Source organism: Dendrobium catenatum, unplaced genomic scaffold (genome assembly GCF_001605985.2).
Source record: "Dendrobium catenatum unplaced genomic scaffold, ASM160598v2 fragScaff_scaffold_716, whole genome shotgun sequence".
NCBI classification, from domain to species: domain Eukaryota; kingdom Viridiplantae; phylum Streptophyta; class Magnoliopsida; order Asparagales; family Orchidaceae; genus Dendrobium; species Dendrobium catenatum.
This window is the reverse complement of record NW_021319178.1, coordinates 22689999-22740715: the sequence shown is the minus strand read 5'-3', so window position 1 is coordinate 22740715 and position 50717 is coordinate 22689999. Positions and strand designations below refer to the sequence as shown.

The 50717-nt window shown below is 34.5% G+C and overlaps 1 protein-coding gene across 1 annotated transcript; it reads right to left on the bottom strand.

Annotated features, from left to right (window-relative positions):
- Positions 1–4243: 4243 nt before the first annotated feature.
- Positions 4244–43812, bottom strand: LOC110097232 (basic leucine zipper and W2 domain-containing protein 2). Its single transcript, XM_020823496.2, has 4 exons — positions 43289–43812; positions 17451–17712; positions 16754–16962; positions 4244–4541 (listed from the first exon to the last, which is right to left on the bottom strand). The coding sequence occupies exons 1-4, from the start codon at positions 43603–43605 to the stop codon at positions 4475–4477; spliced, it is 855 nt and encodes a 284-aa protein (XP_020679155.2). The 5' UTR covers positions 43606–43812; the 3' UTR covers positions 4244–4474.
- Positions 43813–50717: the final 6905 nt, after the last annotated feature.

Sequence of the window (50717 nt, the reverse complement as noted above, 5' to 3'; positions counted from 1 at the left end):
GTCCTCTTGGTAGCCTTGGGACATTCACTTAGGTTTAATAACCTAATTACAATACTCAACAATAATATGTTCCTTACTTTACTTGATTACTAGTATTCCTATTATTATGTTTTTTTTAATCATGTTATTATGTTAGTGTATGCCTATATGTTATATTTCAGCTGACCCTAAGGAAATTCATATAAATATAATTAAAAGAATCCTAAGATATCTTATAGGCAATTAAAACTTAAGTATTTGGTATCCTATGAATAGTTTGGCATTTGAATTATTTGGATACTCATATTCAATATTTATAAGATGTAAGGTAGATAGAAATAGTACTTTAGGAACCTATAAATTCATATGATAATCTTTAATTTCATGATCTAATATAAAACATAATTCAGTAAGGTCTGGTGTCATTAGCATATTCAAGCATTGACTGATCAACCTCTTTGCTTCATAATATCTTAGCAATGTCGGTTACCTTTATTTAAGCTTCAATACTTTGAGCTCTCTCTATATAAAAGTCGGCCTTTTGACGACTTTACATGAGAGTGAGCCATTATAACAAGGTCAAACACTGTCCTGCATTCTAGTTCTCAAATTACTAAAGTTCTAAAATAAAACTCCCTTTGCGTAAAACAATCAATTTATAAGGGAGCTCGGTTAAAGGTGGTGTGATATTATAATCACATCATCATTTCAAGGTTAATGTAATCTTTGAAACTACAGTAAAAATAGGGAAGTAATTTCACATTTAACCCTTAATTCACATTTGTTCATCACATTTAATTTCATTCACTTGTCATTTTTGGCACTAGTCTGTTAAGAGATAAATGAACCGGAAAACTAAATCTACACTCATAAATAACTTTATAGGTTTTTTACAGTTATCTATCAAGTTATAATGAGGATGCTCACCCTCAAGAGGTGTTCTATTGGAGCACTCGTTTAAGATCGTCAAAGGAACTTGCCTGAAGAGATCAATAGGCTCTACTCATCTGCGACTATTAGGGAGCTCACCATGCATGGGGTTAATTACAAATCCTTCATTAAACCACTACTAGTTGCTACCTTACTTACAAACTCTTCCTCATAATGTTTAAGCTCGCCTAGCTTAGCTACAAAAAATAACTTATTCAGAGAACTCCTCACACTATGCAGCTGCTATATCCAATCTAAAGTTCTTCATTCCCACCACATCTCACTCAACGTTTCCTAAAGGTAGCTCGCAATCTACTTTACAAGTCATCTATCACGCCCAACGACTCGCTAGGGGGTCCCTCATAGACTAGCCTAAAGCTTACTCATCGCTACCGAGCTCACTCGAGCTCACCAAAAGAGAGCTCACCTCATAGACCATTGACATCATTCGCCTTTACCCTATCAAGAGGCGATATGTGTTATGATTAGCATCTATCATTGCATGGGTATTCCGTGCAGTTTGTAATTTTTTTTCTTTTTTCTCTATATAACATTTGTTGTAACCCTCAAAACTCTATAAATAATGTGTGCTAAGGAACAGTTAGGGGACTTAAATTTCTAATGATAATGGATACTCTATTAATTTGACATCTTTAGATCTAATTCTCTGCTTTGTCTACTCTCTCCGCTCACCATTCTTACATGCAGATTCTAGCTCAATAGGTTAACCTGTTAGTACAGTTGGACAACATCAACAATTAAATTTGGATTCAACACAGGTAATAATGAGTTCATTCTACAGGTGAATTCCTAAATTGCTTAAGATGTCAAGACTATTTGACAACTGACAAAAACATTTCTTCTTCAAATGTCCTTTGAAGTGGAGGGCCTCTACAAACGAGGTCTTGAGTATTTAAAACTTAAATAATTTTTGCAGTTAATGCTTATAAAGCTAATGAGTTATGTACATCTTATTTGCCATGGCAATTGTGCAATTTATGTAATACAATATGTTATATATTTTATTTCAAGAAAAAAAATCTTATGGAAGCTACACCTTCACAACACTCTAAATGCATAGGTCCATTCATATCTAAATTACTTCACTCAATTATATATGCTAATACTTTATATATTATCGTTGTTTATGTGCATTAATTATTTCATTAATCTAACTTATGTACATTTATATGGGTTCTAAATTTACATCTCTTATGTTATGAATGTTTATAATAGCTCTTAAATTGTACCGTCTTATTTTATGAATTGCTCTTTTGGGGTATTACTATTATGTTCTTTTATAATATCATATTATGACTATTATGAATGCCCTCGTTTTATTGTATTAATCTTAATGTTGATTATTTTAGAGCTATTTAAATATATCCAGTCGTAGGGCTGCAAGTGAACCAAAATGTTCGATGAGCTACTCATTGTTCGGTTCGATTAAAGCGCGTTTGTGATCGTTTAACTAACTTAACAAACAAACTTGAACAACATTTTTAATACCTGATCCTTAAATAAAAAAGCTTAAACACTAATGTGTTCAGTTCATTTATGTTCACGAACAACATCATTTGAAGCTCGACATTAAGCTCGATCGTGCTCAATTTAAAACTCGTGAATAAATTCGATAAAAACTCAATTAATATTTAATTATGAAATTGATAATATACATAATAAATTTATTTTAATTTATTAAAGCATAATGATATAATTATTTTAATTAATAAATTTTAAATTAATTAAATATTATAATATATGTTGTAATTTTAATTTCCTTACAATTGCTAATTTAGTATATTACATTGTTTGATCATGCTCATTTGATAGCTCAAGAATACTTGTTAGATTTGTTCATGAAGATGCTTGTTTTATAGTTTAAAAAAATTCACTAAAATATTCACGAATAGAGCTCGTTAAGGCTTGTTTGTTTAAAGCTCGATAAGCACTAAACGAACCAAACATGAACACCATTAATTTAAACGAACTAAACATAAACACAAACAATAAAGCTCGAATCAAACATGAACCAAACTTGAACAAGCTAATAATAAATTAACACAAACATGAGTACTCATATATTTGACTTGGATCGGTTCGTTTGCAGCTAGCTCTACCTCATCGTATCTACAATAATTAAATCATATTTAAACTTTGATCATAAATTCAAACCATGTTTTCAACTCATACTCAATCTTTGTTTAATCAAATAAATGCTCAACCCTCATTAAACTCTATTCAAATTGTACCTAAAACTCGCTTGAATATGATTCCAATTACATTCAAACAAAATTTAACATGATCCAAAACCTACAATAATATAGTTTAAATTGTGTTTTAACCTATTTTATTTGAACCGATCATAGAATCAAAAAGTGTGGTTGCCTGTTAAAGCTAAAGCTTCATTTAAGACAAATTTAAATCATTATTTTTTTTTCTAATTTCAATACATTTTGTACTAAAAAATAACAAAACAATAAAAAAATCATCCCAAACAAAATATAAGACAAACTACAAATTTTTTTTTTTAAAACACGAAAAAACCATCCAAACGAAACCTTAAAAAAAACTTTAACACATGTTTTCTCAAAAAAAAAATAATAAATGTATTTCTTTAACTACAACTATCATGAGAATTATTAAGTCAAATTCCTCTTGAGAAACTACCATCAAGAACAAACTCGAAGCAACTTTTTAAAGGACTTATAAAAACAATTTTTAACTTACTTTCTTAAGAAAACAGATAGCCTAACAAATTTCTTTCAAACAAAATGCATCAACGCATCACTTGCCAAAAAATGGCAAATTTGACCTATTCAACTCTATTTATACTGAATTAGAAATGCAGACCGAACCTCTTTCCACAATTTTTAACTCGAGAACGGCATAAAATGTTTATCGGTTTAAAATCATAAAAGGTAGTAAAATAGGATTTATCATACAAATAAAAATATTTAGGAATGGACTTGCTGATTTTTGCTGATGAACATGAACATCATTCAAAAAAAAAAAATTATTAAAGGCAGTAAAATAGGAATTACCATACAGATAAAAATACTTGAGGATTGGACATGCTGATGAATGACCAGGCATCTCATGACGGTCCAAGCATATCTGCACCAGCATGAGATGGTGGTACCTTCCAATTAATCCGAAATCGAAACCATTCCATTAGAATACATAGGCAGGGAATTTGAATGATACAAAATGAAAACGGGCGTTTCCAACTCAAATCAATGAGTGATGATTAGCAATATGATGAAAAGTATTTTTAGATTTCAATTCCTTGGCCTTCAATTCCAAACAGATTTCGAGTTATAGTAGTATGTCATAAGGGAATGAACTGTCGCACTAATAATAATCCAAACAGCGAGTTTATTAAATGAATATCTAAGTTAAAATATGTAAACAAACATGTCACTAAAAATTAGAAATACTTAAATTGACATAGGCGATCATGTTCGACTGTAAATACAATTTCAAATAAAGATCCATGTAATACTGCAATACTCCTCTCTAATAATACAAGTCTTCTACAGCTTCCAGCGGCTAGCTCACTGGTTTATTCTTCTTCTTCAGCTTCTTCAAGCCATTTAACAAATGGCTCAAGAGATTTCACAAAAGTTTGCCTGTAATGTTGCATGAAAGAGTTAGTATACACACTTACAAGAGGGAAGGCTAACCTATAAAAAAAATAACCCAGGTAAACAAGACCCAACTGATTGCAAGGAGCTGGTACAGGAAAGATTTAATTGCGCTACAGATCATATTTCCCTGACCCCTATTTTAGCGGAGGCTTTTGGCTCTCCCCCAGGTCTTGTTAACGGAAATGATCAATTGGATGAAGCAAAAGTGAGGGGGTCTAATCGGGTAATTAGAAAGACAACATTGCCATAAAGACCTAAAATACAAATAGATAAAAGCAACTTGCCCTTTCATAATGATTCGAATAGTGTCACCCACAAAAAGACAAAACCATTCCACATTGGACTACCGCACAAACAAGTCACCAATGGATAAAAAACAACATTACATGGATTTGATCCTTAAGCAAAGTAACAGTTGGAAAAAAACAAAGAAAACAAACAAACAAAATTTCTTGGTCACCAAATGAATCAAATTTACTGGTCCACTATACATACATATTTTTCTTGGTCATGTTGATCACGTTATCGCAAGAACCTAAACCCGATTTAACAAGTCATTGATCTTGAACTGACTCACTCGGCCAATGCCTTCAAGTCACCGAAGATTGATAACTGTTCAGCTTATCCAAGGAGACATATCCAACCCTCAATACTCATCTATAAGGAGCATATCCAAAGTTGCTTACTTGTCCAAAAAATCCATTGGACCGGTCCGCGTGTACCTACCTAGGCGCGAATGAGACGGAAATTCTCCACCTCCTACTCTAGCCGCATGAGCCGCAATGCCCACAGAGCTTTTTAGGAACATTTTTTTTAGGGATTTGGGAGGGAAATTTTAATGTATGGACTGTTTAGGGATTTCCTCTTGATTTGTATGCATTAAATACTTGATTTTTCTAGGGTAAGGGCATCTTGAATTTTGCTGAAATTTGAGATCTCTTAAATTTAGGTTTTTCTTTGGGCTCTAGCGGCGTTTAGAGATTTGAGAGAGATCGATTCTCCTCTCGAATAGAAGATCAATTATATCTTTTGCTATTTTTCGTTGCCCTTTCATCAAATAATACAAATTATATACAATTTTTGTGATTTTGTGAGAATTTTTGTGGAGAATTCTCATTATTTTCCGAAGATTGATAGGAAATACTTGAGACCTACAAGTGTTTCCTATCAAATTGATATCATAATAATTCTTGCGACAGTTGGTGGGCTGTTTTTGCAAATTCCAGCGACTGCTCTTGGGCCGCTAAAGAAGGAAAGTGTTGTTTTTCGAAGGAAAAATCCAAAATATTTGTGCTTGCAAAAATTCGGAGAGCGATGGTGGCAAAAAATGTGGACGCTTTGGAGGAGAGATTGGAAGGAGAGATGAAACAAATCAAAACCACGGTGGAGGACAAAATTTCTTCCATGGAAGGGCAAGTTGCGAACTTATAGGAGATGATGATGAATTCCACAATCAATCGGAGGCTTCCGTGGAGAGAGGGCCAGAAGGACAGAATGCAAATTCTAAAATCCGTAAGGATAAGGAGGTAAAGATCGTAGAGGGAGAAAGGAGAAGATGTCATCGGGAGCATTTCCACAGGGAGGATAGAAGAGATAAGTTTGGGAAAAGGCATGTGTATGGAGGGCAGGAGCAACAGGGCGCTGATGGGGAACGTGGGGAAGGAAATTATGTCCGTCGAGGGCTGATTTTGAAGGGAGGAGAGGAGAATTCGAATGAGGTTATGGGTATTAAAGGGGAAGGGAAGATCGGAAGACTTAGAGGGGGTCAAACACTTGGGAAAGGAAAAACTATGGAGGAATGAGGGGAAACAGGGGAGATCAGAAGGTGAGGAAGTTGAAGATGCCTATCTTCGAGGAAGAGGATGCGTATGGGGAGAAGAGTTGAAAAGTTTGGAAGGAGTAGATGGGGAGAAGATAGAAGCACTAGACATGGTTCAACCACTCCTACAGCAGTATCGAGAGGTGTACTAGCTAGTTCAGGGGTTTCCTCATCCACAGGAATGCGAGCATGATATCATCTTGAAGGAAAGAGTCACCTATTAGTTTTCGTCTGTACCATCATCCCCAAATCCAGAAGGATGAGTTTGAGAGATTGATTATGAAAATGTTGGAGAAAGGGATCGTTCAACCCAGTGTCAAGTGATTTAATAGCAGTTTCCTTCGTTTCGGTTTGAGGACAAGGAGGCACTTTGGGAGGGGAGCATTGATGGACCGACCGATTTGATTAGGAAAGGAATCAAGAAGTTTTCTAAGCAAGAAAGAGCTATTTTTGAAGGTTCTTAATCAAAGGAGAATTATTTAGGAATGTTTAAATTACAATTGGGAGAGAATTATTTAAGAAAGAAATCTAGTTTGAATTTAAAATCTAAGAGATAATTATTTAGGGAAAATGAGGAGGAATTAAGGGGGGATTATTTAGGAAAATTTTAATTACAATTGGGAGGAAATTAAATTTGAAATTAAATTATTTAGGAAAAAGGGATTGATTTGGGAGGGAATTATGAGAGTCTATCTAAGGCTAACAATAAGGTGATTTCATATTATGTTTTGGGAGTTGCAGAATTTAGTTTATTCTTATGTTATTTGGGGTCTAGCCGACAACTAGGGATTTGGGCTTCCTCTCCAATTGAAGATCCAACTGTATCTTTCTATTTTTCTTTCATATATCTTGTAATAAAAATAGTTATGATGTATTTTTCTTCCTAATTTCTTATTATCGTTCACTGATTTCTAGAAAATTGCATCCACTTCCTATCATAAGAGCATTTAGATTTTGCTCTAGCTTAAAATTTTGTAATTACTAATACATTTAAAAAAAATAAGCATATCATCACTTATAAGAATAAATATAATAAAACACAGATTGATTATTTTCTTTAAGAAAATAGAAAGAAAATAGATCGTTTAGATTACAAATATTATAAATGTATTCCTAGTGAAAATTCATGTATTAAAAATCACATATTAGTTTGGAGCTATAAGATAAAAAGGAAGAATATAAAAAATAAAGTAAAATATTATTCTAGGATTAGATGAGACATTTAAATAACACTAACAAAATATTTTGAGAGTAAGATTCAAAAATTTTATGATTTTGTTAGACATGCAAAGAGATGAAAATTAAGGATTTAGTTCAAGTGAGAAATGTATTAAAGATGAAGATCAAAAAATATTTTCACTAGAAGAATATATTCAACAAAGGTGGATGAAAAAATTTGATAAGCTTTTAAATAAAGATGGTGAAAATACCTTTGAATAAACCTTAGCACCCTAAAGGAAATTAGAGTTTTTATTTATATAGGCATTTTCGTAAAACAGAAGTTAAAGAGGCATTAAAAAAATGAAGTGTGGAAAAGCTGTTGAACTTGATGAATTCCAATAGAGGTGTGAAAATGCTTAGGAGATGATAGAATTTCTTGGCTTATGAAGCTTTTCAATATTATTTTGAAGACTAAAAAGATGTCAAATAAGTGGACTGTGTTAATTCCTACTTTTAAGAGTAAAGGTGATGCATAAGAGTGTTTGAATTATAGAGGAATTAAGTTAATATGTCATATTTGACTATGGGAGAAAATTACTAAGCATAAGTTATGACCTATGATGCACCGACACTTCTCCTCAAAGAGGCGTGCAGTGTCCGACACCGTATCCGACACAACACTCGTCCGACGCTCCTCCGACACATGTTGGACACGCCAAAAACGTGTCCAACAACAACAACAACATCAATCCTTTATCCCACTACATGAGTCGGCTACATGAATCATTTTTCTCCATTATGTCCAATTAAAAGTCAAATTCTCGTTTAAATCTATTAAAGAAAGGTCATTCCTAATATTTTCTAACCAAGTCTTTTTAGGTCTACCCCTACCTTTCTTAACATAAGTCAAATCTAATACCTCTACTCTCCTAACCGGGTCATCAGAAGGCCGCCGTTTTATGTGACCAAACCATCTAAGGCGAATCTCTCTAATCTTATCTTCTACTGGAGCTACTCCAACCTTTTAACGTATATGATCATTTCATATCCTATCTCTAAGGATAAAGCCACTCATCCACCTGAGCATCCTCATCTCTGCCACACTTAACTTAATATTATGCTTCTCTTTTAATGGCCAACATTCGGCACCACAAAGCATTGCAGGCCTCACTACCATCTTATAGAATTTTCTCTTAGGTTTGAGGGGTATATTTCTATCACATAACAAGTCCGATGCATTCCTCCACTTCAACCATCCAACTTGAATTATGCTAATAATATCCCCATCAATTTTACCATCACTCTGAACAATAGATCCAAGATATAGAAAACATGTACTCTTACTAATGACTTGATCGCCCAAAGTCACAATCCCCTCACTAGGTCTATTACTACTAAAATTACACTCCATATATTCCGTTTTAAATCTACTCAAGCGAAAACCTTTAGACTCTAAGGTTGACATCCATAATTCAAGTTTACCTTCAACTCCCTCTTTAGTCTTATCAACAAGAAGAATATCATCAGCAAAAAGCATGCACCAAGGTACATCCTCTTGCAAATGTCTAGTGAGAACATCCATGACTAAAGCAAAAAATATATGGGCATAAGGCTGATCCTTGATGTAACCCAACCGAAATAGGGAAATACTTGGTCAATCCACCTTGTGTTTGAACAAAGTAATAGCTCCTATATACATATCTTTAATGATTTGAATATAAGCATTATTGACTCCTTTCTTTTCAAGAACTCTCTATAGCACTTCTCTTGGAACTTTATTATATGCTTTTTCTAAATCAATAAATATCATATGTAGATCATCCTTATTTTCTCTATATTTCTCCATCAAACCTCTTAATAAATGTATGACTTCCATAGTCAACCTACCCGGCATGAATCCAAATTGATTTTGAGAAACATTAGTATCACACCTCAACCTATGCTGCATAACTCGCTCCCATAGTTTTAAAGTATGACACATTAACTTAATACCTCTATAATTCGCACAATCTTGTGCATCACCTTTATTCTTAAAAATAGGAATTAACACACTAATTCTTCACTCATCTGGCATCTTTTTAGTCTTCAAAATAGTATTAAAAAGTTTAGTAAGCCATTAAATTCCTTCATCTACTAAGCATTTCCACACCTCTATTGGAATATCATCAGGTCAAACAGCTTTTCCACCTTTCATTTTCTTTATAACCTCTCTAACATCAATTTTACTAATACGCCGATAAAAACAGAAATCTTTATTTTCATTTAGGGTGCTAAGGTCACTATAGTCAATCTTATTTTCACAATCTTCATTAAAAAGTTTAGCAAAATATTTCATCCACCTTTATTGAATATCATCTTCTAAGAAAAGTATTTTTTGATCTTCATCCTTAATACACTTCACTTAAACTAAAACCTTACTATTCCTATCTCTTTGTTTGGCTAACATATATATATATATATTTCCCTCTTTAGTATCTAATCTATTATATTAATCACTAAAAGCTAATGTATTTGCATCGCATATTATTTTCTTAGCATCCTTACGATCCACTTTATATATTTCCTAATTATCAGAATTTTAAAATTAAACCAATTTTTATAACAAAACTTCTTATTTTTAATCTCTTATTACGCATTTGGATTCCACCACCAACTATTTTTACTATTAGGAGTTTTTCCCTTTGAACTCCAAGGATATCTTTTGCAATATTCTTAATATCACTAGCCACTTTTCCCACATAACATTAGCATCCTTATGCACAGACAATTTTAAGATCTAAAATCTTATTCTCAAAAATATTTTTATTAATATTCTTTAAATGCCCCCATCTAATCCTAGAAAATCATTTAACTTTATTTTTTATTTTATGCCCCTTTATCTTAAAATCTAAAACTAATAATCGATGTTTGATACATAAATTTTCACTCGGAATAACTTTACAATCTTTGCAATCTAAATGATTTAATTTTTTAATAAAAAAATAATTAATCCGGGTTGTACTATATCCATTTTTATAAGTGATGAGATGTTCATTCCTTTTCTCAAAATAAGGTATTAGCAATTGAAAAATCATATGTCAAACAAAAATCCAATATGATCTTGCCACCTTCATTCGTCGTTCCAAACCCATGGCCACTGTGAATGCTTTTAAAATCATCTACCTCTCTACCAACATGTTCATTTAAATCTCCTCCAATAAAAACTCTTTCTTCAAGAGGTATCTTTTATATTAATTTTTCTAACTTATTCAAAAAATGTAATTTAGAACTCATATTCAAACTTACTTAAGGAGCATAAGCACTTATAATATTAACAATCTTATCATCAACAACAATCTTTAAAGCTATAATTCTATCTCTAATCCTATTAATTTTTATAACATTATCTTTTAAACTCTTATCTATAATAACACCTACACCATTTATAGTACGACTCCTACCCGAATACCAAACTTTAAATCCTAAACTATTAATTTCCTTAGCCTTCTCTCCAACCCATTTAGTTTCCTGAATGCACAAAATATTTAACTTCCTATGAATCATAATATATATTAATTCCATTAATTTTTCTGTAAGGGAACCTATATTCCAAGTTCATATCCTAATTTTAGTTTTGATGAACTAGCTTCTTCGCCCACATCCGTCCTTGATGTGAAAGCCCTTGCATATTTAATACTGCACCCGGGCGCCGGTGCAGCGGCCCTAGCACGTTTGTCACTGTATTCAGGCCATACAGCGCGTCGCTTCCAGGAGACGCCCTAGCATTAACACAATTTCTTAAAGGATTCATGTCATTATTATTCGACAAGTTTTACACTGGTTGTTGACTACCTAACGCAACCCTCCACTTTTTTCATCCAGGACTTGAGACCTGGCAACGGTAGTGTTAACGTCGAAAGGAGTGTCCGATTAAAAAAATATTAGATACAAATTGGACATGCGTGTCAGACACGTATCTTAAATATTTTATGAATTTTTTTAAAATATTATTTTTTGTATTTGGCAGAATTTAAACTAAATTTCTTATTTTCTACACACAACACCAAATCAACGTCAGTACTTAATACCCATTCATCTAATATTCTCATTTTCATTTCTTTTTGGCAGTGAAGGTATTTTCATCTCCTCTCTCGGTGACTGCTAAACGACATCGATGCATGACTCTCGACATCCTAATACTAATCATTTTTAACACAAATTCTAGTTAAATGATTTTATTTATTTATTTTTAAAACTATACTTATTGAATTTTTATACATTATTTTTAAAATATAAAAATTATAATATTGTGTCCTATATTTCCAATAATTAACATGTCTCGTGTCCGTGTCGTGTCGTATCCGTGTCGCTGTGTTCGTGTCTGTGCATAATAGGTTATGAAGTGATACTAATGTTTCTCAAAATCAATTTTGATTCATGTTGTGTAGGTCTACTATGGAACCTATATATTTATTGGGAGGTTTAATGGAGAAGTATATAGAGAAAAAGGAGGATTTACATATGATATTTATTGATTTAGAGAAAGCATAAAATAAAGTTCCAAGAGAAGTGCTATGGAGAGCTCTAGAAAAAAGGGGTTAATAATGCTTATATTCAAGTAATTAAGGATATGTAAGCAAGAGATGTTATTGGTGTTCAAACACAATGTGTTTGGATAACATCAAGGATTAGTTTTAAGCCCATAACTTTTTTGCTTTACTTATGAATGTTCTTACTAGACATTTGCAAGAGAATGTACACTGTTGTATGTTTTTTGTTGATGATATTCTTCTAGTTGATAAGACTAGGGAGAGAGTTGAAGGTAAACTTGAATTATGGAGGTCAATATTAGAGCTTAAAGGTTTTCATTTGACTAAATCTAAAATAGAATAATAGTGTAATTTTATAAATAATAGATCTATTGCGAGGATAGTGACTTTGGGCAATCAAGTCATTAATAAGAGTACATATTTTAGATATCTTGGGAATATTATTCAGAGTAATTGTAAAATAAATGGGGATATTATTAGTAGGATTCAAGGTTTAAGATTGAGTAAATAAGCCTCGAGGTGTTTTTCGTCCGTGAGGCGAGGCGTAAGCCTGAGGCGGTGTGAGGCGTAAGCCTCACGGACGAAGAATTGCGTAAATGAGAATTTAAAGGTTATAGCAGATAAATAATAATAAGATTCTATCATACAATAAAAATATCTAAATGACAAGTGAAATTAGTGGAAAGTAAAAAAATATATGCAATAAAATCATATTCCAAAGTACATAATCATAAAATATTAGTCTATCAAAACTCTCAAAGTACAAATAAAAAAGAACATATAAAATCCAATCATGTTCCATCACTAAATGGGTCTTCAAGGGAATCTTTTTCTCCAATTGTATTTATGAATGTCATATCTTCATCATCTTCAATGTGACTCACTTTTCTCTTCTCTATTCAATAAGAATGATGATTATCATATTAATTGCTCACTTGATATAAATATAATGTAATAGCATATAAAAAGTTGTGTAATATCTTTATTTGGTTGTTGTGCTGCATAACTAGTGGATGTGTGTGTTGTGGTAGTAGTGGATATGCCACTTGATCTGTTTCGCCCCTCAAGACATCCACACTTAGATCCTCTAGTTGCAAGTCTGTAATGGTAAATCTATCTCATCATCTATGAACCACTCATTATCAAATGCCACATCATCACACACCAACGGGTCCTCATCATCCTTCAACCCCTTGTTCCTCAACCTCCTTTCTCTCAACCTCTTGTTGTGCATAAAATACACAAGGGAGTTCATTTTGAGTGTTGAAAGTCGATTTCTTTTCTTGTTTGCACTTGACAATATATACTCCAGTTTCGCTCACACTCAGAAAAAGAACAAGTGAGGCCCAAAACTCTAACAGCAAAACTCTGTAAATCATGAATTGAATCACAAAATTGGATCTTCCATTCAACTATTTTCAAAAAGAAAAATGATAATCATAACATATTAAAGTGTTATGCATTTACAAAAATAAGTATACCTGGAGACCGCTTGACAATAGTTGATTTTGCTGCTTACAAACCAAAAAATCCCTCCCTATTCCGAAATAAAACAAGTTGTAAATCTGCAAGCTCCCTGACGGTTTGGCCTGGTATTACTCGTTCCATGCAATGATACAAGTAAGCTTCACCTCCGAGTTTGAGGATTTTCACTCTGAATATTAAAATTGAGGATTGAGATAATACGCTACTGCATGTAGATGACGATGTAACTGAACCTCTCATCGAGCATTAATGATATCCCAAATCTCTCTATAACTTGCCTCCTCTCCTCCCAAGTTATGTGCAATCAACTCCTTGACCTAATCCATAGCATTATAAATAAAATTCATGGTTGGTTTCTTCTCGGCATTCACTAAATGTAGAACTTGTATCAAGGGTCTCGTGCTCAATATGGCATAGGTCAGAATAGCCCAAAATTTATCATTTAGAATTAGCCTTCTTATGTTCTTCCCCTCAGTTTTCTTCCCCCACGCAGAATTAAGCCATTGTGTTGATGTAAACATTGCTTCAAGAGGTTGTCTTACATCCAGCAGGCTCTGTAGTGTTAAATAAGATATGGCAAACCTGTAAAATAAATTTGCATTAGGAATTGAAAATGATTTGCAGTGAACAAACGTAATAACGAACCCAGTGGTTACAGGGCGAATGATTTCCTTCTTCGAAAAATTTATCAATAAGGCTAAGATCCATGAGTGATTGTATATAAACTTTGTGATCTTCTTAGCCCTAGAAAGAGCGCTCTTGTGTTGAGGTAAATCACCAAGTTCCTCCAATATGAGATTGATAGTGCTGCGTAGGGGGTCCAATACAGGTGTTTCCTCTTCTCCATCAACATTTAACCATCTACTTTATATGTACTGGCATTTTCAATCACCACCTGAACAACCAATTGCTCCCCAATCTCTTCAACAACCCCATCTAGTAAATTGAAAATAAATTCAGCATTTTTAACTTCATCTGAAGCTTCAACTGATCGTAAAAATACTATGCTGTAGGGATTGTTGACAAAAATATTAATCAAGCTCCTGCTCTTCATGTCAGACCATCCATCTGACATAATGGAAACACTAGTCTCAATCCATGTCCGTTTAATCTCATCAATGCTCTGCTCTATGTTCTGCAGCTCCTTCAAAATCCATGTTCGCAACTCGTACATAAAAGGTGCTTTCAACCCTCTCCCATACAACCTTACAGACCACAACATATTGAAGTAAGCCGGCGATGTCGCACCATTAAATGGTATGGCATTCTAAAAAAGATTTATGCTAATATCCATGCAAACCTATCGTCGACCATCTCTGGTACCAGCAGCAGGTATCATCTGTGCTTGTCCTCTATCCTCTCCTGGATTAATTATATACTGGTCCATAGGATCTCGTGCACCTCTTTATGTATAGTGGAGGAAGAGCCCTTTCCACTCTCGCTCCCGAGATAAGCACCATGTTCAACCCTTTCATCAAATTGCTCTTGTTGTAAATGTTTGGCCGTCGTACTCTTTTTCATATAAGTTGTAATTTCCTCCACGTTACCCGGAACATTCGCACAAGGTGCAACATTTTTATATGAGCTAGATAAGTGTTCCTTTATGCGAGTTACTCCTCCCTTCACCACCTTATCACAAAAATTGCATTTTAAATACAAATGTCTTCTCGCCGCCTCCTACATCAACTTGCACATTATATTTCCAAGAAGGGTCACGCCGCAATGACGTATTTGTTTTTTCCTTGCCTCTAAACCATGTTTCTTAATGCAAAAATTCGAAAACAAACAAAAAATCAAAAACCCTAGATTTTCTTTCACTTGAAAATCTTTCATTTAACTAAAAAAAATTACCTAAAATTGGTTGTGGACTTCTAGAGGGCGGCCGGACACTTCAAGATCGCCAGAGTGAGGCGACGCCGGCGGGAGAGGCGGCGGGAAGGGAGGCCGAGCATCGTTCGAAAGAGCTTGCGGCCTACGGCTTTTTTTTCCACTCGGGTTCAGGTATGGCTGATAGGAGAGGGGAGGAAAGAAGTATTATTTCATTTAGACTTAGGTGAGTGGGTCCCGGTTATTAGAGGCGTGCGCCTCACACTGAATTGCGCAATTCAGCCTCAGAAGCGCGCCTCACAGTGAACGAGGCGTACGCCTCATGAAGATCCAAAAAAGCTTAAGCAATGAGGCGATTTTGCCCAGAATTGCGCAGAGGCACGCCTTGAGGCGCCCTTCTGATTGCGCAATTTTAAACTATGGTAGGATTCAAGTTGGATGGCTGAAGTGGAGGAATGCATTGGGCATGTTGTGTGATAGAAAAGTACCCCTCAAACTTAAGGGAAAAATTATATAAGATGGTGGTGAGACCTGCAATGATTTATAGCGCAAAATATTGGCCATTAAAAGATTAGCATAAAATTAACTTAAGTATTGTATAAATAAAGATGCTCAACTAGATGGGTGGCTTTACTCTTAGAGACATAATACAAAATGAGTATACACGTGAAAGGGTTGAAGTAGCTGCAACGAAAAATAAGATTAGAGAGAATCGCCTTAGATGGTTTGGTCATATAAAATGTCGGCCTTCCGATAACGAGTTAGAAGAGTAGATGTATTAGATTTAACTTATATTAAGAAAGGTAGAGGTAGACCTAAAAAGCCTTGCTTAGAAAATATTAAAAATAACTTTTTTATTAGATTTAAATGAAAATTTGACTCTTAACCAACACCATGGAGAAAAAAATTCATGTAGCCGACCCCTCGTAATGGGATAAAGGCTTAATATTGTTTGTTATTTTTATAGTTTTATTTTTTTTTATAGGCATTTGAGTTAATAGATTATTTCCCATAGAATTTCAAACTATCTTTCTCTCTCTCCATTCTCACACAGGTTCTCAAGTCGAACCCCCAGAACTCGTCGGCTAGTAAGGTCTATTATGAGCCACAAACAAACTTGAATCGAACAGATTGCACAGGACCTATGAAGGATTCTATATTGATCCACTTAGTAGATCTATACTTTTTAATTTAAACTAGCAGAAACACGACAAAGTGAAATCCCTTATACAAGATTTTACTTCTAAGCTAATTTTTTCAACCACCACTTCCCCCTCCCCTTGGATTTTTCCTCCCCTCCTACCCTATAGGAAAATAGAAGAAAAGGCCACATCATTTAAACAAATGTGCACAACAAAAAGAAAATTCTATACCTTCCCTTTGGGTTTGAACCTTTGCGAAACCAAAGAAGAATTGTATCCTCAGCCAATACATCTTGATCATAAAGGGATCTAATAATTTCTGGGAATATCTTCATCAGTTTGGCATCCTCATAACATTGGACCTGAACTTTGTAAATAAGTTCAAGTTCCAACTTCCCACTTGTACAAAAAGCATTTAAAAGTTCAGCCCACGTTTTAACCTGTATAATAAGAAAACAAGTGGTTAGAAGTATAATTTAAACTTATTTTCTGGTCAAACTAGGAAAGAAGATGTAAATGATGTCAAGTTCTCCGGACAACAAGAGATGTACCCACATATACGTAACCAAAAAATTTTTACTCTTTCAAAGTCGTAATATGATTTATGAACAAACGTTTCATAGCATGTCAGTGAGCATCCTTCTTTTTTCTTGCATGAGATTGATCATCCCAATTGAAACTAAAAGCGCGATGACTATTTAACAATTTATTTTAACTCATGAACATCTTCAACAAGGGGATCTGATAAATACTGTGCAAAAAGATTTCCAAGGCATGTCCAACCATCAAGCAATTAAAAAGCATATGAATAAATCCAGTGCTTCAAGTAAAGGTAGTTAAATTGTTTAAATCAGGAGTATTATGCACAAAATGGCCATCATGCGATCCAGGAAAGGGTTTAGCTGGCAAGAAACATGGCATAGCTAACCTGACGTAGTGCCGCATTAGCATTCTGTTGCTGGTTCTTTCCAGACCACTGAACTGCATCCATTAGTACATCCCACAGCAAGCGGACAACCTCAATATCAGGCATATTAGAATCCCTAACTTGCAGCTTCATGGCCTCTATAACTTCAGAAATATCAGTCTCCTCTTCAATTTGTGTTTTCAATGCTGACTTCATCTCCTTTAGCTTGACATCAAAAATTTTTTTTTGATTGTATTCAACAAGAGAAGACAGTCCTTCTTTCCTGAAATGTATAAATAAACTCAGGAAACTTTGCGAAGCAGAAAGACAAATAGCCACAAGAGAAGGAGATAACAAAAACCCTTTTATGCTTCTTGTTATTAACAAACACAAACTTTATTACTGATACTATTAAGATACTTTAATATGTATTTATCATCATAAAAATTTTTACATTGTCAAGATGTATCTGTACGAAGATTTCTATAAGCACTGCAGATTACAGGAAATTGTAAGCAAACAGAAACATTGAATAAATGCTAACTAATGGAGGGGGAAGAGGGAGGAGAAAACAGAGAAATCGCCATACACAACTTGAAGACAGGGAGAAAGAACACCATGGGCAAGAGACAGAAAATTCAATTGATCTCACATCCTCACTAATATTTTTTATTCATCAATAATCAATAATCAATAATGACATGAATCAATAATCAATAATCAATAATCAATTATCTATTATAAGCCATCAATCCCGATTTATAAAAATGGGATTATAAGGATAAGGTCAATTAGTTAGAATTGAATTTAATCCTATCCCCGGTCAAACTTTATCCTACCAAACATTCAAATTCAACCCCAATATTACCAAAAGAAGAAAATTCAGCCCAAAATAATAAATTAAATAAAAAATAAAATAAAAAATCAACCATAATTAAATATGGTTTCAAAAAAGGCTTGAAAATGATTTAGTTCACCTTTGCAGCGTAGTTTACCTTCTCTTGATTGATTGAAAAAATTGTCTTTCTTTACTAAATTAGTTGAATTGTACAATATCAATTTCTCCAACCAAGAAAGACCTCTTCCCTAGATAAGTTTGTTTGTTGTAGACATGGTGGCGGGGACACTAAAACTAGATTGCCTAATAGAGTGTCCAAGCAATAAAGCAAACTCATTCTTTAATAGGAGTGATTTAAGAAAGATGTAATAATCTAAATTAGCATATAACTCTAAGATAATGATAGATGAACCAGAGAAAAATCTTTAACGATATCTGCATAAAACACTATTCCTTACTAAACAATATTCTCAGGCACTTCATTGAACAAAAAATTTAGCTCAACCTCTAATGATATATTAGCATCAACCTTATACACAGTCATAAAGTTAGGTGTTGATAGCTCATAATTATCTTGTTCATAATTATAAAAAAAGATAGTATAATCATAAATATCTTCATAACGACCATCAGCGAGGAATCTATCATCATAAAAATCATCATAAGAATCATCATCAGAGAGAGATTTATCATCATAAGAATATTCATGAGAACCAATATCACAGAGAGAAACATCATCTAGTTTTGGCACGTACTGTTAAATTGAAAAAGATTTTAAGATTTGTGAGGTCAAAGGAATTTGTGAAACCTGTATAATGGATTTCATGGAAATAAGTGAAGTGTACATTTGAGAAGGTTTACCACATTGCATAACCCACTGAATACTTAATTAAAACCAATTCAAGGCTTTTCATAGCATGCATCATCAAAGTAGATGAGTAATAGGAATCATAATAGCATTCTATAAGTAGGTGACGAGATCTGAAAAAGATAAGACAAAGAATAATGAAGACTATGCCAGTTACATATTGATGACCTTTTTATACCATTATATGATGCCTTTAAAGCTTTAGAAGTCGGTGGAGAGAGACTTCTAAGAGTTTCAGTTGAAAATTCCCAATGCAGAGAGAAAGATAGCACAATTCTCGAAGCTCAAGGTTCCATTCAATGATAGAAGAAATCATCAACAATGCTGTCCCCAAGGGAAATCAAGTGGTGAGTCTCCATCAGATGATCTTTGAAGAGAATAAGAAAGATCAACAACATTGACATAGCAAGGGGTCATTCCAGGCAAAGATGTGCGGTGAGATTTTTGCAGCTGGGAGCACAACAAGGCAAATGGTGGGTTTGGGAGAAGAACCAAGAGAGGTGAATGTGTAGGAAGTGGGGTTTGAAGTTAAGATAAATATGTGGGTAAACTACAAAGACGTTGGGTGGAGGGTAGCAGCATAAGGTCATGCAGTTTGGCAAGAAGAGTATAGAAGTAGAAGATTACAGTAAATCAAGATATTAGTACAAGATTACGGTGAATCAAGATCCATAACGTTAAGCAAGTTCCAAGTCAAGGAATGAGAGAAATAATAATCTGCGGATTGTGATAGTGAGAGTTTCACAAATAGGATTTGTTAGATATTGGTTCTTATTTAACATGTTATTCAATTTTTAGTTAAATTCTTTGATTTAGGTTATTTTACCTTTTTGCCCCATTGGGTTATTTAGTATAAATAGGGGTGACTTGTATTGTTTGAAGATAAATGAATGTGAATGAATAAAAATCATTTCTGTTTTCCCCCTTCTAAGACAAACCTATGAGCAATAATCCAAGAGAGCGGTTGGCTCTCGGTCTAGGCAAGGAAGACAGCTAAGGTGGAGGCTATTCTCGCAGCAAAGCAGGAGAACTGAGCGGCAGAACAGGAGAACTGGGCAGCTATTCTTGCGGCAGAAGTAGGAAGGGATGCTGGCTAACCGAGAACTGTATATGGCTGGTTGCTATGGACGGTGCCAAGGGAGGAGAAGAATGAACTAATTCAATTGTTGGTGGATTCAATTCAAAACAGTAAGATAGCATTCAAGATATCTCTTCCTCCAAGGATTATATTAAACAAGTGATATCAGAGCTTGGTCAAGAAAGATCAAGGGGAATGAGGAAGGTGTTTATTGAAATCAAGAAAAAGAAATTCCAGCCAAGAGGTGGAGTTTCTTTGTTGTTCTTTGTGGAAAGCAACAGGAGGAGAAGAGGCAATTGGCGGGGAAGACATTTCCTAGGCTACTCTTTGTGCAAAGCAGGTGGAGGAGAAAAGGCAACCCATAGGGAAGACCTTTCTTGGGTTGTTTTTTGTGTACAACAGGTGGAGGATAAGAAGGACCAGTGGTGGAACTATTCTAAGCTATTTTTCTGCAGACATTAGGTTGTTTTTGTAGACAGCAAGCAGGGGAGAAGCTTTTTTTGTGGATAGCAGGTGGAAAAAATTTTTATTAGTTGATCTCTGTGAATAGGAGGTGGAAGATTCTTTGGGTTATTCTTTGTGGATAGCAGCTGGAGGAGAGCAAGTGGTAGGCGGTGGAAGCCTTTCCTGGAATATTTTCTGTGGAAAGCAAATGGGTTGATTTCTGTGGAAAGCAGCTGGATTGGAGGCCTACTAAAGTTTTCTTGAAGGAATGATGTCTATGGCTAAGCTTGAAATTGAGAAATTAGAAATAGAAATGTTGGACAGCCATCTTGAAGGTGTTGCTGCTGCTGAAAATAAAGAAATCAAGGAATCCATCGAGGAGTTGCAAGGGAGGAATTATGGGCTGGCTAGAGACAGATCTCAGCGTGTAAACAAGGTTCCTCAAAAGTATAAATTTGCTGATGTGATTTCTTATGCTTTATTAGCAGATTCTATGCAATGTGATGAACCTACCTCATACAAGGAAGCAATGAGGTGTGAGGAGAGAAGTGAATGGAAACTTTCTATGGAAGAGGAAATGGCCTCTTTAAGGAAGAATCACACTTGGGACTTGGTGGAGAAACAAAGAGAGAAGAAGCTAGTCACTTGTAGGTGGAAATTCAAAATAACAGAAGGGGTTCGTATGCATACAAGGGTAGGCTTGTAGCAAGGAGATTCACTCAACAAAAGGGGTGGACTATGAAAGAAATCTTCTCACCAGTTCAAAAGTACACATCAATTCGTGTGCTCCTTTCTTTGGTTGTCCAAATGGACATGAATCTTAAGAAATTGAGAGGAAGGGGAGCCGAGGTCAGTGTTATCCCAAGGCTCCTACATTGATAGTGTGGTGAAAAGATACAACATGGATTTGTCAAAATCAGTTTCTACTTCTTTTGCCTCTCATTTCAAGCTTAGCAAGGATCAAAGTCCCAAAGAGAAAGAAGAAAAGGCATACATGAGCAAGATTCATTATCAGAATGCCATGGGAAGCATCGTATATGTTATGGTTTGCAAACTGGTAAAGATTCTTTATGACAAACAAAGTGTTGTGTTCTTATCTAAGAGCCTATGGTTCATGAAAGGACTAAACACATAGACGTCAAGTTTCACTTTCACAAAGAAATTGTGTCAAATGATATGGTGGAGATTATGAATGTATCTATAGAATATAATGCATCTGATGTGTTGACCAAAGCTCTTCCAAATCATAAGTTTCAGCATTGCTTAAACTTGTTGAGGGTAAGGGAAAAATCCTAGCATTGGATAATTATCACATTTCTAATCAAGAGCCAAGGTGGAGATTGTTAAATATTGGTTCTTATTTGACATGTTATTCTATTTTTAGTTTAAGTCTTTATTTTAGGCTACTTTATCTTTTTGACCCCTTGGGTTGTTGTAGTATAATAGGGGTGACTTGTACTGTTTGAAAGTGAATGAATAAAATTCAATTTTTCCCCTTCAAAGAAAACCTGTGAGCTCTCTCACAGTGCAGTCATCCAAGAGAGCAGTTGGCTCTCGATCCAGGCAACAAAGACAGTTGTAGTGGAAGCTGTTCTTGCAATAAAGCAGGAGAACTGGGCCCCAGAACAAGAGAACTGGGCAGTTGTTCTTGCGGTAGAAGTAGGCAGGGAGGTTCGCTAACCAAGAATTGCAGCTGGCTGGTAATTGTGGACAAGGCCAAGGGAGGAGAAGACTGTGCTGATTGAATTGGTGTTGGATTAAATTCAAATAGCAAGATAGCATTCAAGATCTCTCTTCCTCCAAGATTTGTTTTTTAACAGGATTTACAAGGAAAATATGGCTTTTTCTATTTTGGCAAGGAAAGCACATATTACAAGGGTTCGTGATGATGCAATTAGCAAAGGCACAAAAAGGTGGCTCATTGAACAAAAAATAAAGAAAAATGAAAAATTCTAATATCAATATCGATGGAGTGAGAAGAGGAAAGATAAATGCTAAACTTCGTGTACATTGTTTGGAGATAGGGAGTACTACGCATATAGAACTTGAAACAAGAGAAAGACTTGGCCAACATTTGAATTGCATAACAAAATATTGAGAATTTTCTACTTGATAGGCAAAGTACAAGCCTCAAGGCATCTTAAGATGAAAACCTTAAAATCAAAGCATCAAATTAATAAAAAAAGTGAAGCGAGATCCCCTCCATAATAACGTCAAATTAAAATACTAAATTAACATCAAACTAATAAATCTCCAACAACTCCCAAATCAACCTGAACAAGTAATGATCGACATTAACATTATAATTTTTAAATTCAAAAATATTCTCTACTCCCATATTTAGTGGGTATTCATTAAAATCATCATTATAATGAATTATTTTCATGCTCTCTCATCCTCACTTGTGTCAATATCCTCCTAATTTTCCTCCTCATCTTTGATCACAACCATATTTCTCTACCTAATCAATAAAAATCAATAAGAACATTAATTAAAATTTAAAATAATGACTATGTAGATGATTACAGTTTTAATTATATGCATTTTTTTTAATTAATGTTTCCTCTTACTTTACTGTTGATTTATGTTGCTCTTGCTCCTTCCTACATTTAAAAAAATTAATATTGTAAGGTTCCTCTTACTACTACGATGATGTAACTTCATCATCATCCTCAAAAAATCATTCATAATATGAAAGCATGTTATTACAAACAAACAGACCTTCAGTGTCCTTCAAAACTATTCTTCTTCAAATGTTTAATTTTAATCATTTATTGTACATAACATAAACCAATGAGTCCAACATTACGATAGTTCAATAAATAACATTGATACGATGTGTAAGCGAAAATAGCAAGTAAAAGAGAAGAAAAACATAGGAACACCAAGATAAGGTTTATTTTTGGTTTATCTCTCTAATAATGAAATAAAATGCAATTAATATAGTATTCAAGAGATAAATCAGCTCTTCTACAAACCCTAGATGCCGCTAGGAACTCACAATAACACTAGGAAATAAAACTCCGCATTAGCATAAACTTAACTCTAAACAACTCCCCCTTAAATAGCCCTAGAATACAATAATATAAATAAAACCTTCCTAATCAGATAAACATACTTTAGAAAAACTTCTTAAATAATTAGACCATTCCTAATTAACCTAAAACTAATTTAAGAAACCTTCCTAATCAATTAGCAGCATAAAAATATTAAAAATTCTTTCCCTCCCTTACATAACGAATATTAACTTTCATGTGCCCCACAAGGGGGGCTGAAACCCCCTCCCTGTTACTGCTTTGGTTCTCGCCCAACGGTTTTGCTGGGTTTAGTCAGTATGGGCTGGCCGAATAGCTCCTGCCATCCTCTAGCGTAACAATACCCCCTCTCAAAGACCTACCGTATCCTCAAGGTGGAAATCTAAAAACTGCTGCTTCACCCTCTCATATGACTCCCATGTGATGTCATTGTCGGGTATGTTCTTCCATTTTTTCAGCACTTACTCTCTATCCCTTTTATTACCCTTCTAGCTCCAATGTTTCTAACACCACCTCCAAATACTCTGTCAATGTCACGAGTAACTTTGAATTAGATGCATCATCACTAATAGCTCTCCTCATCTATAGCACGTGGAACGTCGAAAGTATAATAGTGGTCCGGGATAACTTCAATCGATAAGCCACTGCGACAATCCTCTCTATAATATCATATGGACCAAGTAGTTCGCCACCTTGATTTAAATTGTTGCTAGTCTCCAACTTATGTGTTTATCACTTCGAACTTCAAGTATTCCATGAATGAATCTATCCAACTTGCCAAATTGTTGTTCTCAATTTGAATAACTTCCTGCTTATCGATCGTCAGACAGATGATTCTCACTACTGGTCTCCCATCAAGATTTTGTTGCTTGAAAAGTAGATCGACAAGTTAGCTCTTTTCTCATGGAATTTAGGAGATATTACAATATTATAGTTTTCTAATCTCCAACTTTACTCTAAATAAACATCTCATAAATAGCTCATCTTTTACTTCATATCCCCCACCGATCTAATTCACCATCAACTATGAATAAAAATTAAAAACTAATAGAGTTACCCCAAACACAGTGGTAAATCGCAAGCAAACCAGCAAAGCTTCATACTCGATTTAATTGTTCGTAACTTTGAACTCTACGCTCACTGACTGAGTGACTTGGATTCCAGACTAGCTTTGTAGAACCATACCCGCACCGATTTCCTATTTGCTTGAGGCACCATTGTCGTAGAGCATCCAACATTATTGTGGAGTTGTCACCTTTAACTTAGTGCCTTGATTGTTGAAATCCACAAGTCAGCGAGTGTCAAAACCTTGATGGCTATCCTTGGCATATAAGTGATCTAGAACTCGCTCAGCTCCACTAACCATTTAAGTAATCTCCTAAAGTGATATGGTTTGGCAGGCATAACTTTTAGTGGGTGGTCAGTTACCACTTGATTAGATGGCCTGAAAGTAAGACCACAATAACCTCGTCACATTCCATGATCTAATTTGGAAGAATTATTTTTTTATTTATCTTTTAATAAACAACAACTAGAGCTACTTAATTTTTTTTATCAATATAAATAATAGAAATAAATTCTAAAATTCAAAATATCCATATCATTATTTCTCTCAAAAAACATATACATTATTGAGGATCTATATAATCATATCACAACTCTATCCTGAGTACAAAAGAATAACAACAGAAAGAAATAGAGCTTGAGGAATCTTGATCATTTTGACACTCTTGAACATATTCTCTAATCTGAAATCATTTAAATCACATATAATGAGCTAAACAGCCCCGCAAGCAACTAAATTCCTATAACTGAATTCAAAACATGGAAAAAAAGCAATATGCATATCATCAGTCAATTTATAAATAGTAACAATCATATGATTAAGAATCAGCGCAGAAATAGTAAAACTTACATACAGTAATAGTAGAATTTGTAAATAGTAAAATAATAAGGTACAAAAACTAGTAAAACAGTACAGTGAGAAAACCAGTAAACCAGTACGGGTGTAATATTGATAAATTAGTCGTCGTATCAATACTATCAATTAGTAAAGAAATTGTATAAATCGGTAAAATCAAAGAATCGATAAAAACGGTCGGAATCATATCAATAAAGTAAAATCCTATAAAAATGTGCACATGTTATTCAATTATTTTATATCAGAATCAAATTAATATTTAAATCACATGCTTATCAGTATATCACATGCTTAGAATATCATGTGATGATTATAAGTACAGTGAATCAATATCAGTAATATTAAAAATCAATCAATAGTATCAAATAGTATCGATACCATATCAATAACAGTATCAGTAAAGTAATGCAATAACAGCAAATATGTACAGTGATAGTAAATCAATACAATATCAATAAAGCTATATAGTAATAATAAATCTGTAACATGCATTTTGATGGTTATACTAAACAAAAGTTACGTGGTTAAAATTTTACCAATATGAATTTATCCTCATTTTTTGTAACAAAAATACAAATTTAATAGGAAAAATATCAAAAATATTAATTATTGAAATCAGAAATAAGATAATGGTTCCTTAGAATGAGAAGAGTAAATCTCTCAATAGGATTGACTGACAAAAATTACTCTATAACCTCAAAACTCAGGCTTTTTTTTTTCTCTCCTCTCCTTTCTCTTATTTCTCTAATTCTTTTCTCTATTAGCCAAAATGAATAGGGGATTAAAAGCTTATGTTAATGGTTTAGGATAATTATAATAAAATAATATTATGTTATTGATATAATTATAATGTATTTAATTTTAGTGCAAAATTCAAATAAATCTTTTTTTGTTCTAAAAATTATAAAAAATTATCCATAAAATAACTCATTTTATTTAAAAAAACATTAAAGAAATCGATTTGTAAAACAGAAACCTAACGGTCCCAAAATCTCACTTGTACCGACATGTATCAATTTCTTAAGAATTTGCACCAATGCATAAAAATAATGAAAAAATTTGTGTAAATAAATCACTACAATATCTATGATATGATAATTTAAGATGATTTGTGATTTAAACTTATATCGAATTCTGAAAAAAAAATTATTTGACTCGATTAAAATACATGTTATTACACACATGGACGAGTTTACTAAAGCCCATACAAGTCTCTCCATGATTGAATACATTTTGCTCTGCGTCCCTGAGTGTTTTACTCATATAGTACACAAGTCATTATTTCCTTCTTTTACTACGAGTACCAAGCTGATGACATCTTTACCACCCCTAGATATTGCAGCAAATATTTCTCTAATCGTGGGCTTTGTTGTAGGGCTGATGAGGTGAGAAGATATTTTAATTACTAGATGGCGTCGTCGCAGTCCTTAGTTCAACATAATTTCTTTGTACTCTTGATTGAAAATGGGTGAGCATCTCTCATCAAGTCGAGAAATTAAGTGATTGATTCCAACAACTTGCACGGTGAGTCACTGAACCTCATTGCCCGTCTTGGGCTATTGCATTTCCATAATAGCTTTCACTTTGTCTGGGTTTACTTTGATGACATAAAGTGTGAGAAGGAATCCCAAAAATTTTTCTGAACCCGCCCCAATGGTGCACTTCATGGGGTTCAGACACATGTTACTCTTCGAGGGTGACAAATATCTCTTTCAAATCTTTAATGTGCTACTAGAGTGACGTGCTTTTTACAAGGAGGCTGTCTAAATATATCTCAATGTTCCTCTCCGTCTAATTTTTAAAAACGTTATTCATCATCCTATAATAGGTCAATACTACATTTTCAAATCAAGGTTTAAAACTGTGTAATTAGGTATAGAGACATTTTTATTCATGAGGCGAGGCATAAACCTCAAAGCATTTCGAGGTGTAAGCCTCAAAATTCAAAAATTGTGTAAAGTGAAAATAAAGGTTAAAAGCGATTTTTATTAAAAACCTAAATAATAAGTTAAAAGGATAACAATGTTAACTTCTTATTGAACTATGAAGTACTAAACTGCATATATATGAAATAAAAATTGTAACAACAACAACATCAAGCCTTTGTCCCAATACATGGGGTCGGCTATATAAATCTTTTTTCTCCATTACGTCATGTTAAAAGTCGAATTCTCGTTTAAATCTAATAAAGAAAGATCATTTCTAATAATTTCTAACCAAGTCTTTTTAGGTATACATCTAACTTTCTTAATATAAGTCAAATCTAATACCTCTACTGATGCAAGCAACTCAGACAAAACCAAACAAAGGAGAACACTAGGTAGAGTAGAACCCGAATCAATTCAACATTAAAGTAAGCCAACACCAAAAAAACTTGAAAAAAAATGGAAGTTAAACACTAAGAAAATTAAAAATAAAAACTACCCTCAAAACAACCAGCTAGTGGTCACCTCACATGCATCGAAATAGTAGGTAAAATGATTAGTGCTCAAAGACATGCAAATTAAAGGTCCACCACAGCAACTTTGGGCCAACGTCCACCACAAACTCCTCCGGCAAATGCTAACAAACCAGCCAACCAACACCTTCAAAAGCTTTAGAAGAAAGATACACCGAGATGAAATTATATAGAGGAGAAGAGAAAGGGGAACATAACTCGCAAGCTATCAAAGAAGAAACCCTTAGGTTTTAGTGTTTATCACTCACCAAGAATTAGCTCCAAATGCCACAAATCAGCCCCATTATATAGGTGAAAAAAGGGAACCAAAAAGCCAAACAACCGCCCACTTAAACCAATAAGATAGAGGGAGGTAAAAGGCCAAAAGACCACCGCCTGGAGCAACACATTTAGGGGCACGCGGAATAGCCAACGAACGAACAGGCGCTAGGGGGAAGAATTGGGACAGGCAGAGGAAACGAAGAGGCAAAAAGGGGAAATGTACCCAGGATGCACAGAACCAGAAAATAAGCCGAATAAAGGCAACTAAAGCCCAACAATCTCCAGCCATCACATACCTGAATCAACCAAACCACATCCAAGAAACTTGGATCAAACCCAAGTCAACAAAATAGTCATGTCACCAAAGAAACTAGCACACCAAAGGAATAGCATGTCCAAGAGCACAACCTACACATGATCATTGGTTTCCTTCCATCATAGGGTAGAAAAAACATAAAAATTTAAAATTCAAATTACAATAAAGTTCAAAATAAAACTAAGATGAAATTTGCATGCATTATCAAGCTTTTGTCCCACTACATGGGGTCAGCTACATGAATATTTTTTCTCTACTGTGTCCTGTTAAAAGTCAAATTCTCGTTTAAATCTAATAAAGAAAAATCATTGCTAATATTTTCTAACCAAGTCTTTTAAGTCTGCGTCTACCTTTCTTAACATAAGTCAAATCTAATACCTCTACTTTCCTAACCGGGTCATTGAAAGGTTGTCGTTTTATGTGACCAAGTCATCTAAGGTGGCTCTCTCTAATCTTATCTTCCACTTGAGCTACTCAACCCTTATCATGTATATGCTCATTTCGTATCCTATCTCTAAGGGTAAAGCCACTAATCCACCTAAGCAACCTCATCATTATAACACTTAATATTATTCTTCTCTTTTAATGGCCAACATTCAGAACCATAAAGCATTGCGGGTCTCACCACCATCTTACAAATTTTTCCCTCAAGTTTTAGGGGGACTTTTCTATCACACAACAAGCCCGATGCATTCCTCCACTTCTACCATCCAACTTGAATTATGTTAATAATATCCCCATCTATTTCATCGTCACTCTAAATAATAGATCCAAGATATCTAAAACGTGTACTCTTATTAACGACTTGATTGTCCAAAGACATAATCCCCTCACTAAGTTTATTACTACTAAAATTACGCTATATATTTAGTTTTACATCTACTCAAGTGAAAACCTTTAGACTCTACGGTTGACCTCCATAATTCAAGTTTACCTAACCCCCTCTCTAGTCTTATCAACAAGAAGAATATCATCTGCAAAAAGTATACACTAAGGTACATCCTTTCGCAAATGTCTAGTGAGAACATCCATGACTAAAGCAAAATAGATATGGGCTTAAGGCTGATCCTTGATGTAATCCAACCAAAATAGAAAAATACTTGGTTAAACCACCTTGTGTTTGAACACAAGTAAAAGCTCATGCATACATAGCTTTAATGATTTGAATAAAAGCGTTATTAACTCCTTTCTTTTCAAGAACTCTCCATAGCACTTCTCTTGGAACTTTATCATGTGTTTTCTCTAAATCAATAAATATCACATATAGATCCTCATTCTCTCTATATTTCTCCATCAAACCTCTCAATAAATGTATGGCTTCTATAGTAAACCTACCCATCATGTTTCTCAAATTTATTTTGAGAAACATTAGTATCACACCGCAACTTATACTCGCTCCCATAGTTTTAAAGTATGACACATTAACTTAATTCCTATATAATTCACACAATCTTGTGCATCACATTTATTCTTAAAAATAGGAATTAACACACTCATTCTCCACTCATTTGACATCTTTTTAGTTTTCAAAACAGTATTAAAAAGTTTAGTAAGCAATGAAATTCCTTCATCTCCTAATAATTTCCACACATCTAATGGGATATCATCAAGTCCAACAGCTTTTTCACATTTCATTTTCTTTAAAGCCTCTCTAACTTCGATTTTAATAATACGCCGATAAAAATAGAAATCTTTATTTTCATTTAGGGTGCTAAACTAAAGTCAATCATATTTTCACAATCTTCATTAAAAAGTTTAGCAAAATATTTCATCCACCTTTGTTGAATATTATCTTCTAAGGAAAATATTTTTTGATCTTCATCTTTAATACACTTCACTTGAACTAAATCCTTACTACTCTTATCCCTTTGTTTGGCTAACTTATACATATATCTTTCTCCCTTCTTAGTATGAAACAAAAAATTGCATAAAATGTAAAATGACAATTGATAAATTATATAAAATAGAATTGAAATCTAAATATTACAAGAGCAAAATAATATAAAATACAAAATTTGCATAAAGATATCATATAAAATTAAATTCAACTATAAATTCCTTCATTCCCAATTCACTACTCATCCACATATAATTTCCTAAAGAAAGCTGAAAAAATTGGCAACAAATCATCTCCACTATCTTCACTAAGAGTGTCCTCAAGTCATTGTCAAAACAAATTGGTCTATCCCCTGCCTCATCCAATAGAGTCAATGTCTCGCAATTTGATTCTTCAACATTTATTTCAATCATCATCCTCATTCATAAATGTTTGTCATCAACATAAAAAAGAGTAATACTCCAATATATTTAGAAGAGGTGGTGGTGATGTGCAGCTTCTAAGTAATCCTCAGTGGGGACTACGACGATGGTGGATGTGGCGGATGCAACATGTTGGAGGTTGAGGCCGTCAAGAGGAAGCTGTTGCGGCTCAAGGGTGCATGAACGGGTGATTTGTTCACGGCTTTAATTTGAGATTTAGATAAATTTTAGTAAAAAAAATATATAAATATGGTGAGGTATACGCCTCATGCTAATGAGGTGAGGTACGCCTTAGCCAAATTGATGCACATGACTAAAAAAAACTCGAGGTGTAAGCCTCCAGGAATTTTATATCAAATATATGATAAGATGAGCCTCATATTGCATAATTTTAAACAATGTTTCAAATCAAAGGACACGAATTTTGCAATAAAAGATAGCTTCCCGCATTTGCCTGAATGCATCTTCATCTCATGATAGCCTAAGGCATCCAAGAAGCTCATAATTGAAACTGTCAAGTCAACCAGAACATTAATCCTTGGCAGCAAATAGATATCTTTAGGCATGACAAGTTCAGATTCATAAAATCCACACATATCCTCCATTTACGAGTGCCTTCTGTACCATTACCAAATTTGAGATCCAACTATTGTGAAGTTGGCATCTACAAGTTTTAGCACCTCTTCCTTAATGCACACAATGAGTATAGCAACAATCTTCCTGATCTTCTGTTTAATTAGTCGAACATCCCTTCTTTATGTTCAACCAATGGCAAGCGACCTCTTCATTGATCTTGGGCATCCCCGCAGCCATCTATACAAAGAAATCCAAATCCCCCTAAAGTCATGGATCAGCTTTCTCCTGTGCTCCTAACTAAAGGAGGCAATTATTCTAAGGGTCCTGCTCGACTTGGCTTCGATAGTACATATCCTTGCTACTTCCATAGTCTTCAAACTTGGACTTCTCTCCACATCTAGTTGGAGGACTTCCTCTATAGTGGTCGCCACCTTACGTACTGCTCGCAGATAGCAAGTGTGCAACTCAGTGAGATCTCCCATCACGGTGATCTCCCTTCAACCTAGAATTTAACTGTAATGCGGTAGGTGGATACCACAACCCAAAAGTGCTCAGTAGAGACCTGTAAAATATGGCATTATAAGTCACCAACGAGTCGACTGATGAAGTCGACCATTGCACTGTATTGATGGTCTCTCTCTCCCCAAGTGAGAGATAAGGGAAGTACTCCTGTCTCTCTCTATTCTCTTGAAAAGCTATAAAGGAGTCTTTTAGTGGGAGTGAGCTTGAAAGCAAACAAGCTTATCTTCTCAAATACAAATTTATAATAATATTTAGAAAACTCCCTATAGAATGATGTCAATCTAATAGTTAACAATAATGACAACCACTGCATTATTATGAAGGTTCCTCTAGCAAGATTTGTTGACTTCACAGAAAGTAATTGGGACAACGTCCATTGCCAAAGTTATTGAGATGGACATCGAGTTTATTTCTCTGATCAACATCTACTTCACTTTCACCAAAGCATCAGCTTGTATACCACCCAAAATGGTAAGTATCACTCTAGCAATATGCACTGAGTGAGCAGGTACTAATTCATTGAAGCCTTTTTTTGTGGGTGCCTTCCACGTCATTGTCCTAATTATGCAAGCATGAACTTTTTCAACTTTCCTTGATGAGATCCTCCATCAAACCTCACAAGTGGCAATGAATCCAAATAAAAGGCATAATACCTCAAGGTAATGCGAGCTTGTCAATAATTTTCATAAGCAGTGGGCACTTGAAGGACTCCTTGTTTTGAATAGACTCAACTAGCGTCCATGGATACCCTCAGCAAAGTGCACATGGGGTAGGTTGGCGGTCGATGAGCAATTTCTTCATGGTAAGGTCAAGTTGCACGAACGACCTCCTCCACCCTCAGCGCTGGTGTCCATGCTATCATTAGCGGCCTAAGGTTCATGAGAGCGACGGTGATCACACTATGGCTTTGGTCTCTGATGTAAGCACATGTGTAAGAAACTGAAACAAAGAGAATAATGGATAGAACTCAAACCAGACTCTATTCAAATAATAGCAATCATCTATAACATTCAAAATCCAACAAAGAAAACACGAAGAGACTTAAAGAAACAAAGAAAATAGAAACAACGCTATCCTCAGACAACCGTCAAAGCGGGTTCCTCACATGCATCAAAATGTAGGTTAAATAAGATAAGTGCATAGGGCTAGCAAACCGATGGCCACCACTGCAAGATCGTCCAATTCTTCCAACAAATGCTTCCAAGTCAACCAACAAACACTACTAAAGCTCAAGAAGAAGAATACAGATGGAGTGGTACTTGCGGAGAGACGAAAGAGGTTAGAAACCAAGATGAAGGGTGGAAAGAGCTCGCAAGATTTCCAGAGGAGGTGGAGAAGAAGAATGGAACAAGCTCGCAAGCTTTTCCAATAACCCGCAGGTCAATAGCAAATTTGCTCACAATAATCAACTCCCCTTTCTTCACAAAACCTCTCATATTTATAGGTAAGAAAGGAGAATGCCAACAGCCACTTTATTGAATTTCCACAAGAACTCAAGCATCATAAGTCATGGATTTCCCCATTGCTTTCACGGAAAAACAGTCCAGTCAAAGAACCGAATAGGCAGCCACGGAACCAAGGCGTCAAAATGCACGGAAAAGCCCCCAGCTTGGAAAAACCAGCAACCAGCCGGAAACCCAAGGAGAAAAGGCACGGAATTAATCCAGCACAGGAAGCCCAAACATAGCCACGGATTCCCAAGAGACAAGGGAATATTTTAAAGAAGAAAGGGGAAGGAGAAGGGACAAGTCCACTCCAAAAATTGAATCCAACTTATGAGCTTACCTTTAGAACATTCATGAGCTACTAAACTTCAACTCATCATTAATGAGCTAGCAACAAATGAGCTCAATTCCAACCTTCTCCATACATCACCATAGGCCCCAAAACCATGGACCATAAGCCAACCCGTGAATCAGAAGCAGCCAAGGACCAATCGAGCTAGCAAACCAAAGGTCTACCAATCCCCACGCACAACCTACCATGTTCATTGGATGCTTTCCCATCATTGGACAGCTAAAAAAAGAAAAGAACATAAAACATACTAATGTTCAAATAAAAATACAGAAATATTTGATAGCAACAATTTCCCCTGGTGGAAAATTCTCATCTCCTGATGAGAACGTATCAACAATTTTTTTATAAAGCTCCAAATTTCTTTTTTTTTTAAACAGCAGCATCAATCCAGGTGCAATCAGTTAATGGTCGGTTGCTCCATTTGACCAAGAACCTCTTGTGTTCCCCATGTCTTGTTTTAGTGACTTTCATATCAACAGCATCTTCAATTTGATCTTCAGGATTTACCAAAGGAGCAGAGAGTGGCAAAGTTTCAATGTCTACAGAATCATCAGAATTTCTTTCATACAAAGACAAGTCAGAAACATTAAAAACAGAAGAAGTGCCAACAGTATTTGGTAGGTCCAGTAAATAAGCATTAGTGCCTAATTTTCGAAGCACACGAAAAGGGCCAAATTTCTTTCTGCTTAACTTTTTAAAAGTACTAACAGGAAATCGTTGGTGACGAAAGTAAGCCATAACCAAGTCAACCACATTGAAATTTACTTCTTTTCGATGTTTATCAGCAGTAGACTTGTACTTAGCATTAGTTTTTTTTTAGTTTTTCAAGAACTTGTTGTTGTACCGTCTTTATGTGGTCAAATGTTTCAAAAGCTTCAGCACTAGTTTTTTAAGGTAAGGATAAGGAGTTCCTATCTAAAATGTGAGGAATATGTTGCCCATAAATTATTTCAAAATGAGTTTTGCTAGTGGAACGATTAACAGAATTATTGTAAGCAAACTCAGCCTGAGGTAACACTAAATCCCATTGAGATGGTTTTTCTCCAACAAGGCATCTTAACAGATTTCCTAAACTTCTATTATCAACTTCAGTTTGCCCATCAATTTGAGGATGATAGGCACTACTAAATTGAAGAGTAGTTCCAAGTTTTGCCCATCGAGTTCTCCAAAAATGACTTAAAAGTCTAGTGTCTCGATCAGAAGTAAAAGTACGAGGAATACCATGCAGACGAATACTTTCTTTGAAAAACAAATCAGCAATGTAAGAAGCATCAGAAGTTTTCTTACAGGGAATAAAATGCGTCATTTTGCTAAATCGATCCACAACCACAAATACAGAGCAAATTTTTTTAGAAGTAACCGGCAAACCCAAAATGAAATCCATAGAAATATCTTCTCAAAGTTTGTTTGGAATAGACAGATGAGTATACAAACCAGAATTTTGTGCAATTCCTTTAAAAGCCTGACATATTTTACACTATTTAACCAGCTTAGCAATGTCTTTTTCTCATGTGAGGCCAAAAATATTTTTCTTCAACTAAAGCAATTGTTTTTTCCTTGCCCAAAGTGTCCTCCCAAACCTCCACTATCCATTTCTTTCATAAGTTGTGTCTCTTAAGGAACTCTTAGATATGCAAAGTCTAGTTCCCTTAAATAAAAAACCTTGATGTATAACAAACTGAGCAGAAGGATCAGTTTCAGAAGCAAGACAAGAAGCCCTAATATTTTTAAAATCAGAATCATTCTCATAAGTATCTTTCAGAAAATCAAAAGAAATAACAGCCGGAAAAACAGTTATCAACAAGTGAGATCTTCGACTTAAAGCATCAACAACCTTATTCAAAACCCTAAAAAAAAATTTTAAAAAAAAAAACCTTATTCAAAACCCCAATTTTATGTTTGATATGAAAAGAGTATTCTTGCAAAAAAGAAACCCATTTGGCATGTCTTTTGTTCAGATTTTTTTGTAAACCCAAAAATCATAAAGCCTCGTGATCAGTATTCAAAATAAATTCTCGTTGAATCAAATAGCATCTCCAGAGTTTCAAAGCTTGAACAATGGCATAAAATTCCAAGTCATATGTAGAATATCGAGATCGAACATCATTTAACTTTTCACTAAAATATGCAATAGGTTTTCCTTCCTGACTCAAAACAGCACCAATACCAACATGCGAAGCATCATAATCAATTTCAAAAACTTTTTCAAAATTTGGCAGGTTAAGAATTGGAGTTTGACTCATTTTGCATTTGATCAGTTGAAAAGTAGTTTCAGCCTTAGGAGTCCATTTAAAAATTCATTTTTTAAAACAATCAGTGATAGGAGCGATTACAGAACTGAAGTTTTAACGAAACGACGATAAAAAGATGCTAACCCATGAAAACCTCTTACCTCACTGATATTTTTAGGAACAGGCCAGCTCTTTATTGCCTCAATCTTTACAGGATCTACTTTGATTCCCTTAGCAGACACAATGTAACCCAAGAATGTCAAACTCGAAGTCATAAAAGAATATTTCTTTAAATTGATATACAGTTTTTGTTCCCTCAAAGTTTTCAGAATTTGCTCGACATGAAATAGATGTTCAGATGGGCGAATGCTATAAATCAGAATATCATCAAAATATACAATCACAAACTTTCCAATAAAAAGGTTGCAAAATATGATTCATCGTTCACATAAAAGTACTCGGATTAGACAAACCAAAAGGCATAATAAGCCATTCATATAAACCTTCTTTGGTTTTAAAAGCAGTTTTTCATTCATCTCCAGGTCTAATTCTTATCTGATGATATCCACTTTTCAAATCAATTTTCGAAAAAATTTTAGCACCACTCAGCATATCAAGCATGTCATCTAACTTAGGAATTGAAAACCTATATTTGATGGTTATTTTATTTATGGCTCGACTATCCACACACATTCTCCTGATTCCATCTTTCTTTGGAGTAAGCAAAGCAGGTATAGCACAAGGACTCATACTTTCCTGGATTAAACCTTTCTCCAACAGTTCAGACACTTGCTTAGAAAGTTCTTGATGTTCATTTGGACTCATTCTGTGATGTGAACGGTTAGGCAATATAGCTCCAGGAATTAAATCAATATGATGTTTAATGTTTCTCATTGGGGGTAGACCAGCTGGTAATTCATCAAGAATTAAATCAGAAAATTCATCAAGCAACGGTTGTATTTCTTTAGGAATTTTAAAAGTTAAATCAATCTCTTTTCCAAGCACCAAATATATCACATCAGACTTTGTTAACTCACTTGTGTTTAGAAGTAATTTAGGGGGGGGAGATCTTGTAGACTTTTTGTTCTTTGTTGTTGGATCAAGAATGTTTCTTTGTAGAAAAAGAGTGAACTCCTTATTATCTTTAATCAAAGTATAGGTGTTCTTTTCCCCATTGTGGATGGTTTTATGATCATACTGCCATGAACGGCCCAAAAGGATATGACAGACTTCAAGAGGTACAACATCACAGACTATTTGATCTTTATAAGTTCCTCCAATAGTTAAGTTCACAGTGCATTGTTTGGTTATAGGAACCTCGCTCCCCTCTTTAAACCAAGATATTTTGTATGACTTAACAAGATGTTTTGTTTTCAGTTTAAGCTTTTTTACCATATGTTGTGACACAATTTCTCGAACTTCCACTATCAATCATTAAGGTACAAATCTTCCCTTCAACTGTGCAGGTAGTCCTAAAGATGTTTCTTCTAAGCCACTTATCTTCATTTTCAGTTTGAGCAGTTAAAACTTGTCGAATTACTAACAATGGTTCTCCTTCATCACCTTCTAAGTTAAATTTTTCCAACTCAGCTTCAGTTTTAGATTCCGTTTCATTATCTTCCTCTTCCTCTATTTCTTTTTCATATTCTATGAAATTACTGTAGCAGATTATTTTTTCTTCAAGTAGCTGACAAATGACCATAAAAACCACATTTGTAACAAGGCCCAATCATTTTAGATTGTTCAATAGGTTTAGATCCTGCTACCCCTTTACCCTTTTCCTGATTTTGACTTTCAACAGCTTTAACTTTCACACCTGAAGTTTCCGCAGAAGTTTGAGATTGACGTTTAGTCCCACTAGTTTGTCACCGTTTATACATTTCAATTATTTTGTTGCTTCCCCGCAAATGCTATTTTTCAACTCTCAAGGCCATGCAATAAGCTTCATCTAATTTAATAATATGATGCAAGTTAAGTTGATCTTGAATTGTCCATTTTAACCCATTAAGATATCTTGTTATGGTTTTCTCCTCAGTCTCATCCAAATCATTTCTAGCTTGTAATTTATAAAAATTTTCAGTGTAATCTTCCACAGTTCGATTACCTTGAAGCAAATTATTAAATTCTTGAAAAATGATTCTTGAATGATCAGAAGTCAGAAATTTTCCTTTCATCTTTTCTTTCATCCTATCCCAAGTTAGAATTTTTTCTTTGCCTCGCCTTAATATGTTGTTTGTAAGTTTTTCCACCAAGTTAATGCATGCCCTGTTAGCTTTAAACTAGAGAATTTGACTTTTCGATTATCCGGAATTTCTTTTCATTCGAAAAATTGATCCATTTTCTCTACCCATTCAATGAATTGTTAAGGTTGTAATTTTCCTTCAAAATTATGAACATCAATTTTAATTCCGTAATCCCAATTTCTTTGTCGCTATTTTGATTTCTAGGTTCTTCCTCACTTTCAGAAGTATGAACACTAGGATTAACATAAGCTTGATTGACATTTAGATTAGCAATTGCTTCAGCTACCGTGTTGATTTAGTGTTGCAAATTATTCAATTGTTGCATCATTTGTTGCCAATCCCCTTGATCATTAGCCATTTGTTAAACACAAAAGAGAAAGAATCCTATCAACAAAAAACGAACTTGCTCTGATACCAAGTTGATGAAAGCACAAGTGTAAGAAAACTGAAACAAAGAGAAAAATGGATAGAACTCAAACCACTCTATTCAAATAGTAGCAATCATCTATAACATTCAAAATCCAACAAAGAAAACACGATAGACTTAAAGAAATAAAGAAAATAGAAACAACGCTATCCTCAGACAACCGTCAAAGCGGGTTCCTCACATGCATCGAAATGTAGGTTAAATAAAATAAGTGCATAGGGCTAGCAAACCAATGGTCCACCAATGCAAGATCGTCTAATTCTTCCAACAAATGCTTCCAAGTCAACCAACAAACACTACTAAAGCTCGAGAAGAAGGATACAGATGGAGTGGTACTTGCGGAGAGACGAAAGAGGTTAGAAGCCAAGACGAAGGGGGGAAAGATCTCACAAGATTTCCATAGGAGGTGGAGAAGAAGAATGGAACAAGCTCACAAGCTTTTCCAATAACCCGCAGGTCAATAGCAATTGCTCACAATAATCAACTCCCATTTCTTCACAAAACCTCTCATATTTATAGGTAAGAAAGGAGAATGCCAACAGCCACTTTATTGAATTTCCACAAGAACCCAAGCATCATAAGTCACGGATTTCCCCATTGCTTTTCACGGAAAAACAGTCCAGTCAAAGAACCGAAGAGGCAGCCACGGAACCAAGGCGTCAAAATGCAAGGAAAAGCCCCCAGCTCAGAAAAACCAAAGGCCAGCCGGAGACCCAAGGAGAAAAGGCATGGAATTAATCCAGCACAGGAAGCTCAAACACAGCCACGGATTCCCAAGAGACAAGGGAATATTTTAAAGAAGAAAGGGGAAGGGGAAGGGGAAGGGATAAGTCCACTCCAAAAATTGAATCCAACTTATGAGGTTACCTTTAGAACATTAATGAGCTACTTAACTTCAGCTCATCATTAATGAGCTAGCAACAAATGAGCTCAATTCCAACCTTCTCCATACATCACCATAGGCCCCAAAACTGTGGACCATAAGCCAACCCGTGAACCAGCAGCAGACAAGGACCAATCGAGCCAGCAAACCAAAGGTCTACCAAGTCCCACGCACAACCTACCATGTTCATTGGATGATTTCCCATCATTGGATAGCTAAAAAATGAAAAGAACATAAAACATACTAATGTTCAAATAAAAATACAAAAATATTTGATAACATCAATCTCCAATCCCTCCTATCCTTGGGACGAAATCTTTCGCTCTCTTCCTTGTCGTCGCTTTACTCTCACAATGATCTTATGGTGGTTGAATGGATGAAGAGTATTTACCCACTTTATTGTATTCCTTAGCATTTATAAAATTGTTGTCTAGTTTCAATAGTTCAATAAGTTCCATCATCTATGATAGACCGAGTGCGTATCTAAAAAGACACCATCTTAATCCTTCAGTTAATATAGCTTAGGCAACTATAGGTTCCAAATCACCAATTTCCATCATCTCCCTTTGGAACCTCAAGCTCTTTTGAGACTTTTGGACAATTGCATATTATGTTACGAATAGCCTCAACTAGCAACCATGGATACCCTCAACGAAGTGCATATAAGGAAGGTTGGCGGTCGATGAGCAATTTCTTCATGGTAGGTTCAACTGGCACAAGCGAGCTCCTCCACCCTCAGCGCTAATGTCCATGTTACCTTTAATGGCCTAAGGTTCCTGAGACAGACGGCGATCATGCTGTGGCTTTGGTCTCCAATCCCTCCTATCCTTGGGATGAAATCTTTAGCTATCTCTTCCTCATCGTTGTTTTACTCCCGCAATGATCTTATGGGGGGTGAATGGCTGAAGAGAATTTAGCCACTTTATTGTATTCCTTAGCATTGATAAAATTATTTGTCAATTCCAATAGCTCAACAAGTACCATTTGCTACAGTAGACCGAGTGCGTATCTGAAAAGACATTATCTTAGCCCTTCAATAAATGCGGCCTAGGCGACAACAAGTTCCAAATCCCTAATTTCCATCATTTTCCTCTGGAACCTCACTATAAAGTTCATTAGTAATTCTCATGTCTCCTGCCTCATCTTCAGCAGAGATTGCAAGCTTTTTTGAGACTTTTGGGAACTTGCAAATTATGTTTCAAACATCAACTTGAACTTAGCAAAAGACTTAATCACGCCCAGAGGAAAACGAATGAACCACCTTAGCTCGGACTCCGTAAGTGTGGTGAAGAAAAGCAAACACTTATGGGTATCTCCCAGAGAAATCATTGACTCATAAGTCATCACCAGATCGATGGAGGCAATTTTGCTATTTTACTACATATGAGGCATTTCGAACTTGGGAGGAAGCCTCACCTCATCAATGGCCTTGGAAAAGTCATTAATAAGTTCATACCTCTCTTTGGATTTGCCTAATTAGCGAACTATAATCTTCATCACTCGTCCATCTATGAGTGTAGTCAGGAATAGGTGTCAAGGTTAGTGTGCGCTTTGGGCGCCTATGATGATTTGTTGAGTCGAAGGACCCCTCGGGGATGCTATTGACTCACGCTCGCCCCTAGAGACCTCCTAAGGCATTTACTCCATCTCCTGCAGATCTCAATGGTAGGTGAACTCAAAGTTTTCCATGTTGATTGAAAGCTCTCATGGAAATCACTAGACTACCTAAGCCTGCATCTTGTCGTTGGCATCAATCCACAATCATCATATCTGAGAGGATGTTGAGTCCAAATTTGTACATAGATAATGCATAACCTTAGTAGCAAGACAACCTATTGAGATAGAACCTATGAACAAAAAATGGAGTGCAAAGATAGTAGAGAGAGAATAGAGGAAAAAGATTGAAAATCTCAAACTACCAGAATATTCACTGCCAGAGAAGAATTTAGAATTCAAGATTCACAGATAAAGTGACCAATTCTAAGATTCAAAATCTTAAAAAAAAAAAAAAAAGTCTTCCAACTATTTCTCCTCACCCCCTATTTTTAGTTTTGAGGGATACAAGAAAGGTTATACAAAAATAAATAAATGAAAATACATGTCATACAGAATATCCGTACAACACCATATGCTAGTCCACATGTCGACTCCTGCTAAGCTAGAGAAGAGTGAAGTCATCGGGTGAGTTTGGTGGTGGTGAGTAGAATTCCAATGAGTCTGCAAGTGAGCCCTGGCAAATGGTTGGGCATCACTAATGTAGAAGATCTCAGACTGCCTTAAGGAATCATACGAGTAAAATGTTACGAGAATGAAAGAGCTTTATGTCGGAATGTTGTAGTTAAATAATGTGTCTTCTCTTCCAGTAGCTAAGTTAGGCGAGTTTGAATATTCAACGAGGAAAGCTAGTAAGAGAGGTAGTAGCATGTAGCGATTCGACAAGGGGCCTTAGTTCAAGCCATGTTGAACGAGCTTCATAATAGGCTCAGGTAAGTTGACTTGTCGATCCATTTAAGGAGGTATACAGCTTTAACTACAACCTTCCGGCAAGACTTGGTAGCTACCTATGAAACACGAACGAAAGCATTCATGAGTATACAGCTTCAGCGTGATCATTTTGTTCATATGAGCACATATCCTCATTCACCTCCTCAAGCACTGTTACATAGTGTAACTTTCTTATGAGAAAAAAAATTTGTTCTTTCATTATGGTTACAACACATGTAAAAACTTGATCAAAATAGCTGCACATCAAATAAATGTATGTCTTTTAATGCAATTGAGCAAAAACAACCGACTTGTTAAGAGGGTCATGCGATAGATGTGAAGATCATCAGAAAGAAATTCAAGAGATCTATTTAAACTTGAGATGAAGTGAAATAATAAAATGAAGCTTTGGGAATGTCTTTTATTTTAAATTATTATTTTTATTTGATTAGCCAAAAAAACCCTAACATTTAACGCTACACCTCTTATTTATTGCACAGAACGGCAAGGCATTCCCATCCTTGTTAAGGTGTACGCCTCGTCTAGTAGACCTACAAGATGCATACACCTCACGGTGAACATTTTTAAAAATCAAAGAGGCGCATCGCTTCATGTGCAATTTAAACATATGATTTGAACCCCAAAAAAAATTTCATTAATCAATAATTAATGAATTATCAAGAAAGGCTTATGTTGTTGTTGCTGAGTAGTTAATGAATTATCAAGTAAAGCCATGAATCCCAATTATAGAAATAGAGTTACAACAATCAGGCTAACTATTTGAAATAATATCAAATAAAATACTATCAAATATTCAAATTTAAACCTAATATTACCCAAAAGAAGATAATTCAGCCTCATAAAATAAATTAAAAAATATATTAGAAAAATCGGCCTTCAATTAAACAGTTTTAAAAAGGATTGAAAATTGGTTCAACTTCATTGTACCCCGCTTCAACTTCTTTAGGTTATGCCACCAAGCATTATTGGTCTTTTTTAGACTATATTAGTCGAATTGTTCTGTATCAATAACTCATAGCACCACCCACCACGCAACAGCAGCTATAGGGATACATTGCAAATCAGTACCGCACGTGTTTATCCTTCAATTTTTGGAACATAAAAGCTTGATACTTCCCATATTTCAAGTTTTACGTTGTCTAGCAATCAAATTGGCATATAAATAAAAAAGAAATCTATTTTGAACACAATGCTTACGTAAAATGCTCAGAGAAACCTTCAGCATTGCGTTTTGCAGTTGGGAAGAATTCAAGTATATTATCCTCCATCTTTCCCTTCTTCAAAAGTGCTATAAGATCATCTATGTTACTGTCCTTCAGATACTCCTTAAAGAAGTCAGTAATGAATGAAAGAACTAGTCCCTTGGCAACAAGATTATCCTTAAGCAAAGGCTGGAAGACAGTCTCAGGAGGAAGACCTGATAGCTTTTGAGAAAATGTAAGGGCAGTGAAAATTGCAAGCTTCTTCCTTTCATTCTCCTCAAATAGTTCCAAACACTGTAAAAATCTTCGCATAACATTTTCTAAGTTTTTAATTAGAAAAGGTCGGCGCCGTAAGATTTTTTGTATATAAAGAACAGAAGGCAATATAGCTTCCCGTGTCGCCTCACAATCTATAACAGAATAAGAATGTCTATCTCCTTCATCAGGCTTTATGGTGCCAGGTTGAGTGCGGCCTCCAGTAAAGATGACCTTCAATTACACAAAAATTTCAGCAGTTATGCAGCAAACTTTTATGATGGCTAGACATGCAAAACAGGAGCTCTAAAGAAAGATAGTAAATATAGTTGGAGTCCTGCATAAATTTAGCTTATTAAATGTTCAGATTTTGCAGGACATTCTATTGGCAATTAAACGAGGCCTAAATCAGAAAGAAAAAAGAATAGAGGGAAGATCAAAGCACAAAACACACCATAAATTTTATATATGCTTAACCCAGTTGATGGCTAACTCATATGATCACAACTGCAAATTTCACAATAGTTTTGTTTGTGAAATTTTACAGCCCTAATGCCTCAAATCAATCACAAAAACATCACCCCAATTTATAAAAAAGAAGAGACTCACCAAAATTTTGGTAAAATCCTCGAAACATCCTTAACAAGCCAGTTTGCGTAGGTAGTTTCTTCATAAGACAAAAATTAGGATCTAAACTTAACACATTTATAAGTATTGAGAGACCACCTATCAATGCTCTTATAGAGACAGACATGAGGATAATTTTTTTAGTAACAATGCAGAAAAAAAAAAATCAATAAAAATTTGAAGTTGATTTATTTGAAAAGCATTGTAACTAATCATGACATTGAGCTAAATACTTTAAGGTTGGCACAAGAATGGTCATCCATATGATACAACATTACAACTACAACAACATCAAGCCTTTGTCCCACTATATGGGGTCGGCTACATGAATCACTTTTCGAAAGGAACACTTTCGCCCAATTGATTTGTGTTAATCATTAGATCCCTGTGAAGTAGAAATTATATTATATCAATAGTATTGATGATTCATGTAACTGACTTAATCACTAAGGGGCTGTTTGGCAACAAGTGGGATTTAACTTTAGTAGGATTTAGTAAATCCTATAAATCTGGATTTAGTAAATCCGAAATGTGTTAAATCCTGAAAACTGTTTGGTATGTCAAATGCTAAATCCTGTTAAATTCTGAGAAACTGTTTGGTACATATTTCAAGATTTATAGTAGTTAAGAATTTAAATGTGAAGAAAATAATTATAAATTTAAAAAATAAATGTATAATTAAAAATAAAAATTAATGTGTTATGAATTTAATAACATATTATGTATAAAGTACTTAGTAACTATTAATTATATACATTATAATATATATATTTTAAGTTATATTAATTAAGCTAATTATATTAATATTAATTACTAATTATACAATTAAGTTAAATCTAGATAATTAATTTATGCACTAACTATACAATTAGTTATTTAATTAATTTACTTAATTATTAATAATTTAAATTATATTAATTAAATTAAGTTAATCAATAATAACATAAGGCGTCTAGGTTTGCCTTTCATCCTCTGTTTTCATCCTTGTTGCTCGGCTTCGTTACTTTGCAGGAGGTGTATAGATTGCACGCGTCGCTTCTTCGGCTCCTTCCTGGCTATTCGACTTCGCTCCTTCTACGACTTTCCCTCCTGTCCGATCGGAAGTTACAACATTTTGATCGGAAGCAAGAACAGGAGCTCGCTAGCTGTGAAGGTAACTTTCTCCCTTTCGCGCGCTTATTCGGCTAAATCCCATTAAATCCACCGAACCGAGGGATTTAGTAAATCCGGGATTTAAGCCGTAAATCCCTAAATTCGGGATTTCTGAAATCTCGGGTTTTAACGCGCGCACAAAAACCATTTGGCTGGATTTAGCATAAATCCGACTTAAATCCCAACATAAATCCAATACCAAACAGCCCCTAAGTCTAATCTAGTAGATAGAGTTTCATAAAGGGTGATGGTAATAAATTAAGTCAATTGGGTTGTACCCTCCCCTCCTTTGTTATACTTTATATTGGATGAGGAGGAGCAATCATAAGGCATGATATGTACAACTCAAAACCACGAATGTAATCATGGACACACAATTCAAATTTGAAATTAATTGTTCATAAAACTTTTGAAACTAATAGAATTTTTCTAGAACAATCATAGGTTTATAGGGAGGAATTGAGAAGTATTAGATTGATTCTCCTAATCAATTTGAAATGAGAGAGAATGGACTAGCAGCTTGTCCCCTTGGAGACCATGCCCAAGGGTTTGATTGAACCTCGGATGGGATAGAGAGAAAGCCTTAGGTTGGCCTCTTGATCCAGATTTAAAAAGAGAAGAGAAAGAGAATATGAGAAAAGTCATCCAATTTCTTCAAGCTTAATTTTTATATCCTAACACCTCATTATTATAGAAAAATATGATGCATATCTATCACAAGTTCAACTAGATGAACTAATTAAATCATCCTTATATCAGTTGTATTAAATCAAATCAAATTAAATCAAGGAGATATTCTCTTAAGACCTCTCTTAAAAGGTAGTCAATAATCTAGAAATAAATAGAGAAAACTGGAAATAGAATATTATGCAATTTCCATAGTTCCCTCCTCATAGATATCTTTTATATGCTAATCTCATAACTGAAAACACATTGATAATTTTGAAATTGTAAACTAGCAATTTATCTTCTTTCAATTTGTATTTAAAAATTTATCCTTACAAGGTTAAACTTGCAATATGTATATATATATATATATATATAGAGAGAGAGAGAGAGAGAGAGAGAGAGAGAGAGAGAGAGAGAGAGAGAGCTGCCTAGCTCACATTCTTCTCCTATGACTACATTCCTAAAAGATATGTAAGATGAACTTTTTAGTTATCGTATTTGCCCTCCTATGATAATCTTTTTTTAACGTATCTATCAGCACATTTAAATCTCCCTTTTTCTCTCATCTTTGATCATGGTTTATATTTTAAATGCATTTCTAAGTTCTTCCAGAGCTGCTCTCCTCAAAGGAAGAATGATCCGAAATCATTAATATCACAAAATGAATGAATTAAGCTACCAAAATGATTCCAGAATGATGATGAGAATGCTATGGAACCTTGATTCCCAATTTCACCTTTTTAAACATTGATGTTTCCGTAAACAATCAAGGCACCAAGGGTAGGCTGGGATTTAATGATATAAGGATATATATGGCTTTCCTTACATAGTAGATTTCATGGATACATGGGTTAGGGTTTCTTGATTGTTTCTTACAAGAACAATCAAGTAGCATGCAAGATGAGACCATGATAGACCAGATCAATGGATTAAGAAAGAGAAGGTGATTGAATTATCATGCAGGAAGTCTTCCTCCAACCCTAATTGGAATTTTCCATGCCATCTTTGGGACTCCCACTTCCTTATGTGCTCAATTAGAGATAAAGAGAGAGAAATAGAGAGGCAAATGAGAGGAGAAAGAATCATTATTTTGTATTGGAATCCAAACCTAAGATATTGCTCACTAGTTTTAGACTTTAAGATGGAGCAAAATATAAAATATAAAGTAAAATATTTTCCTAAAAATAGATGCGGGCATTTAAAAAATACTAACAAAAGTAGTTTTTTTAGAATACGATTCAAGATCCCATTATTTTAATTGTGCATGAGAAAGTTTATGTTATGTGGGAAAAAATAGCTAGTGATATTAAGAAAGTTGCAAAGCATTTTCTTGGAGTATCAAAAGAAAAAGCTCCCAATAATACTCAGAAAATTAGGAAAGAGTAAGGAGTAATAAAGCAATATGAGATGTAAAAAATTAAGCTTTTAATAATTTATATAATAGATTAGATATTAAAGAGAGAGAAAGATGTATGTATAAGCTAGCTAAACAAAAGGGATAAGAGAATATGAAATATATTAATGATGAAAATAAAAAAGTGTATTTATTAGAAGAGGATATTCAAGATAGATAGATGAGATATTCCGATAAACTTTTAAATGAAGAATATGAGAATAATATTAATTTTAGTGACCTTATCATCTTTAAAAAAAAAACATTATTTTATCATCATATTAGTAAAACTGGAGTTAGAGAGGCTTCAAAGGAATTGAAGTGAAGAAAAACAATTGGATTTGATGATATTGCAATAGAGGTGTAAAATGCTTAGAAGATGAAGGAATTTCTAGGCTTACTAAATTTTTTAATATTATTTTGAAGATTAAAAAAAGTCAAATGAGTGAAGTGTGTTGGTTCCTATTTTTGAGAATAAACATGATACACAAGAGTACGAATTATAGAGAAATTAAGTTAATATGTCATACATTAAAATTATGAGAGAGAGTAATTGAACACAAGTTACGACATGATACTATTGTTTCTCAAAATCAAATTGGATTCAAGTCAGGTAGATCTACTATGGAAGTTGTACATTTATTGATAGGTTTGATAAAGAAGTATAGAGAATAAGGAGGATCTACATATGCTATTTGTTGATATAGAGAAAGCATATGATAAAGTTCTAAGATAAGTGCTCTGAAAAGTTCTTAAAGAAAAAAAAGAGTTAATAATGCTTACATTCAAGTCATTAAGGATATGTATGCAAGAGCAATACTTGTATTCAAACACAATGTGGTTTAACTAAGTATTTTCCTAATTCATTTGGATTACATCACGGATCCATTTTAAGCCCATAATTTTTTAGTTTAATCATAGATGTTCTTCCTAGACATTTGAGAATGTACCCTGATGTATGTTTTTATTGATCATAATCTTCTTGTTGATAAGCTAGAAAGGGAGTTGAAGGAAAACTTGAATTATGGATGTCTAGCTTAGAGTCTATGGGTTTTCATTTGATCTAAAATTCAATACATGGAGTGTAATAGTAGTAATAGATCTAGTGGGAAGATTATAACTTTGAGCAATCAAGTTATTAAAAAGAATACATATTTTATATATCTCGGGCATATTATTCAAAGTAACGGTAAAATATATGGGGTTATTATTAGTAGAATTAAAAAAGGATGGTTGAAGTGGAGGAATGCATCAGGCCTGTTATGTGATAGAAAAGTATCCATCAAACTTAAGGAAAAATTTTGTAAGATGGTGGTGAGACCTGTTGTGCTTTATGGTGTAGAATGTTTCCCATTAATAGAGAAGCATAAAATTTAGTTAAGTGTTGCAAATATGAGAATGCTTTAGGTGGATGAGTAGCTTTACTCTTAGAGACAAAATGTCAAACGAGTATATACGGGAAAAGGTTGAAGTAGCTCCAATGGCAAAAAAAAATTAGAGAGAGTCGCCTTAGATGAATTGGTCACATCATGGTTTAAAAATGCGCAATATAAGGCTCGCCTTGAGACCCGCCTTTGCGCAATTCCAGTAAAAAACGCCTCGATGCTCACGCCGTCGAGTTTTTTCATGAGGCTTGCGCCTCAACTTGGTTGAGGCCCGCCTTGAAGCCCGCCTCGCCTCACTGGCATGAGGCTTACGCTTCACGCTATATATATTAAAACTTACATAAATCTTGAAGTAAATGTCCGACATTGGACTCTATAGGAGAGGAGGAAGGGGAGAGAGCAGTTCACCATAATGATGATTCAAATGAAGAACACCTTAGTGATTACAGTGCTGATGACTTATGAGTTCTTATGTGATATGTCATTGCTATTTATTGTTGGAAATTGGAATTATATGTTAATGAAAAAAATAATGAGATTTGGGAAAGATAGAATTTTGAGTTGAACTATATTTCATGTTGTCTTTTTATTGAGATATTTTGATTTCACTTCATATCTTATGTTTTTTTATGTTTTATATTATTCACTCATTAGTATATAAAAAAATTATCATTTTATGTTTACGCAATCTTTTGATTTTGAGGCTTACGCCTCGCCTCACGAATGAAAAACGCCTCAATACCCGAATACACAATTTTAAACATTGGGTCACATAAAACATCAACCTTTTGATGACTTGTTAGAAGAGTTCATGTATTAAATCTTGCCTATATTAAAAAACGTAGAGGTAGACCTAAAAAAAATTTGGTTAAAAGTATTTGAAATGAATTTTTTAGTAGGTTTAAATGAGATTTTGACTCTTAAAGAACACAATGGAGAAAAAGGATTCATGTAGCTAACCCCACGTAGTGGGATAAAGATTTGTTATTGTTGTTGTTGTTGTTCTAGTAATCCATATGCATAGGGATTCATTTCCAAACCTTTTAAGAGTGAATTTGGAGGAGAAAACATCTTAGATGTTGAGTGTAAGATTGGAAAAAAAATAAGATGAGGAAAAAAAAAGCTATAAGAAGAGTAGGGATCTTAGATGTTGAGTATAAGATTGGAGAAAAAAAAACTATAAGAGGGAACCAGAAGTTCACTACAAGTAGAGAGAGATAATGTCAAGTGAAACATTTGAGATTGAATGGAATTTGAATTGAACTTCAAATGAATGTGTTAAATAACCAAATACATGGTTATTATAGGAAAAACTAGGTTAAATAAGTACTAACATCAAGACAAGTTATCCATTAAGACATTCCACTTATCATCATATACTATTTATAATCTTAGAGAATCAATCAAATAAACTAAGTCATCTCCTTCAATGGCGGTTGAATTCTCCATGCATAGCTTGAATTGTAAAGTTAGGTTTTGGCCCATGCATGGCTTCTCGAAACTTTTTAAATGTTTGATACTGTGATGCCATCGTGTTTTCTCTGTATTCAGGTTTATATGATAAATTTATGTTGAGATTTGAAACATAAAACCTAACCAAATTTTAACCATCGAGTAAATATGTGTAGGCTGTGCGTACTCAATGCGTCTTTTGTGCGTACACAATGCGTACACGTTGCTTACTTCGTGCTTACACTATGCGTACTTTATGCGTGCGTATAATTTGCTGTATGTTTCCTGCAATGTGCGTGTGATGTGCGAAAAAAAATGCGTATGTTATGCGTACACTGTGCGTGACCGTTGCTTATATTATGCGTATGTTGTGCTTGTTTTGTGCGTATCTCATTTACTTATTTTTAATCTATCATTTTTTACAATTTTCAGATATATGTTCGTCCAATTACCAATAGATGCTATGTTTATTCGTTTTGAACAATCTGTGA

Excerpts from the sequence above, each read along its gene's own strand:
- LOC110097232 (XM_020823496.2), bottom strand. The coding sequence starts at position 43,605 with ATGCGAAGATTTTTACAGTGTTTGGAACTATTTGAGGAGAATGAAAGG. Across the intron at positions 16,963-17,450 it reads CTAATGCGGCACTACGTCAG|GTTAAAACGTGGGCTGAACT; the intron begins GTTAGCTATGCC and ends CTTATTATACAG. Across the intron at positions 4,542-16,753 it reads GGTTCAAACCCAAAGGGAAG|GCAAACTTTTGTGAAATCTC; the intron begins GTATAGAATTTT and ends GCAACATTACAG.